The 70,828-nt window shown below is 34.1% G+C and overlaps 6 protein-coding genes and 4 long non-coding RNA genes across 19 annotated transcripts; 6 read left to right on the top strand and 4 right to left on the bottom strand.

Annotated features, from left to right (window-relative positions):
* Nucleotides 1-17,724: 17,724 nt before the first annotated feature.
* Nucleotides 17,725-22,233, top strand: LOC112714863 (uncharacterized). 2 transcript variants are annotated; one of them, XM_025766546.2, is made up of 10 exons: nt 17,725-18,008; nt 18,164-18,386; nt 19,255-19,380; nt 19,465-19,617; nt 20,119-20,245; nt 20,446-20,487; nt 20,856-21,155; nt 21,307-21,349; nt 21,550-21,627; nt 21,855-22,233. In XM_025766546.2, the coding sequence occupies exons 1-10, from the start codon at nt 17,932-17,934 to the stop codon at nt 21,919-21,921; spliced, it is 1,236 nt and encodes a 411-aa protein (XP_025622331.1). In that variant the 5' UTR covers nt 17,725-17,931; the 3' UTR covers nt 21,922-22,233. The 2 variants fall into 2 exon arrangements, with proteins under 2 accessions (XP_025622331.1, XP_025622332.1); XM_025766547.2 differs by lacking the exon at nt 20,446-20,487.
* An 810-nt stretch (nt 22,234-23,043) lies between these two features.
* Nucleotides 23,044-25,944, bottom strand: LOC112714865 (serine/arginine-rich SC35-like splicing factor SCL30A). 8 transcript variants are annotated; one of them, XM_072205690.1, is made up of 6 exons: nt 25,393-25,944; nt 25,029-25,277; nt 24,650-24,839; nt 24,332-24,536; nt 23,952-24,141; nt 23,044-23,561 (listed from the first exon to the last, which is right to left on the bottom strand). In XM_072205690.1, exons 1-4 carry the CDS (start codon nt 25,755-25,757, stop codon nt 24,531-24,533), a joined length of 810 nt encoding a protein of 269 aa, XP_072061791.1. In that variant the 5' UTR covers nt 25,758-25,944; the 3' UTR covers nt 23,044-23,561; nt 23,952-24,141; nt 24,332-24,530. The 8 variants fall into 8 exon arrangements, with proteins under 8 accessions (XP_072061791.1, XP_072061793.1, XP_072061792.1 ...); XM_072205692.1 differs by having other exon boundaries at nt 23,044-23,557; XM_072205691.1 differs by having other exon boundaries at nt 24,379-24,536.
* Nucleotides 25,945-28,638: 2,694 nt separating this feature from the next.
* Nucleotides 28,639-34,770, top strand: LOC112714859 (potassium transporter 7). Its single transcript, XM_025766540.3, has 10 exons — nt 28,639-29,236; nt 29,976-30,204; nt 30,305-30,553; nt 30,748-30,798; nt 31,260-31,520; nt 31,884-31,936; nt 32,044-32,158; nt 32,245-32,499; nt 33,068-33,590; nt 33,841-34,770. The coding sequence occupies exons 1-10, from the start codon at nt 28,946-28,948 to the stop codon at nt 34,355-34,357; spliced, it is 2,544 nt and encodes an 847-aa protein (XP_025622325.1). The 5' UTR covers nt 28,639-28,945; the 3' UTR covers nt 34,358-34,770.
* A 207-nt stretch (nt 34,771-34,977) lies between these two features.
* Nucleotides 34,978-36,024, bottom strand: LOC112714862 (copper-transporting ATPase PAA1, chloroplastic). The gene is made up of 3 exons (XM_025766545.3): nt 35,595-36,024; nt 35,365-35,518; nt 34,978-35,132 (listed from the first exon to the last, which is right to left on the bottom strand). The coding sequence occupies exons 1-3, from the start codon at nt 35,880-35,882 to the stop codon at nt 35,125-35,127; spliced, it is 450 nt and encodes a 149-aa protein (XP_025622330.1). The 5' UTR covers nt 35,883-36,024; the 3' UTR covers nt 34,978-35,124.
* Nucleotides 36,025-38,018: 1,994 nt separating this feature from the next.
* LOC112714860 (uncharacterized) lies at nt 38,019-41,795 on the top strand. Its single transcript, XM_072205689.1, has 5 exons — nt 38,019-38,155; nt 38,310-39,402; nt 39,546-40,488; nt 41,155-41,200; nt 41,363-41,795. Exon 2 carries the CDS (start codon nt 38,338-38,340, stop codon nt 39,094-39,096), a length of 759 nt encoding a protein of 252 aa, XP_072061790.1. The 5' UTR covers nt 38,019-38,155; nt 38,310-38,337; the 3' UTR covers nt 39,097-39,402; nt 39,546-40,488; nt 41,155-41,200; nt 41,363-41,795.
* Nucleotides 41,796-43,173: 1,378 nt separating this feature from the next.
* Nucleotides 43,174-51,339, bottom strand: LOC112714856 (uncharacterized). Its single transcript, XR_011867050.1, has 3 exons — nt 50,892-51,339; nt 50,231-50,296; nt 43,174-43,815 (listed from the first exon to the last, which is right to left on the bottom strand). It is a non-coding gene; the product is annotated as an uncharacterized lncRNA (long non-coding RNA).
* LOC140175929 (uncharacterized) lies at nt 43,593-49,878 on the top strand. Of its 2 annotated transcripts, none has more exons than XR_011867052.1 (4): nt 43,593-43,734; nt 44,532-44,626; nt 44,706-44,816; nt 49,161-49,878. It is a non-coding gene; the product is annotated as an uncharacterized lncRNA (long non-coding RNA). The 2 variants fall into 2 exon arrangements; XR_011867051.1 differs by lacking the exon at nt 49,161-49,878 and adding an exon at nt 45,060-45,191.
* On the top strand, nt 45,632-48,488 carry LOC140175930 (uncharacterized). Its single transcript, XR_011867053.1, has 3 exons — nt 45,632-45,770; nt 47,974-48,060; nt 48,278-48,488. It is a non-coding gene; the product is annotated as an uncharacterized lncRNA (long non-coding RNA).
* A 3,946-nt stretch (nt 51,340-55,285) lies between the features above and the next one.
* On the top strand, nt 55,286-57,128 carry LOC112718143 (uncharacterized). Its single transcript, XR_003160651.3, has 3 exons — nt 55,286-55,747; nt 56,244-56,345; nt 56,451-57,128. It is a non-coding gene; the product is annotated as an uncharacterized lncRNA (long non-coding RNA).
* Nucleotides 57,129-69,085: 11,957 nt separating this feature from the next.
* LOC112717223 (uncharacterized) lies at nt 69,086-70,483 on the bottom strand. The gene is made up of 2 exons (XM_025769317.1): nt 69,576-70,483; nt 69,086-69,212 (listed from the first exon to the last, which is right to left on the bottom strand). The coding sequence occupies exons 1-2, from the start codon at nt 70,481-70,483 to the stop codon at nt 69,086-69,088; spliced, it is 1,035 nt and encodes a 344-aa protein (XP_025625102.1).
* Between the last annotated feature and the right edge of the window lie 345 nt (nt 70,484-70,828).

The raw sequence follows: 70,828 nt of genomic DNA, 5'->3' as shown, positions 1-70,828 counted from the left end.
TTGAAAAATTTTGAATAGATTAACATTTTAGAAATTAATATATTTTTAATATTTGTTTATATAAGATTTGTTTTCTATGTAATAGGACATATTAATTACAAGAGAAATGTTAGTGCGTAAGCAAAATTTATTATACTTTTTCATTAGTTAGTCATTAATATTTAAAATATAAATTAAAAATATGTTATTGAATTTTTAAATTTAAGAAATTAAATTGATATCATTAATATTTAAAATATAAATTTAAAATATATTGTTGAATTTTTAAACTTCAGAAATTAAATTGATAACTAAAAATAATAATAAAAAATAATATATTCCGATGGTGATTGAGAATTTCTTCCAATTCCAATAGAACAGTAACAATATGAAAAAAATAACAGTACAGTGATAAGTCCTAGCATAACAAAGGTCTTACAAAAAAAAAAAAAATAGATATTAGAACATCTAATTCACTCGAAATATTTTAACCTAAAAACATGCTAATAAAAATTATTTAATAATATGATATTTATTTTAATTTCCACAATCATATATAATTCAATACTTTCTTTTTACGTCTAAGTAATATTTTACAGGTTTAATTTTAATATATTTATAATATAAATAATTTAAACAGTTATCTAATTAGATGTATACGTTTAGATATTTTTAAATGGTGAATTTAGAAACTAGATGATTGTGTGAAAAAAATTTATATTATCAATAAATAAAAATTAAATTTTATAAATATATACAATACAGAATTATTAATTGTTAGTATGTATTATTAAACATTTTTCTTCTCGAATTCGTATATATAAAGCACTAAGAACAACTCTATCCGGTAAATCTTTAACTCACTTTTTTTGACATAATGGACCTCTATTCGTTGGAGAAGAGAGAAGTTGAGTCCTCCGCATAATTTAAGGAGAAGGAGTTTCTCTTTAAAAAAAATTGTGATGTCCAATGATAATTTGTTTTGTGGTAAATTACCTTTAAAATAAATAATTATATTAAATTATAATTAATTGAATAATTAAATTAAATTATTATTAAATATTATATATATTGTTATATTAAATTATAATTAAATTTGTTTTAAAAAATATATTTAATTTTTACATAATTTAAAATAATTTTTAGTTGAATTGTTTATTTTTATTTATAAAATTTAAAAATGCTAATTAATTACATTATAAAATTATCCATTGCAAAATTAGTCGTTGAAAACTAACCATTATTATGTTACCGTTATTATTGATAAATTAATATTTTATTCTTCTATATATACTACTTACATACACTTCTATTATCACACTTTTTTCTACTCTTTTTCGTCTTCTTTCAAGTTTACAAAATCAAAGTTCTACTAATATTATTTTTTGTTTGAGAAAATGAATTCAAATCAACTCAACTCTTTTTTCAATTACTTACAAAATTTGTCTTGAACTCCAAATATTCAATAATCTCAAACTTCAAACTCTCAAAATAAAAACTTCACACTACCAAATATATTTTAAAATCCAAATCCGTAAAATGTTCCTAATTTCAATTTTCAAACTCCTTATAATAATTTTCGTATATTCCAACTATATAATCAAAATTCTCAAGCACCACATTTCTGTTTTCATCCATATTTAACTCCTTTATCGAAAATATTACTCCAACATTCTTGGCGTTTTTAACTCAATTCAGTGCATATCGAGACCTGACTCATCTGGTATTGATAGCTCTTCTAACCCATTCCTTCAAACTTCGATACAATCTAGTCCAAATTCGCAACATTTAGATTTTGCCAACTCTCATGGATTAGATGCTATCGACCTTAATGATGATGACATTAAAAATCGTAGGCAAGATAGTATTTAACACTGGCATTGGGAAGAGAATGAGATGTTAACCAGTACATGATTGAATGTTTCAACTGATCCTATAGTTGGTACCGACTAAAACAACGAAATATTTTGGAGTCGAATTCATAGCTATTGTATGCAATTCAACGCCGACATGAAAAGGGGGCAGTTACATGTAAGAAACGATAATATAAGATTAATAAGGTAGTTGCACAATTTGCTGGTTGTTACGATCAAACTAGTCGAAACATAAGGAGTGGTTTGAACACTGATGATATAAAGGAGTTCGCCTATAAACTTTATTCCACAAATTATGGTCAAATTAAAATTCACTTTTGAAAGGCATTGGAATATGCTTCGTTTGGAGAAAAATGGAGAAACCAACTACCTACACAGAGTGGAGGCTCAAAAAGAACTAAGATTAGTGCAATTGGAGCATACTCATCATCATTAAATTCAGAAATACAGTCGGCTGACGAAACCGGTGTGGACTCTCCCATTCGCCCACAAGGATCAAAGAAGAGCAAGAGAAAAAGTAAGGAAAAAGCATAAATGTCTGAAGATCTTAACGAAAAGAAATTATCGGTTGTTAAGAAACTATCTCTCACGGAAGATATTAAGAATATTAGAGAAAAGAAACTAATGGACAGGGAAAAAGAAAGAGAAAAAGAGAGAGAACATAAAGCAAAGATGATGACAATCAAAGAAAAGGAGTTACAAATTTAAGCGGCAATGAAAGAACAAGAATTACAAAATGTCTATTTGTATTTCTAACAGAGGGTCGATGCAACTGAAAGAAGAGGCTTGTCACCACTTCAAAAATGCATTTTTGCAATATAGATGTTAGCATATGGCGTAGCAGCTGATGCTATTGATGATTATATGCGCATAGGCGATAGCACTACAATTAAATGCTTAAAAAAAATTTATTAAAGGTGTCATTTCAGTATTTGAGGATGAATACTTGCGAAAAATAAATTTAAATTATGTACGACACCTGCCACAAATGGCGGAGGGTCGTTGCTTTCGTGGCATGTTGGATAGTATTGACTGCATGCATTAACAATGGAAAAATTGTTCAAAGGCGTGGAAAGATATGTACATGAGTGGTTATTATGGGGTTGCAATCATAGTACTTAAGGTTGTAGCATCTTCAGACCTTTGGATATGGCATGCATTCTTTGGAATTTCTAATTCAAATAACGATATCAATGTGTTAGATCGTTCACCAGTGTTCAATGATATTCTAAATGACTATGCTCTGGAGGTAAATTATACTATTAATGATAATAATTATATTATGGGATACTATTTAGTAGATGATATTTATCTTAAATAGGCTATATTTGTCAAATCAATTTCAAAGTTACAAGGAGAGAAACGTAAGTTATTTGCACAATATCAAGAATGGCAAAGTAAAAATATGAAACGAGCATTCAGAGTGTTGCAAGCACCCTTTGCAATTATATGTGGTCTAACGCGCTTTTGAGAAAAGAAGAAGCTTGCAAACATAATGAGAACTTGTATCATAATAGGATTGTTGAGGATGAAAGAGACACTTATGTAAGAAACTTTGCTCAAGGCTTAGAGTATGACGGTGTTGAAAATGGCTTATCACAACCTCAGCTGGGAGAGGAAGATTTTACACCATATCATCAATTTCTCCAAAGAAATACTCAACTTTGAAATAGGTAGCAGCATAAACAGTTGAAAGAGGACTTGATTGAATACATATGGCAATTTCACAATGCTTGTCGTCAACTATAGAGCTTAGCTATATTTTTCTTTATATTAAATAATTTTACAAATTAGTGTAATATTGAATTATATATTGTGTATTATTGTTATATTTTTTTTAATATTAATATTTTTAATAGTGAATTATTTTTTAATTTATAAATTTAAATAATATTATTACACAAATAGTAACTACATTAACTTTAATTACTTTGATTAATTAATTAAGTGAGACCACAATAAGGATTAAAGTTATTTTCTTCTAATAGTAGAGAAGAGAGAGATGTTTTGAGTTCTTATTTACTGTTTATAATACAAAAATTGATGTGGAGTTATTTTTGATGTCAAGTAGACCATAAATAAAAATTAGGATAAATTCTTTACTAAAGATGGTATAAGTCAACAAAAAAAAATTAACCGAAATCTAACATCAAATCATATACAGTAGTATCCCATTCCTTTCTCACAATTAAATAAGAGAGAAAAGATAAACGTCAACCTATTATTTAAAACTAATGAAACCCTAAATGTTATGTTTGGAAGGACAAATTAAAAGACAAAAACAAAAAGATATTATATTTAGCGTAAAATATATGCATTGTGTCTTAATATTATTTTTTGTTTAAGATAAATATGAATATTAAAGAATAAATTTAAAAGTTAAAAAATTAAATAAAAGTATTTTTAAAAAATATGTTATAAAAATTTTAGTATTTATCTCTAAAAATTTTAGTCTCTTATATCTCCACTTTTTAAAAATATTGAAGGAATTGAAATTTTAGTTCTAGTTCCAAACAAATGCAGCCACTGTGCCAATAAGAATTATATCGAAAACTATTAAATATGGAGTTCAGTTTTATTTAAGAATTTATCGTTAGTCAATGTGTTGTTGTATATGCAAGGCAGAATTTAAACTTTCATCACTTATTTGAACGATCAATTGAGCTAACCACTTTATCAATTTAAATTAGTTTATATTTATATTGGTTTTTAATGATAAAAGTTTTATAAAAAAGATCATGTGATTGTACAAAAATTAACCACCATATATTGATCTATATACATGTATTATTTTATATTTTTTCGGTACATTTTTAAAGTTGGTCAATTGTATTAATAATTAATTAGTTAAATTGATCAAAATTTTGTAAATATAATTTGCTAAACATAAAAAATTATTTTTGTATATAAAAAAGTAATCATTTAGATAAAATATACACTAAAATATAAAATATACATAAAAAATACAACACATACATATATATACACATAAATATATGATCAATGATTTTGAGTGTTCGTATAATATTTTTATAAAAGTTTTACCAACTAATATAAATACAATACAATGTAAAAAAAAACATAAATTTAATGCATTCACAATATAAAAAGTATCACACATTATTATCCAATCATATTTTATGGATTTTATATTACTTTTTTTAAGTAGGTATTTAAAAAATGATTATTTTGAGTTAGGTGATATAATAGAATGAAGTTCACCGGAATTATCCCTAGAAAAAGTTGATTTTGATATTTAATGATTTTTAATTTATTTTTAAAAATAATAATTTTTATTTTATTTAAAAAAATCGAATATTATCCCATTAATTATTAGAGTAATGTATGTATGTTAGTCGAATCTATTATAAAGAAAGAGATGAGTACAACATAAAAAAGATCACATATATATATATAACTACTTAGCTTGGGAATTGATGATTAATTAGTTTATATATAGTGAGAGATGATGCATATAGATTGATGGCATGCACTAGTAGTACTAGTCTACTACTCTGTCCAGCAAACAAGCATGGTGACGCAGCGGCGGAGGATATAGAACCGTGTCCTATGCTCCTTCACCATCTTTCTGCATCTCCTTCTGAACGATCTAAAAGGTTCACACATGTGTTCATCCAACTTCCCTTCTTGCTTCTTCATCTCTCTTTTCTTGCTCCTTCTGAACTTCATTATATTCTTTGAAACACAACACAGAGACATAGCAATTTAATGGAGTAGTGAAATTAAATGTAATTCAATCTGTGAAGTGTGAAGGGTTTAATTTCCTTTACTATATATAGGAATTTGTAATCGTTGCTTTTATGGGACATAACTTTATCTGAACATGCTGGTCCACTTTTATTTTGGACACTATGCCAAGTCCATAGTAGCTATACAACTACAAGCCATGCCTATGGTGTTGACTACCCACTTTGAAGGTGACACTTTTCCCGTAGATCAATGTCATTTATTTATATTGACACATCGATAATGTTAATGGCTAATCTAATCGACTAATTAAACTTCAAATTGGAAATGCCTAAAATGTCACCCAACATGTTGAAAACATCCCAGTAGGACAACTGAATGTTACTTCTTCAAATAACTTAATAAACATAGATGGTTATTCTCGTAAAGATACTAAAAATATTTTTTAAGTTAAGTTGCCATAGAGAATTTTTTACTACGTACAAAAATTAAGTAAAATAATATAAGATGATAAAATATTATATTCAATTTAAAATTTTACGAGTTAACAAACTCTTATTTTATAAATTCATCTTTTTTTTATTTTCTTGGATTTAATCCACTATACTCTTCACACTTACAACGTTAACAACGTATCTTTAAATACCCAAAGTTTTATATCCAAAGAATTTTCAAAAAACTATTAGAGTTTTAGCAAAAGCTGCTCTTCGAAGTCGTATCAATTGGTTGAAAGGTCTAAAAAAAAGTTTTTGCGAGAGAATAGGAAAATAATATCCGTTGGTACTGAATTCAAAATGGTAACACAGCTTTCAAAACAAAGACAACTTATTAAGATTGCTCCGAAAAAAAAAAAGAATTTACTCGAGAAAAAAATAAAAGATATTTTATTCCACCATAAATTTTTTGTTTATGTTACAGGCAGTAGCAATCATTTTTGAAGATTTAGTAATTGCTAAAAGTCTAATTTTTTAAATTTATAATTCTTAAATCTAAATAAAGGCGTATGATTATATTTTTGAAAGAGAATAAAGATAAAAAATAAAAAAAATTGAATGGCCTAACTATGTATCAAGAGCCAATCTTTAATAAAAGAAAAGGCTCCGTCGGAACAAAATTTTTCTTATTTCAACATACTCTATTTCTTTTTTTATGGAGATCAATGACAAAAAGATACTTAAACATAACGTTGAAAAATATCATAGAAACGGAGTTTATTTTGGCCATGGTATTAAAAAATAGAATCCCAGATGGCACTTTATATATCCACAAAACGTAAAGGTATTTATATTCTAAATCTCACAAAAACTGTTCGCTTTGAGCCAATAATCATAGACATAAATTGGTTATTTGTTTATTTCTCTATATTTTCATGATCTCCTAATCTAGTAAGTTAATGATTAATTTGTTACAAATATGAGTTTTATTTATGTGTTTTTTTATTAATAGATTATTGCACGTACAAAATAAAATTTAGACTATTAATTAAATGAACGAGTGAACTGATCACTTGATTAACTTAAATTGATTTTATTTCTCTATTTAATTATATATAGAAAATGTTAAAATTAAGTTTATTTTCATTAAGAGAAAGGTTAAATCTTTAAATTAAATCTAAAAATGAGTAAAATTACACATTTAAAAAAGTCTTTTAATAGATTATAGACCAATTAGAAATCCCTACATGTCATCACCTTCGAATAGATGCTTAATACATAATTATTATAGTCATTATTTTTGTATTTTCTTTATCAAAATATTTTTAAATGATGAAATTAGTAAAAAAATAATAAAAATATTTTATAATAAAAGAAATTTAACCAAAATTAACTAGAATTTATCTTATTTAGTATTCATTAATTACTGTAATAATTAATAATTATTAAATAAGAAAAATTTTAATTATTTTTTTATTTTTCTAGCATTACCTAAAAATAAAGTAATACTTTAATTATTCAAAAATTTTAATTATTCTTAGATTTAAATGATAAATTTAAATATTAAATTAAAAAATAATTAAAATATTATTTTATTATTTTATCACGAAGGTTTTTCATATAAATATATATTCATAAGAAGTTTAGAACATATAATTAAATACTAAAGAGTTATTAGAATTTATTAATTTTTGTTATTAATATTTAATTAAAAATATAAAATAATGTATATTATTATATTATTAAACTAAAAAATTAAATTAATAATTAAAAATAATTATAAAAATAATAAACTATGATAATTTTTTAATATTTTTTATAATTAAAAATATTGTTAGAAGATGAATAGTTTTTGTGTCAACATTTAGTCAACATTTAAACATATGATAAAAACAGAGAAAAGTATATATTTGTGTCTAAACAAGGAAAGAAACAAAGCAAATACTATCCTATATCCGAGCGGATGATTTGCTGGAGATCAACATAAGGCTTAGACCAAATAAAATTATTAGAGTTACTCTTGGCACCATATTTAGCCATCTAATTCGCAACTCTATTTGTTTCTCAGGACACCCATTCAACGTGAACAAGCCAAGGACGAGATAAAAGCTCATGAATCTTGTGAACCAAATCAGTTACTTCAGATGAATACCCACTTGTAAGCTCATGCATGATGGGAAGAATGTCAAGGCAATTCGTTTCACATATAATATCCCTCAAACCGCAATTCCAAGCTAAAACCAACCCCTTCCAAACAGCAAATAATTCACATCTGATGATAGATCAAGGGGAATGCTTCCAGAGCAGCTCGAGATCCAATCCCCCTTAGAATCTCTAATAATACACCCAAATCCTGCTAAATTTGAATCGATATACAAGCTTGCATCACAATTAACTTTAAAATTATTGCCACCGGTGGTTCCCAACACAGGCAATTTCAGAGAGACCTAAAGGCATTGTTTCGATTCCTGTAAACCTGTAAGTCCTTGGAGGTAGATCTGACCAAGGCAACAACCTTGTGGTTTGTCCAAGGATTGTCAGTATTGAATATGTCATTGCACCTATGTCTCCATACCCACCAAAGGCCTGCACCAAAGGACGCCTCATTGTTAGCCAAGGCCTTTCGAAACCACTCTTCAAGAGCAGTACCAGCCATTGAGTCTAGGATACTATGATCCAACATATGCCAAATTGCCTTTGATCATTCACAGTATCTAAGGTAATGCTCCATAGTCTCCTGCGCCTTGTTACATCTCTTACACATATCTGAAGAAGCTAAATGCCGCTTGAATCGAAAGGTCTCAGTTGGTAGAGTATCATGTAAGCCAAGCCACATAGTAAATTTGAATTTCTCCGAAATGTTTGTATTCCACAACCAGTTCCAATTACTATTGACATTCCAATTTAATGTTTTCTTTAATAACCATCTGTAACCCTCCATTGCACTATACTTTTTTGTTACTGTAGGCCACCACTCCCACCGTGGCTCCAACTCAGTCGAACTAGGATATCTCAGACCACAAATAAACTGCTTAATCTCATATGGAATAGGCGTGGTAAGACTATCAACCTCCCAAGACATCCCTTTCCACAAGTCAACCACCATGAAATCTGATTCAGAAATATGTACATAAGGAACAAGGTTGCAAAGCTTACCAAAAGGAATCCACTCATCATGCCAAACTAATTTGTGGACATCTCCAATATTCCAATGAAGCCCTTCCTTGAGATGCTCATAGACATTAACAATGTTCTTCCAGGTAGCCGATGAAGAATTTCTACTGTTTTCGTTCATACCAGATTGATTCCTTAGATATTTATGCTTCAGAACCTAGACTCACAACTTCTCACTATTATTTAGACAATCCCATACCAACTTTTCCAGAAGCGCTATGTTAGCATAGGAAGTATCCCTAATACCCAATCCTCCTGCCCTTTTAAGAGTTATGGCGACCTCCCACCTGACCAGAGGTAGCCCTTTGCCAGTCGCTTGGCCTTTCCACAATAACTGTCTCATTAAGGAATCAATTTTATTACATGCATACTTCGGGAGAAGAGAAATTTACATTTCATAAACTGAGATAGAGGCCATAACCAATTTAACAAAACAAAGCATCCCTGCCTTATTCAGCAGGCATCCTTTTCAACTGGAGAGATTCCTCGAAATTTTTTCAATAACCTCCCGAGCTGTCTTCCTGGAAGCTCTGGCATGACCAATGTTAATTCCCATGTATTTACCCAAATCATTGCAGAACCGGATGTTAGAGACCCCTGAAAGAACCTTTTTTCTCCTCTTCGACACCCTCTTAGAACACTGGGCCTTTAACTTATGAAGATTTACCTTCAAATCTGACACTCTAGAAAACAAGTCCAGGCAATGCATGACCTCTATTACTTGAGCTTTCGATGCCTTACAGAAAAGCAAAAGATCATCTGCAAACATCAAATGAGAGAGTCGTGGTCCGTTCCTAGAAACCGCTACTGGGTTCCACAAACCTTGGAAAACTCTATGAGAGATAAAGCAGGCAAGCATTTTCATACAGAGTACAAATAGATAAGGAGACATAGGATCTCCTTGCCTCAACCCTCTCTTTGGATTGAAATTTTGGAGCCTGTTCCCATTCCACAAAACTGCCAATGAAGAGGAAGGCACACAATTCAATATAAGATTAATGGTAGCCTTTGAAAATCCAAACCAGACCAAAGTAGCTTCCAAAAAACGCCAGTCTACCCTGTCATAAGCTTTTTCCAAATCAATCTTGAACGCCATGGTCCCTTTTCGAGACTTGGTGTTCCTCATGAAGTGCATAATCTCTTGAGCAATGATAATATTCTTTGTGGTTCCTCTTCCTGGAATGAACCCTCTTTGCAAAGGACCAATGATCTCTGACAGGAAAGGTCTGAACCTATTAACTAGAACATTTGTGACAATTTTATAAATTACATTACATAAGCTAATAGGCCGAAACTCCTGTAAGAAAGAAGGAACTTCCACTTTAGGAATTAGAACAATGAGAGTATCGAAAATAGCCGCATTCATTGGGTCACCCTCAAAGGCTCGCTTGACCAGTCCACACACATCGTTGCTAAGAGAGTCCCAGAACTCTTTGTAGAAAATTGCTTGAAATCCATTTGGCCCTGGGGCTTTAAACGAACTCATGGTCATCACAGCTCTTTTAACCTTTTCAGACGTTATCGGTTCCACTAACTTTTGACAAGTCTCAGTACTAAGAGACGGGCAAGGAAAAAGGTCCCATAGCATCCAGGTCAATATCCTTCCTTGTAGAAAAGAGTTTTTGAAAGAAAGAATTTGCCGCCATTTCTAGAGTCATAGTCTCCGTGGCCCAAGACCCATCATCCAAAAATAACACATAAATTTTGTTCCTCTTTCTCCTGATAACTGTCTGCAGATGAAAAAAGTTTGTATTTCTGTCTCCACATCTCACCCATTGTTCTCTAGATTTTTGATACCACAACAGCTCTTATTGAAGAAGGACAGCATTTAGTTCCTGATGCAAAACTTGCTCTTTGATCCTAAGCTGTTGATCCTCCCGACTCTCCAAAGTAATCTGAACGTCATTTAAAAGCCTATCCAACTCCCATTTCTTAACAAAAATATTGCCAAAAACCTTTTTATTGAAGCTAGTTGCATCTTTTTAAACCTCCAACAAACATTTGACTACATCCGGAGCTCTTTTATTCCAAGCTATATCAACAACATTCCTAAAAAGAGGATGAGTCATCCATGCAGCCTGGAATCTGAACAGACGATGGCCCTTGGTAGCCCTCTCTACCATCTTGCACCTAGTGAACAACGGGCAATGATCAGAGTGAAGGCACACCAGCACCTCAGTATAAGCCTCTAGAAACATTAATCGCCAGTCCTGGTTGATGACTGCTCTATCAAGCTTCTTAGCCACCTGCACCCACCTTTCACCTTCCTGTACCAAGTGAATCTTCTCCTAATAGCTTCCATATCAAACAGCCCACAATCCTCAAATGTTTTCGCAAATTGTTCTGCTCTGGCAAGTCTAAACTGCCCCTTCTAACTTCATTCTACAACAGAACATCATTAAAGTCCCCTAACACAATCCAAGGTTCGTGAATCATATTAGCAATCCTTGTCAAGTCACCCCAGAGTTCTTTACGCCGATGTATATGCAGATTAGCATACACGGCACTGCAGTAACTAGATGTATTGCCCATAGTGATTTCAAAACTGATACATTGATCAACTACATCCAATACTCTCACAAAAATATTTGAATTAGATAGAACCCAAATACCCCACTATGACCATTAGTCTCAACAATACCAACACCCTGGTAACCTAGATGATTCCAAAAAGATTTTATCCTCTCGAAAGCAATATGGGTTTCAAACAGAATGAAAAAAGTAGGGTGAAATTTATTCGCTAACTCCTTACTATGAACCCGAGCCAATTTATTAGAGACCCCTCTAATATTCTAAAATAGAAAGTTTAAATCTAAATAATCCATAAAAAATTTGTACTGTAAAAAGGACCAACCTCAGCTGAAGTCCCTAACGAGATGATGAAGATCCACCATTATATCCCCCTGAGACTTGCTTGTCTTTATCCAGTTATTGCCCGATTTGTCTGTGTCCCTCCACTGACAACCCTTCCAATTCGCCGATTTGCTGCTTGCTGGTGTCGCCAAGGCAGTCCGGAGTCGTCGGCGAATTCTGCAAAGAAGAAGGGTGCAACCTCTTGTGTCCGTTTTTTATAATGGCAGTGAAAGCCGGCATCGCAACGGAGACAGCTTTGTCCTTCACCCCTTGCTGTTTGGAAGACGCCATGCGTGCTTTAGATCTGCTAACCGACCTGATCTTCACCCCTGATTTGGCTCCTCTCATACGTAGCCCAAAGTCATGATTCTGGTCCAATTTCTGATTTGAGCGCACCAACACTTTTTCTTTAGAGGTTTGTTGGGCTTTGTTTGATTGGCTCAATTTTCCTCTCCTTTTACCGCTGACTTTGGTCTAGCCAGCCTCATTTTTCAAATGCTGGGACCCCACTTCCTTCCCATGCAACGTATCACCTAATTCCTCCCCAATTTTTGCAACTATCACTGAATCTTTGGGATTGCATCCAAATTCAAAAATTTTTTTCTTTTAGGATTCCTGTGGCTGCACCACCCATACCGTCGTCTCGGTCACTGATGTTTCCTTTCCGACTCTATCGGGGTCATTCTGCAGTTGCTGGATGCCCGAAACAATTGCACTTGTCACAAATAAGGTGTAAGGATTCATACTCCACCTTATATTCAAACTCATTGATAATCACACTCCGGACCACCGGCAAACTAAGATTAATTTGCACACAAGTCTGAGCAAATTTTTTCCGCTCCGCCAATTTAGTAGCCAGATCCACTTTGACTGGTCTCCCCACAACAGAAGCAATTCTCATCATGGCTTTATCCTGATAGTACCTTATGCTCAAACCAGATATTTGGATTCCATAATCTCCCCGAAAGTGTCTTCACAAGGTTTAAAATCCGGTGTCCATGACTTGACCGCAATATAGTGACCGGAGATCATCCATGGCCTCCTAGTAAAATCTTCTCTCGATCGTTTATGCGATCAAATTTAACGAGGAAGTACTCAAAATCCACATCCAAGATTTCATATCCACCGTGATCCTCCATACCCCTTTGTGAAACATGACCGTGTAACTAAGATTTTTTCCAAGAACCTTAATCACAATTGCTTCCTTGTATGGTTCAGAAATGAAGTTTCTAGCCTCTTCGGAAAAACAAACTCTTGGAGGCATATGATTTCCTTGTTTTCCAGTGACCACTGACATGAAATCCTCATCTAGAGCTTCATTCTGGTTTATCCCTGTGGCTACCGTAGAACCAATAACCTTGTCACGGAAAGAAATCTTGGAAGTCACCCTAAAACTAAGATCGTCCTTACTTGGTCCCTCATTTACACTTGATGCAAACCCTCCCACGCTCTCTCTCTTATCTCTTTTGATGGCATGACCATCTTCTTTACCGTGTTTCACCCTCAAATACTCTCTCCCGCCACATTTACAACATACATATGAAAAAGTTTATTCATTTCTATAACTAAGGACTTAAGGTTTAGTAAAAAAAATTAATTATAATATATTTTTATATAAATATTAAATAATTTAATATTTTAATATATTTTTTTATTTTAATATATAATTTATATTAATAATTAATTTTAATATATACTTAATATAATTATTTTTTAAATTAAACATTTAACAAGTTCTCATTTTTCACCATTTTTTTTGTCTCCTATTACTTTTTTTTCTTTCTCTTTCTTTTTTATTTTATTCCTCATTTTCCTCTTCTTCTTTTATTGGTGCAACTCTTTCTTTTTCCTACATTTTTCTTGTTTGCCCCCCTCTTTCTCTTGATCTTTTTGTCTTTTTCCCCCCTCCGTTCGTTTCTTTCTTCTCTGTCCTCTCTCCTTCATATATATATTAGGCGCTATTTATATAGAATTTCTCTTTTGTTTCGTCATGATACATGTGTCTTTAAAAAAATTGTACATTAATTTTAAGAAATTTTTGTATTGGGTGAAAAAATTAGAGGACTTAAAAGTCATATATATTTCAATAATAATTATGTGTGAGAGTTTAGGACTAATATCTTCTTTTAAAAAAATACCATATAATTATAGTTCAACCCAAACTTAGCATTTTGATTACAACCTTACAAGAGAAATAATATTCTATTATTATTATTATTATTCACAATCTCTCTTTTCACTTTTTCTTCTTTTGTTTTTTTCAACACTATCACAATTTCAGTTTTTGTCGATACTAACCACCCTAAATTAAACTATATATAAATACTAAAATGCAAAATTGTACACTCTACATTTTAAACCATAAATCGTATAAAGAACTAAACAAATAATCTTAACACTAAAAACTTTATCTAATATTAATTATTAGAGAAATTAATTCCTATAGGAATTAATTCCTATACAATATAATATACATTTTCTTTCTCTTTTTGTAAGGAAAACAGTGACATTAACTTATGAAAAATATCTGCCACACTAGATATATATGCTCCATTGTATTGGTATATGGACAAAATCCCTTTTTGATTGAATTGACATGCGACTCGGATATATATTCAGTAGCTGTCTCGATTCATTCGATATTGATATTATCGTTAGACAAAAATTATTGTTACGTTACTTGGGTCGAACTATATTCTCCTTTTGTTCTCGTATTACTCTTTATTATTTTAATTATATAAAATATAATTCTTACAAATTATAATTAATAGAATAATTGTCATAATAATAAATATTGATGACACTATATCATAACAAAATATATATATATATATATATTTCATGTTATTAAACACCTTACCAATTAATACTTAGGATTACGTTTGTTTGTTTCTGAGAGCAGGATATGATAAGACATTAGACAGGATAAAATATTTATAGACAGACACAAAATTTTGTGTTTTTGTATTCTATTTGGTGATAAACTAGAATAAATTATAAAAATTTAATTTATTTTTATTTTTTTCATTCAAAAAATTTGAGATGAAAAATATAATAATAAAAAATATAATTATAAAAATTAACAAAAATAATAAAAAAATAAAAACTAAATTGTATCCCTTGTTAGAGTCTATGTGTCCTTCCTGTCAAGATAAACATAAAATACACTAATATATACTATCTATGTCTCTTCTGCTAAATATAAAATCTCTGTGTCCATATCTCTATAAATAAACGCAACCTAGATAATTTTCCTGCTTGTACGACACTTAGATATATATAAATAAGTTGCTATTTTGGAATGTACATGGAAAAGTGTCGATCACTTTCAACTGAACTAGTCCGCCACATTGGCAACGTAACCAAATGAAATGATGCAAAATTGAAAAGGAAATGGAGTTTGCATGCATTCGCTTTCGTTTAGTTTGCACTTTGCACACTTGGTGATTCATGTGGAGCCACTACTGCATATATATGTCCATTATTTCCTTCTTAAAAAAGTTACACAAGCAAAGCCATTACATATATATAATAGAAAAATATTTCAACTGTTTCAGTAATTTTGCCTTTTAATTTCTCTTAACAAATTATTTTTTTTCAAAATTTTAAATTTAAAATGAATTTTTTATATAATTTTTTTATTTTTTATTTTCTTTATACTAGATTTTTTGTAGATTTTTTATTTAACAAAAATCAAATTATAAACTTTTTAATTCTACAAATTTAAATAACGTGTAAAAAGAAAAACATAAATTATAATATATTTAACAAGTATATATATAATTGAAATAAATAGCTAAAATCATTGTTTTTTTTATAGACATTATTGGGATATAAAGTCCAAAAAAAAAAGAAAATTAGACAAAAATGATCTTAGAGAAAGCAATTCCAATAAAATTTGTATGAAAATTTTAAAATAATATACGAGAATAATAAAAAAAAACATTTCAATTAAAGCTCATGTCCTTATTATGTCAATTTATTTGCACAAGCATTTGTTTTTCGAAATTCATAAATTATGTATGGCTTAAATATGACATAAATTAAAAAAAAATAGTATTATTTATGACAGATGAGTGATAGTAATAGCACTCGATTTTAAAAAGATCATTGAATCCATACGTGAATATTAATCACTGTAACTTTAAACACTTGAAATATTTTCATATAACAGTGGTACAAATCAATGAAATCATGGAACTCATTTCTCTATGATAAAAAGCTGAACAATAAACCAATAAGAATACTCGCTGGTGTTGCCGACGTTATGTTTTTTTCCAAAAAGACTTGCATATGCTTATCATTTTTTCCTTTTTTTTTTCATTTCCTGCCATGATGTATGACTGTATGTTCGGCTTAACTGGCCATGGAACTTTTCTTTATAGAACATTACACGTTACTATTCTCTATGTTTTTCCTTTCCTTTTTTCCTTGTTCTGTTAAGTGTGTTTCATCGGTGACGCTAAATGATTTGAATCACAAGCTAATTAACAGTATCTTTATAGTAGATTGTATATATTCATAGTATATGCAGTACTAATGTATCCATTAATTTACTTTTTTGTTCACTAAATATGTAAAATTATTACAATAAATATAAAATTAGTTTAGATAATTATTAACTAGTAAGAATGAAATATATTTTTAAAACGAAAACATAGGTATTAAATCTTTGATTGCTATATATTCTTTTTTATGTATCTTTTTTTTTTACATTTTTTATAATTAAAAATATATCTTTTAAAAAATATGAGTCTTGTGTATATTATCCGACAAGACAACTGATGATCTAACGCACGTGTAATTTCCTTTTGCAATAATAGAGAACTCTGCAGCCAAATTTTGAAGCCTCACTTTTGCAATCTTTTACAAACTTCAATTCTTTACTCAGTTAATTGCTGCTTGGTCTGTTCAAGACACTTTTTTTATTTAACGATATCATTGTCATGCACATGAACAGTGCTGAAAACAAAAACTAGATTTCTCCTTAATCATACCCCTAATTTGAGAATGTTGCTTTAGAGCCACGTAATATGTAGCAGTAACCCCCTTTTTTTTTTGTTGGTCGTGGAGCACAAACACTTTGTATTTCTTTCTTTTTTTTGGTCGTTTAACACTTTGTATTTCAAGCTTTCTTTTTTTTTTGGCCATGCATGCTTTCTAGATATTAAAACGGGCCAAGTCAATTTTTATTCTAAGAAAGCAAATCCAAATCCAATATTGGGCTTTGGTTCCTCGCCCCCTTGGGTCCAATGGTACCAGACTACCACCCGATTGTAAATTAAAAATGAACAATGGCGCGGGCATCAAGCAACAAGGGTGATGCAGGCTACGACGGCGCTGCGGACGGAAACAGAGGCGCAGGCGACGGCGGCATAGAAGGCAAGTACCACGACACTGGCGCGGGCGAGGTTGCGGCCGACGATAGTGACGCAGGCGACGTCGACGTGGTTTGGCGGTTTGGGTCTTGACAAAAAAAAAAAAAAAAAAAACAAAATTACAATAACTCTTACCCATAACCCAATAAACAAAAAAATATTTTCGAAATAATAAGAATTTAATTTTTATACATAAATTATATAATAATTTTTTACACAAACATTTAATTATATATTATCATATTAATAAATAATAATTAATTTTTAAAGTCACTATTAATTTAATTGAATATCTATATAACCTTTTTTGAAAATTAAATCCTACTAATATATATTTAATTAATCAATTTTTTTTTTGGAAAAAAAAAAGGGGAGAGTAGTGACTAGTGAGAGAACGTTCGGGCGAGTGCACCCTGCAAAAAATCCAACGAGGACGAGTCGGCGACTCCGCGCGAGTTATAACTCTCTCTCTTTCTCTCTGAGCAGCTCAAAATCTGTTGAATTTGTCATTGTTGTCGTTGGGCAGCATCAATGGCGGGTGAATCATCTCGCAGTAGCGGTAAACGTCCCTTCGTGGAAGATGCTGACGATCTCGACAAAAAGCCACCGTAATCTCTCTTCATCACACCCTTAAACCCTAATCTCATTTAATAACAATTTTTCCGGAATATTGCGAATTGAGCTCCCTCGAAGTTGCATGATGTTCATGCGTGCTATGACTTTTCGTTATGCTTGCATTGAATTTCTGAATGTATGTATGCAGAGCAAAAAGGGTTAGGTTTCCAAAGGGAAAGAAAGTGAAGCCAGGAGAGGAAGTAGTGGTGGAGAAAGCAAAGGCTGAGGAGGAGGAACCAACTGACTTGTTGAATCCCCAAGTTGCTGCCAAAGAGCGCGCCAAACGCAGGACCCAGATCACTTCTGAACTCTTTACTGATGACACTGGAGGCGCCTCAAATGATGTAACTGCTGCTGAAGTCACATATGAGGTTTGTTCTTGAGAAAGTTTTCCTTCACTTGTTTTGTTGATAGTATACCTTTGAATGCAACACTGAACAAAACACAAAGGATAGAGACATACAAATTACTGTTATTGAATATTGTTTCGTAATCAACTAGAACAAATTATGAAAGTTTAATTTATTTTTATTTTTTTTTCATTAAAAAAATTTGAGAAGAAAAATATAATAATAAAAAATATAATTATGAAAAATTAACAAGAATAATGAAAGAAAAAATAAAATAGAAGCGGTGTCTCTTGTTAGTGTCTTTGTTTCATTCCTATAAGGATGGACATAAAATACACTAATTCAGTGGTGTCTCTGGTCAGAATATCTTTGTCCATGTCTCATCTGCCAAACACGATTTTGTGTCCCGTGCCTATAAACAAACGCAGCCTAAAGGAGTTGAGATTACCTTGAGTGATTTGTAGATTTATCCAAATGAAAACTAGGGTGACTATACATTACTTCGTGGCCGATTTTTGTCTGTGGAATGGAATTGATAATAATCTAGAGTGATAGAATTTTGTTAGCAGGTTACATTTTATATGATTGATGGATGGTGTTGACAGTTTCATTTTGCATTTATGCACCCTGCTATTAGTTGGAGTTTAACCTAAACTTGCTGTATCCAGTCTTTTGATATATTCCAATTAACATTAGAACTTGGAAGATTTATTAACGTAAATTATATTGTTTTGAAGTTTGTTGCGTGTAGGATGTTGTTTTGATGTACTTTTAGTATCGGACTATCCGAACTCTGCAGTTATTGCTATATTCAAGGTGTTCCAATGTTCGCCTTTTATTTGATTCATCTAAGTGATAGGCAGGTCATGATAGTTGATTACTTCAACAGGATAATGAGAATTTTGTTGATGATGGAATCCAAATTGAACCCTTCAACCTAGATAAAGAAAGGGAAGAAGGCTATTTCGATGCAGCTGGAAATTTTGTTGAATATGTTAGAGAGAAAGAAATCAAGGTATGGCATTTATACTGTTTTTCACTTTTGCTTTATTTCTATTTCCTTTTGATCCCGTCGATAAATTATTGTGGACTATTGTAGGATGCATGGCTTGATAATGTTGAAGTTGATCCAAAGTATGCTGCATTAAGCTATGAAGCAACTAATGAGGAAGAGGAGGTGGAAGACCTTTCTTCTAAAGATATTGGAACCATGAAGAGGCGGATTGCAAATGCTCTTGAACCTGGGGAAACGGTCAGCCTATGTTCCCCCACTCTTAATTTTCTGGTCTTTGATTTTGAAGTCTTTCCTCTACTGAGGCATGATTGTAGAGTACAACATATTTATTCAACAACTCATTCTTGTGTTATTTATTTAGGTGGAAATTGGTTTAGTTATGACCATGAGTTGTAAAAATTGATTTATACTTTAACCTGTCCAGAATATGCAGATCTGACAGGTAAGTTTAAACAATGAACAATGAAATACAGAAAATTTGAAATATTGCAATTGTATTTTCCCATCTCATTCATTGTTGGCAGATTCCTTTTTACCCAGAGAAAAGGGTTATGATAAATTTATATGCAATGGATAACTTACTTTCATTACTAATTTTATATCATGATCAGTTGCTCTCTCTCTGTTGCTAATTGTAGATCATTGTGCTTAAGCAGGATTGAATTTATACTTATGTTTATTTTTATTAAGTGGCTTGGTGGTCTTCTGCGTTGTATTAACTCAAACTTCTTCCAATAGGTTTTACAAGCCTTGAGAAGGTTAAAAGGTAACAGTGACAGAAAGGCAAAAATGTCTGCCGAGACTAAGATTGTGTTTGACCAACTAACCGAGGATGCCATGAAGCTGATGGAGAATGGTGAATACAGTTAAGTTATTCTGACCAACTAGATTAGGCATAATTGAAAAATGTACTTGTTATAATAGCCTATTGAGATCCTCGGTGTTGTGAAAATTGCCTTTTTTCATTTATTTATTTTTCGATTTCTAAATTCTAATAGTTGTGTATTTCTACATGATGCTTAATTTCAATTCCTATCCCCCCCCCCCCTCTCTTACCTTTTGCAGATGTTTATCATGAAAAGAAAGAGGTTTTTGAGCGCGAGGCAGGTAAGCATAGTCTATAATGGCATTATACTCTATATTATTTACTTTATGTTGCAGGGATTAAATTTTTCATGTTGGTTATAATGTGAGATAGAACTTGCTTTTATATGATCTCTTTCTTTTCTTTTCTTTTTTTAATTCTTTTTGTAATGTGGTACTGTGGTAGTGAAAATCATATTTGGACATCCACATAATAGCTTTAGCTTTCTCCTTTTCAGAGTGGTCCTTGACAGTTTTTATTCAACATTCTCTTTGACCTATCACCCTTAATTGATGATATCTATTGTTTTATGAGGAGCAAGCAAGCGAACCTTTGCACTGTAGAAATAAAATGCTTGGTGCTTACATATTCCATAATCTCCCTTTTCCAGAAGGATATGAAAAACTGGCTCGGGCAAAAGGAGTAGGCACATCTATGCCTTCCACTGAAGCGAATACTTCTCTAAATGGGGAGAAAAGCTTGCTTTCTGATGACATGGATTCTGGTTTGCCCTCTGCAACATTCTCCACTGCGGCCATGGGCACATCAAATCCAAATTTAGCTTCTGCCGAAGTCTCTGGCAGTGGTGCAGATGATTATGATATGTTTGCTGATGATGAGAATACTACCACTAAGCATAGCGATGAAAATAATTTAGTTAGTCAACCATCTACGGATGCCATAAATTCAGGTAAAGTGTGTGTAAGATATTTACGTTTCAGAAACAGATTTTGCATTTGCAGTAGAAATTATTGCTGCTGATTATTAAATTGGTTTTCAACAATTCTATCAAAAAAATGAAACTAGTTTTTAACTTGATATGGCTGTACTTTTCTTACCAGGTGGAGCATTACAAAATGATTATGTGTATGACGAATCTTCTGGGTATGACTCTTTCTCTTGTGTTTTACTTTTTAGTAGATAGTTTCAAAAGTGTGACGTTAGTCACAAGAGAATAATGATACATATCTACATTTCTTCTTTCCATGAATGAATTCTTTTATTAAAATGACGTTCTTTTTAATTTTTTGGACTTGAAATGTTGTTCAAATCTTGATCTGATATCAATTTCTTTTTTGGTCCAGGTACTACTACAGCAGTAGTTTGGGCTATTATTACGACCCAAACACAGGACTATATTGTTCTGCGGTGTCGGGCCAATGGTACTGCACATTTATCTCAGCTTGTGTTGTACGCCTGCATTCATCTTGATGTTTGACGTCTTTATTTAATGACTTTGCTAAATCATGCATTGATTAAAACTTTACCCCCTTTATTTATTTTTTTGTTTATTTGATAGATAGATATATGGTAATAGAAGATAATATCAAGCAGTATGAGAGTTATATGCTTATAATTGTGACTAGCTTACTTGGAATGTTAAACGCAGGTATTCATTTAATGAGGAGACTAACACATATGACGAAGTTCAGGAGGTTGCATCCAATACCAGTTGATGGCCTGTTTCTGCCCAAGTATTGACTATTGGAAATTCGGAAGAATATATCCACCTTCGTATCCCTGGCCATATGTACAGACAGAAGCTTTCTTGAGTTTTTCTTTACCCTTGCACATACTTTAGCGTGGGACTTTCTTCTTACTTGGTACTATGCTTCCCAACAGTGTTTCTCTATTTAAAGTTGCTTTTGTGCAGAAAAGTCGCGTAGAATTACGACATAGCTGTTAGACTTGTAGGAGCAATTACGATTGCGAGACTTATGTAGTTTTGCCGTTTCATAATGAAAAGCACAATCATTCATTATTCATAATGTATTGGAACAATATTTAGCTCATGCCGTTAATCGCAACTTGTAAGTACGCAGAATGGCATTCAAGTGACATTAAATTTACTGGAGCTTCTGATATGTGGTAGTGATTAACCTGTAAGGTATAACTGCCGACGGTCTGTTGATCTCGTCCATCCCTGGTCTGTTGATCTCGTCCATCCCTAGTTCTCTGCAAACACACTCGTGCTTATTCGTTTCATTGACACGGGCCGTTGTTTGCATGCAAGTTAAAGATGTCAAATTTTAAAGTAATTTTTCTTTACAAAATGTTGTAACAGCACATGGAATATTGTATAATATATTACAATAATATATAAAAACTAGCCATCAACATATACATATACACATACATAGAAAACAATCATCTTTTATGACATAAATAGTTAGATAAACCGTTAAATGATCAAATATCTTAAATGATCAAATATCTATGAGGATTTTTTAAAAAAGTTACGGACTCCAAATCCCTAATAAAGCAAAGAAATTCAAATATTTACAACCCGACAGATTCATGTATTTCAATATCCGAACACACCAGCCAAAATTATTCAACAAAATCCATACTTAATATTCCGACCTTTTTAACTGCTAACTTAGTTTTCAATCTTTCGTATTTTTACAGCCTTTGAAACACTATGCTTGTACTTCATGAAGAAACAGATTCTTTCAACGCGGAGAGAAAGAGAGATACAGGCATTAAAAATGGGTGAGACTTTAGATTGTTACAAAATGAGTCCAAAATATCAACGCATTAAACCACTTAACTCCAATATCAAAGTCTAAGAATGAATATGTTATAGAACCCATTCACTGCCATCTATTTTATTCATACCAATAAAATCTTTAGGCTTACGTCAATGCCAGCATAAGTTTTACTAAATTAGTTACTAAAATATCATAAGGATTTCAAACAAGGGGGATGGACGGTTCATGCACTATCCTATGACACATTAATCAGTAAAGAACAGTAATTGTGATCACATATGGCGCCACGATTTCCTAATTGACAAATTTATGTATCTTCAGATGACATAAGAGAATAGATGAGAATGCTGCTTCATAAACTATTAACAGTAAAAACATTTGTGTTAAGTATCTTTGAAGTAGCAAAGCTAGATAGCCATGTTCAGTGCCAAGTGATAATACCCCTGCCAAACCGACCAACCCCAAAAAGGCAGCAACAGCCAGCCACAAGCAGCAGCTATTGGTTAATTCTTCATATTATTCACGAACAAAAGCATATCATACATAAGATGTATCAGCTACCACGTCACTTCGGCCACGTGCGTGCTTATATATAACATACCTAACTACATTAAATAGGAAAATGTTATAACCAATGACAAGTGCAAAATATCCCCCCAAAATACCATACTGATGTCCCGTTTGTTTTCTGCCATTACACTTTCCAAGCAGTTCTTGCCAAAAGGAAGTATGTCATTGCTTTTGGCATGGAAAACAAACAGGCCATAAAGTGTCACCATAATGTTCCCAACTCCCTCTGACTGGAAATGCTACACTAAATTAGGACTCACTACGATAGACTAGGATTCCTACTTCATACAAAAATATGTTCAACTTGTGTACATCAAGTTGCAGAAATATTTGCAGGACAATGTGGTTACCAAATAAATATATAAAAAATCTAAATGTTTATGAGCGTGTTTTGAAGAAATAAGGAACCAAACCAAATATCTTACCAATAATCATATTATTCAGGAGTAAACCAAATCAGCTAAATCTCTCAAACCAACAATCATAGTTCTAAAACCAGCATTTTCTTGCAACCAGCACCAACTTCACGGTCAATCATCAACAACACAGAATTAGCATCAACGGCAGCAATCTCAACATGACACTATCAGTCCATTTCACTTTTCCCGATCATAGCTATATAACCAAAAGATTTGTTCAGCATAAATTGCGACTTCTATTAACTGAGCTTAAATTAAGTCATAATCACAGCTTCCTATAAAGTGACATGCAACCCCAATAAAAAAAATGCAAACAGGATGAAACAAAAGAAACAATTGTCATGGAATGAAAGATCAATCTACCAACTACAAGGTGCAATAATTACCAAATACCCAAGTATAAGAAACATCAAAATATGAATAGCATTCAAACATTGAGGAAGTATGATGCTACCAAACCAGCACATAGTTCTTAAAATTCTTGACTCCAACAAGACCGTTCACAATGATCAAAACATCCAACATAAGCAAAATAGCCATATCTGCATTACTCAAGGCGTCTCCCGAATTTTCAAGAAACATAGCTCATGCCTGAAAAAAGAATAGTAGAACCTAACAGTCAGAACAGGCCAAAAGGAAGCACTTGATAAAAACAAGTATGACATTCTCTGGAAACTTTTAAGGTGAATATTAGTGTTACTCACATCACCATCAGAATTTCTAGGTGATGGACTACGGGAAGCATCAGGACGACCACGTGGCGAGACAGGTGTAGGGGAGTGTCCATTGCGAGTCCTAGGGCTTTCACCCCTAGGGCTCTTCTTCCTTGGGGAAGCACTTGTCCTAGGGGATGGACTCCTTTGAGGACTTGGGCTGCGCCTAGCAGGAGAGCGGCTACAGGGAAGTAAACAACAGCAGCAACAATGGAAAAGTCAATGTACATTACACGAGCTTATTTGGAGTCAAAAACAGCCTATGATAAAAGCTTCCTAAAAACTAATCAAACCCAAGCATGCTCCTATAACAATCTATAACACCATCACAACAAAAAGTTGAATAAGTTAATTATGAGCATGAGAAGACCTATCTACGCTCCGGCTCCGGCTCCGGCTCCGGCTCCGACTCCGGCTACGGCTTATACTACGGATAGGGCGGTCATCATCATCATAGCGTCCCCTTCCACGACCCTTGTCCGGACTGGCACTCCGACTCCGGCTCCGGCGACGATAATCCCTGTCCCTGCCACGGTGCCTGTCACGCTCATACCTATCGTAACTCCTGCTGCGACTCCTCCTCCTATAATCCTTCTCTCTGTAATCATCATCACGATACCTGCATCCGATTCAAGCATCAAAGCGAACCGTGAATGCAAAACCATAGCAAAACATATCACTCGAAAACAAACTACGGGAACTAGTGAAAAGAAATACAGAATTCGAAACGCTACCTTCTCCTGGGACTGCGGCTGCGCTTAGATCTGGGAGCAGATTCGACAATCCTACCTTTGTGGATGCGCTCGGCGTTGGGACCGTACTTGGCGAACTGGACGGTGATTTCGCGGCCGTCGACGACCCTGCCGTCGAGGCGCTCGACAGCCTTTTGAGCCTCGTCGGCATACTTGTAGCGAACAAATGCGAAGCCCCTGGAGTCGCCGGTGCGGCGGTCCTTGGGAATGAAAATGTCGACGACGTCGCCGTACTTGTGGAAGAGAGGGAAGAGGTCGTCGGCGGTTGTACGGAAGGTGATGTTGAGAACGAGAAGGGAGTATGTGTCGCTAATGTCTGGTGGACCTGACCTTCCAAAGTGAGACATGGTTGGTGCCTTTGCAGATTGCAGCAACAGCAATAGCCACACCCAATGCTATTGGTTTTGGGGATTAGGGATTTGAATTAGGGTTTGTGAGCCGCACGAGCTTCTTCAACACTTCGCACTTCAGAGACTGAGCTCAATGACGAAGATAATACGTTGCCGCATATCTTAAAAAATTTATTATTCGAATTTGACTTATTAATTATTATCGGTTATTTATTTCTAATTACTTTTAGTAAATTGAACCTAAAAAAAAGTTGGCAAAGACATTATTTCTCGTAAATTATTAACCATAACTTATTATATTTAAATAAAAATATTTTAAAACATAAAAATGTAATTAAATAAAATAAGTATTACTTTTATGAGAATTGATTTTTATTTTTGAGGTGATTTTAGAAAAATCGATATTCCCATTTCCCAAACTCTTAGGTAAGTAGTATTTTTATTTTTTTGGTCTTTTGATCCCATTGTTCATAAAATAAATATTATATTTTTTATAATTTCATATCAGTTAATGACAAATAAAGAGAGTTTAATTTTAGAGAAAAAATTATCATAAAATGATACATAATAACAAGAGTTTTTTTTTTTAAGGATTATTAAGAGTTAAAGTAATTATTTAACTAAATTTTCTTTAAAAGGAATTAAGTGTATTTGTTTAGTAGGAAAATATTTTGTCATTTTAATGTTTAAAATTTACTAGAAATTTGATATAATAAATTATAGATCTAACTCTTCTAAAGTTATATTATCACTTTAGAAAAAAATACATTATTAATTATTCTTGAATTAAGATAGTGGAGCTCATAGGTAATAAATGTTGATTAAAGTATTATTTTACTATTTTACTAGTATTATCATTTTAGATGATTTTTTTCATAAACTAAACTCAATTGTAGGAATCAAAATACAACTTTTACTTAACGGATATAAATATAAATTGAAATATGTTTCCTTAAATTAAATGCTTTAAAACTTTAATAAAAGATTTGTTTCAAAGTGGAATATCTTGGTATACTATTTTTTATTTCTTAATTTAAATCTTAAAATAGTTTTTGAAACATTCAAAATTTAAAATAGTCATTAAAATTAGCAATTATTAATTTTATCTTTAAGATTGCATTCTAAATTTTATAGCAATTTTTCATATGGTGAAAATTTAGGTGAAGTCGACTTTACGTGAAATTGAAAAATTTAGTCAAATCAATCAAATCATCTAACGGCTCTTAAGTATCAACTTCACGTGAAGTCGATTGTACCTTAGTTTTCACCTTCTCATATTCATTACTGATCATCGAAAAGTTGAAGTAGACTGAAGTCCTGCCATGATAGCAATATAACAACTGGCTAATGTAGTGAAAGAAACTCTTTTTTTTCTAGCTAATGTAGTGAAAGAAACTCTTTTTTTCCCTTCCAATCTGGTCCCTTTTTTCTTTTTAAAACTCCAAACTCCAAGATCTCTACCAAGTTGTTTTCGAAAGATGACAAGTACGTGAAGGTGATTGTTCAAGTTAGTAATATTGTTCATGTTCTTGTTGATTTTTGTGGGGTCTTTTGAGTTGGAGATTCAACAAAAATTTGCAAAAGTAATTTCTTTGATTGTGAGATATAATTCTCATAAAGGAGTTCTTGTTAGTGCTGGTGTTGTTGTGTCTTTAGTTAAAATTTTAGAGTGTTCAAGTGAGACTGAAAAAATTATTGCTGTCTTCTGTCTGTAGTGTTTGATTGAGAATTTCAATAATATTTGATCAAATTTATGGCAGAACTTATTAAATTTTTAAATGCAAAATCATTCGAAGTTCAAAAAATGGTGATAAAGACACTCTCCAAGATGGTTATAGTTGTAAAATATAAAAAGAAATTTGTGCAAGATAATGAAAATATTACTCTTCTGCAATTGTTGAATCTAGAGCAGGATAATTTAAGTAATAAGTTCTTAATATTTGTATTGATGTTATTGATTGGATATACAAAAAATATAGAAAAACTTGCAATTGAATCTCAAGTTTCTTCTGCTCATGTAAAGAGACTTATCAAAAAGTTTATAGATTTCGCATCTATTTAATTTTAACTAAATTAAGAGTAGTACATACTCTTTATTGAGACTATAACAAGAATTAGCGAAAAAAAATATGTTTATGTGTGTAGGAATGTCTTGTGAAAATATGAATGGTTGTTAAAAAAAAATATGATTTTTTGTAGAGAATGAACAAAAGTTGGGAGTTAGGATTTTAAGAGAGAGAAAAAAATCGGATCATAGAAAAAGAGTTTTTTTTGTCATATCAGTTAGCCGTTACAATGCCAATATGGCCACTTCAATTTTTCAGTGATGAATAATAATGATCTTAAAATTTTTAAGAGATTACTATGAGTTTTAGAGTACAACTTTAAAGATAAAAATAAAAAATTATTAATTATAGGAGCCACTTTAAATATTAAATATAATTTTAGAGACTACTTTAAAATTTAATTCGAATATTCTATAAATAATTTATTAATTTAGTATATTTATGTGATGTTCAACGTATATTTGTTTTAAATATATTTAAATACACCTAGATATATGTAAGTCATTTATGTTTAAATGTCTAATTTTAATCTTGATCTTGATCAGTATTTTTAAATAAATTTACAATCAATATGTAAAATTATTAATATAAAAATGAACTCAAATAGACAAATACTTTATATAATAACAAAATAATAAAATAGTAACAAAATTATATTTTAAGATGAATAAGAAAATAATATATAAAGAATGTGTCACTTTTCATACATTAATATAAAACCACATTGTTCGGATTCTGTCCTAAAACAATACAAACAACCCATCATCCGAAAACAATGAAAGGTGATCAATTGTTGAAAGGCACCTCACATAATATACATGGGCACACCATAGGCCCATAAGATATTGATAATGGATAAGAATAATTATTAATTATTTTAGTAACCCAAAGTAAAATATAAAAAATATAAAATCACAGTTAATTATTTATTGAACTTCTCTAGACACGAAGACACAGTGATCCACAGTTCCCCACTAGAAAAATTCCATTTTTGTCCCTTAAGCCGTGATGCGCGCAATTTCGCACTTCACCACCTTCTTCACTTGCAGAAAACAGAGCTCAAAATTCACAGAAATTTTGTCCTCATTTTCATAGCTTCTGAAGAAAGCACTATATTCAATGGCCATGGCGACGGAGGAAGGGGATCCGGAGAGAGGTGATATCAATGGCGGACACTCCATGGAATCAACCGAATCCAGGTGGGTTTTTCAGGGGGACGAGGAGGATAACTCCGACATAGAAGAATTCAACGCCGATTTGAGACACCATCACACCCGTCGCTACGCTTCCGTGCTTGATTCTGACGATGAGGACATTGGTGAGCAGAGACTCATTCGAACTGGACCTCGAATTGATTCCTTCGACGTCGAGGCTCTTGATGTCCCCGGTGCTCACAGAACTGACTATGAGGTGCTGCTTCTCAAATTTTGGTTTGCTTTTCTTTTATGGAATTATTGTGTCGTAGCTGATTCAATTTTCTATCTATGTGCAAGTTCCTTTACTCGGTTAAGAATTAGCATGTACGCAGTAATTATTAGAATGAAAAGGAAGTTAAGATTTGAATGGTGTGATATCCTTCTTATGAAGGCATGGAATACTTGAATAGTGTGCTCATAGAAACTAAGAAGAGAGTACAAGTTGTTGAAGTGGGTGGATGAGTTGAGAAATGAGAAAGCTGTGAGCTTCAATGTTATGATGGGAGGTCGAATTTACACGAGGAAAAGAAAAATTGAATACAACCTGAGAGCTTTCTTGCTTATATTCTGTGTGTCAGTGTGTGCGTCTGTCTTTTATTTATTTTTTTTTTTTTTTGGGTGCACAAACAAAAATTACCATGGTGATCTACAGCATATATACATTCATGAGCGAGATAGAGAGAAATTTCACTATGTTCAATCAAGATCATAAAGAGTAGCTACACGAGTAACGTAGAAAAAAGAAAGATACTTGGTGTTGATCCTCTTGTTGAGTTTCTGAAATACATGAATTTTAGTTTGTAATTACCTTGAGTACTTGAAATTCTATGTGGCCAACAGTCACTGTTCTTCTCTAAAAAATCTATTATGGCTCATGATAAGATTATATAGCTCTACTGGAACAATCTATGTCAATGTTTTTTGCTTGTTTTCTTCTTTATATTCCTTTGCAGGATATCAGTATGGGAAAGAAAATCGTGCTGGCTTTTCAGACTCTTGGCGTTGTCTTTGGTGATGTGGGAACAAGTCCATTATATACCTTTAGTGTCATGTTTAGAAAGGCACCCATCAATGGAGATGAGGACATTCTTGGAGCATTATCACTTGTGTTGTACACTTTAATCCTGATTCCCTTATTGAAGTATGTGCTGGTCGTTCTGTGGGCCAATGATGATGGTGAAGGTATATTAAGTTACATATTCTAAATAAGCCTCCAATGTTCTTTGTCTTTCTCTGTCTTCTGAACTTAGTTTGCTTACACTTACGTTGTCAAACACTACAGGTGGTACTTTTGCCTTGTACTCATTGATATGTCGTCATGCTAAAGTGAGCCTTCTCCCCAATCAATTACCATCAGATGCCCGTATATCAAGCTTTAGACTAAAGGTCCCATCTGCTGAGCTTGAAAGGTCCCTAAAAATCAAGGAAAGACTTGAGAGTTCTTTGACTCTGAAGAAGATTCTACTAATATTAGTGCTTGCTGGTACTTCTATGGTGATTGCTAATGGGGTTGTTACACCAGCAATGTCAGGTTAGTTGCTGCTGCTACTTTATTCATTTTTGCAATTTTTCCAGGCTATTTGGTGCTAGTGTTTGGGATGATTCCCATGTTACTTGTAATATTAAATTTTTTCTTGTTTTCTTGGCCAGATGTTGTTTCATTAACAAGCTCTAATCTTCTGTTCTTTATAGTTAGTCTCACTTTATATCTATGTCTTCCTGCAGTACTTTCCTCTGTTGGTGGTTTAAAAGTTGGGGTAGATGCAATCGAGCAAGGTATTGCCTTAAGCTACTAATGAAATCTACTATCTGTATTTTCTATTGTTTGTTTTTGGGGGGAGAATTGAGTGCTTGTAAGGAGTGAACAGATATTTGATCTAAGGTTGATTCTGGTGCTGTGATTAGTGGGAAAGAGAGAAGGGTGTATTGGGTACTTGTAAAATGCATTCGATATTATGCCAGTTATCATTTGATCTACAAAGTATATGTTCGTGGTTAGGTTAGATGCACCCTTGAGTGGCTTGCCCATGCATTATTTGTTGAGGGTGATAATTACCTAGCTGTGATTTGGCTATAGTAATTTAACTCTCTCTGTATGGAGATGACATACTTAGTTGCAATAGTCTTATTTTCTCGTTCATTAGGGAGGTTGGCATATTCATGAGTTTATTCATATCCTTATTTGGCAGGCATTTTTTATAGTTGCATTAATCTTGTGTTCATTTTCAACCATGCAGATGAAGTGGTGATGATTTCAGTTGCATCCCTTATAATTTTGTTCAGTGTACAGAAGTATGGAACAAGTAAAGTGGGACTTTTAGTAGGACCTGCTTTGTTCATATGGTTTTGTTCTCTTGCTGGAATTGGGATCTACAATCTTCTCAAATATGATACTGGTGTCTTGAAGGCATTTAATCCTATTCACATCTACTATTTTTTCAAGAGGAACTCAACTAAAGCATGGTATTCTCTTGGGGGTTGTCTCCTTTGTGCTACTGGTAAATACATATATCCTGGATCTTGGTACAGGGATGCAATAATACTAAATACATTGCCTTGTCATGTAGATTTGTAGATTTGGTTCTCCTAGTGAGTCTTTTATATTTGTTCCGAAGGCAATACATTGGTAGCAAGTATGATGGTCAGTGTCAAAGTTTTCATTTAGTCTTTGTCACTATTTGAGTGGAACAGTCCAAATTTCAAGGTTCATCGATAATAATAATTCAACCAGAGCTTGATCTATTGCTGTAAACATCCACTATAATATGTAGTATGATGAATATACAGTATAATGTCGCTGTGGTTGCATATGCAAAACTCTTCATCCATTGATTAACATCACTTATTGGGCCATTTTGCAGGTTCAGAGGCCATGTTTGCAGATCTTTGCTACTTTTCTGTACAATCAGTTCAGGTAACAAACTATGTTAGACCATTAGGCTTCTTTCATTGAATCATTTCTTTTATTTCATTTGTCATGTCAACTATGTGCTGATAAAAATTAATTGTGGTAATTGGCAGCTTTCTTTTGTCTTTCTTGTTTTGCCGTGCCTAGTATTGGGTTATTTGGGTCAAGCTGCATACCTTATGGAAAACCATGCTGATGCTGGTCGAGCCTTTTTCTCTTCTGTTCCAAGTGAGTGTTTTTATCATTTCATTCTCTACATAGGCCTGTCTTTGCAATTTACAGGATCTATAAGCAATCGCATTCCATGTGTGCAGGTGGTGCATTCTGGCCAACCTTCCTCATTGCAAACGTTGCTGCACTAATTGCAAGTCGGACTATGACAACAGCAACATTTTCATGCATAAAACAATCAACAGCACTTGGTTGTTTCCCTCGTCTTAAGATCGTTCATACCTCCCGGAAATTTATGGGCCAGATCTATATTCCTGTCCTAAACTGGTTTCTCTTGGCTGTTTCTCTGGTTTTGGTCTGCACTATATCCAGCATTGATGAGATTGGCAATGCTTATGGTAATGTGTTTCTGTTTATTTTTATAATCACCACATTTATTCATTAGATTTATCAAGCACATTGATTTACCCTTAGTGGAATAAAGCATCGTAATATAATAGTCTGCATAAGAAACTTAGTTTACTCGGACTATTAAAAATTATCGAACTCTTCTACCAATATTTCATTTTTCATGTTCTCAACTACATCGGAGAGATAATAATACAACTTAAGTCTTCTATAAGAAGACCCATTTGCTTCAAGAAACCCTAAACCCCATTATTACCGTGCTTGCTTTGCACTGGTCATAAGGTCGGAACACAATTTCTGCGCACACACACGCACGCAGGTCAATCAGCTAGTTGTTATTATAATTTTATTTTAAACGGATGTCTGTCGCATACCTCTGAATTCACATAATGAATACATCAATAACAGTTTGACTGGGTAAACAGAGTACAAGGATATGGAGACTGCATAGTTTAGCTTTCCATAGTATTTTACACACTGCACTTCCTTTGCTGCTACTAAATTATATGTAATATTATAATGAATTTGTATTCAGGTTGATCCTTGGTCCTCTTTCAGGTATTGCGGAGCTTGGAGTGATGATGATGACCACTATTTTAGTAACCCTTGTTATGCTTCTTATATGGCAAATACACATCATCATAGTGCTGACATTTGTGGTATTCTTCTTGGGATTGGAGTTGATTTTCTTCTCATCTGTTTTGGGGAGTGTGGCAGATGGAAGTTGGATTATATTGGTCCTTGCTGTGATAATGTTTTTTATCATGTATGTTTGGAATTATGGAAGCAAGCTCAAGTATGAAACTGAAGTCAAACAAAAGCTGTCAATGGATTTGATGCGAGAATTAGGTAGCAATCTAGGCACAATACGGGCTCCTGGAATTGGTCTTCTCTATAATGAGTTAGTCAAAGGAATCCCAGGAGTTTTTGGCCATTTTTTGACTACGCTTCCAGCAATACACTCCATGATCATTTTTGTGAGTATTAAGTATGTTCCTGTTTCTGTGGTGCCTCAAAGTGAAAGGTTCCTTTTCCGGAGAGTCTGCCCAAAAAGCTATCATATATTCCGTTGTATTGCCAGGTAACTAGATCTGTCTAATTGAATTCTTTTGGCATGAGATCAGTTTAGATATGAATCTCAAAATCCAAGCTAATTGACTTTTACCTTGGGAAAGTTGTTTGAATGATGAAAATGTGACCTTAAAAGTTACTTTTACAAACAAAACATACAGTAGCTTCAGTGAACATCAATAACTTCGTTAAATTATGTCTATCCACATAATGAAGATGTCTTTTTATCTTACAAATGCAGACTTCTGTAATTTCTACAGGTATGGTTATAAGGATGTCCGTAAAGAAAATCACCAGACTTTTGAGCAGCTGCTGATTGAAAGCCTAGAAAAATTTATACGACGTGAGGCTCAAGAGAGGTCACTGGAGAGTGATGGGGATGAAGATTCTGACTCAGAGGAAGGGCACTATGATTCCAGGGTTCTTGTAGCTCCCAATGGGAGTGTTTACTCACTTGGGGTTCCTCTTCTGGCTGGTCATAAGGACACAAAAAAGCTCACTTTAGAAGCAAGCACTTCAGAGGAGGTAACCCCGGCACTTGATGCTGAGCAGAGCCTTGAGTGGGAGTTATCTTTTATTCACAAGGCTAAAGAATCTGGAGTTGTTTATCTTCTTGGTCATGGGGATATAAGGGCAAGGAAGGACTCATGGTTTATCAAGAAGCTTGTAATAAACTACTTCTATGCATTTTTGAGAAGGAACAGCAGGAGGGGTATCACGACTTTAACTGTACCTCACTCAAATCTGATGCAAGTTGGCATGACTTACATGGTTTGAAAGAAAACAGATGACAATTTTCTTAGAAACTAGACTTCGATAGCAGAGAGCGAGGATCAGAAAGATCATACTTCGAATGCAATCTTAAGTGTTTCCTTGATCTGATCATTTCTAGTTTGGATCTCCAAATTGTTTAAATATCTTTCCGGTTCCCATCTCTCGTATAGAGGAAGTTTTGTGGTTGCGAGCTTTGCCATCTGCATATTTATGTATGTAGTTGGAATAGGCTGATAACATAAAGAAACAGAAATGAGAAAAACTGTACTTGGTTAATTATATAGGCACTTCGTGAATGGGTCAAATTTCACGCCAATGTAAGCATGGACACCGTGTACTGTACAGTGGCATTTTGCCCATTTTATTCTTCTGTCAACTTTGCGGTAAATAATGCCATATCTCATGACATTACTGCATCTCAAATAGCTATATTTCAATTTGACTTGCTCAATTCAGTAGATGGGATTTAAACCTTTATTTTCCTGTGAAAGAATTAAGATTGATAAGCTTTATTTGTTTCACTTGCTTTTGTTCCTAAACGTGTATTGATATTCGGTGTGTCCAATTCCTACCTTGTTGTACTGTCATGAAAATATATTTTGCTTGATCATTGAACATATGGATAAAAGAAATTAACACATCACAATTTTTTAATTTTCCACGTCCACAAAAACAATAGCCATCCCAATTCAGGTTGCTCTGTTAAAGAAGACTAATACATGAACACAGCTAACTTCACATGAATCGAGTCCATACAATTCTTGATAGCATCACTCGCCTGCCAATTAATCCACCAAGGTTCATGAAAAATTGCAAACCAAACCAAACCAAATCAACGCTACGAAATTCATGTGCGTGCTGTAACTAACATGTAACTAGCGTTCATTATCTAAAAGAGTACGGTATTGGCAAAAAGTAAAGCAATTGATTGGTAACTTCTAAACGGTAATCCAAAGCTTAGTTTTATTCAGACAAAAACTAGAAGAGAACGATAATTAGCAAAGTCATACCTTGAAAGGTAGAATTGAAACCGCAGTTAGTTAAATGCTGAGCAAGTGCTTCTCCTAATTGCTTCTGCCAGTTGGGGGAACCTTTTTCTTCGGATACGGCAGACACTACTGCTTTAGCGGCGGTTAGATTCACAGTAGCAGATGACACTTGTGGCTGCCCGTTCATCATTTCATTTCATTATTAATATATAAAAGATAAAAAAAATGGAATAGAAAAAGGAAGAGCATACTCGGCTTTCTAGAAGCTTCCTGACGTTATTGGCGCAGCCGTCGCACATCATACCCTCAACGTTGAGAACAATAGCATCGGAGGGAATGTCACCACCACCAGCTGAGCTGGAAACGCAGCGTAGAGGAGGCAGCTGAGACGAGTGGTTGAAGCGGAAGACGAGTGATGGCTTCTGTTTCGCTGCTGATTGAATCGTCCACGTGGCGAATTGACGGTTGAGAGGTTTGAAGAGTGGCTTTAAACTCATCTGTATCTGCATCGGCATGTTGAGGCACAAAGCAGATTCCATAATTGCGATTACAGCACTTCTCACCAAAGTCACAGGTTAGAACTCTCAATAGATCCTCTAAAGAAAGGTGTTTACTTATTAGTGTACCCAATTCGGGTCGAACCACAATAATAGAAACATGTTGAACATTAATACAGTTGATTAATTAATTAAACATGTAGAACATTAATAAACTATGAACTTATTATTATTTTTTGCTTTTAAAAAATTTGAAGTAAAAAATATTAAAAATAATAATTTTTTTTATGAAATTTTAAAAAACATTAATTAAAAATAAAAATTAAATAATAAAGTTAAAAATGCGTTGAAAATATATACAAAAAATTCATTTATACTTATTACCAAGAATTCCAAAAATAATTGTGAGCTTAAACAGGGTTGGAATCATTGTGAGCTTACCCTAACACCCTCGGAACCTCTGTGGCTCTGTCTCCCTTAGTTCTCAGACTCAAAATTCTCTCCTCTCTCACTGCCTAGCCCACTAGAGTCTCTCTCAATCTCACTCGAGTCTCGTCTCAGTCACACTCGCCGGCGTCTCGTTGTTCATCTTGTCGACGTCTCGCGGCCTTCCTCGTCGTCTCACTCGAGTCTCGTCCCTGGGCTCATCGTCGCCGGCGGCAGAGGCAACTCGTGGGGTCGTGGCTTGCTTCATCGTGTCCCGTGAGGTCGTCGTCTTCTGGTTTCTGTTCGTCGTCATCGCCGTGGACCGTTGGTGAGTCCCCGTTCTCTCTCTTCCAGATTTTCCTTCTCCCTGTATTTTGAGCTGTTGCTGAATTGCTAAAATCAATCAATTCGCCTTGTTGATCTAAATGTTGCTGTAAATCATGACTGAATTAGGAATTGTTGAATTTGTTGTTGTAAGTTGAATTTGTTACTGAATTTGTTATTGTAGGTTGAATTTGTTGCTGAAAATATCACTGGACTAATTTTTTGGTTGCTGAAAATCATCTCTAAGTTGAATTTGTTGCTGATTATCACTGAACCTTGAATTTGTTGCCGTCTTGCTGAAATAATCACTTAGCTAAATTTTTTGCTACTGTAAATAATCTTTGGAGCTAAACTTTTTGTTGCTGAAAATTATCATAATTGAATTTGTTGCCGAAAATTATCAATGAGCTGAATTTGTAGCTGTAAGAATAGATTTGATTTTTAGTATTGATTGAGTTGATTCTTATACAGGCAGTATTGATTTGGTATAATTAGTTGAATTTAGTTTTTAATTAGTTGGTAAGAATGCTATGGAAGATATAGATGCAAATCAAAATGAAGGCAATGTTGGTCAAGCTCCAAATTTGTCCGATAAAGATATAGATGCCGATTTTGAGATCACTCCTTGGACTTGATTTAGTTATTGTGTTATGTTTTGCTCTCTTCATTTAAATTGAGAAAGTATTTTGTACTAGTAACTAGTTTATTTTCTATTTTTACATCATTAGTTATGTTTAAGAATTAATACTTAGTTTGTTATTAATGTGTTTGTGAAGACATGCTTTTTTAATTTTAAGCTTATTTTTTGTAATTTTATATTTATATTTAATTGTGACCGGATCAACCAGATTGATTACCGGTTTGGTTTTGATAACTATGAGTTGGAATATATTCATGTATCAATTATATTATTATATTATATGAACACGTATTCTTCTTCCCACCTTTTGGATGCAGCTTTCAGGCTCAGGGAAGAACCAGAGGAAGTAGTATGCACAGTTGAGGAATGGGGTTGAAGAAAATGCTCAGACCAATAGCAACATCACTACACCTACCGTCGCCGCACCCACTCTCTCCTCTTCCAAACCCTCCTCTCCCATCTCCGCCGCCAGATCCCTCCCTCCCCCCGCCACCACCAACACTCACAGTGACCCCAATCCCCAACTCCCAATACCACCGCCTCCTCAACTTTCTCAAGACCCATCTTTCCCCACCTTTCACCCCAGAATCCCTCCTCCATTTCCTCAAATCCAAGCTCCACCACCACCCTTCCTTTTCCCACTACGATTTCCACGTCTTCACCTGGGCCTCCTTCATCGACTCTTTCCGCCACACTCACTCCACTTTCCATTGGATGGCCCAAACCCTAGCTCTCTCCCACCGCTTCCACCACCTCCGCATCCTCCTTGATTTCATTGCCTCCAACCCTTGTCCCTGCTCCGACTCCATCTTCTCCTGCCCCCACACCGAATCCATCTTCCGCTTCGCCATCCATGCTTACTGCAAAGCCGGCAAATTGGACGAAGCTGTCTCCTCGTTCCGTTCCATGTGCAGGTTGATCGACGGTAGGCCTAATGTTGCAGTTTGTAATATCATAATTCATGGATTTGTGAAATGGGGAATGCTTGATAGGGCTCTGGAGTTTTATGATGAGATTGTTAGGGTTAGGATTAGGCCTGATTTGTTCACTTTTAACATCTTGATCAGTGGTTATTGTAGGAATTTGAAGTTTGGGTTGGCATTGGAGATGTTCAAGGAGATGAGAAAGATGGGGTGTGAGCCAAATGTGGTTACTTTCAACACTTTGATTAAGGGGATGTTTAGGGAGGGGAAGGTTGAGGAAGGGATTGGGATGGCTCATGAGATGATTTATTTGGGGTGCGAGTTCTCCAATGTCACTTGTGAGATTCTGGTTCGAGGACTTTGCGAGAAAGGAAAGGTTTTGCAGGCTTGTGAGATGTTAGTTGATTTCTCCAGAAAGGGCGTTTTACCTAAAGGGTATGATTATTTTGATTTGGTGGATGCTCTGTGTGGGAATGGAGATGTTGATAGAGCATTGAGGCTAATTTATGAGTTGTGGGAGAAAGGATGTGTGCCTAGCTTGATTGCTTGCATTGTGATGATTGATGGGTTGAGAAGATCGAGGAAGACTAAAGAAGCTTGGAGATTAGTGGAAAAGATGCTTAAAGAGGGTATGATACTGGATGTTATTACTTTTAATTTTGTGCTTCAGGATATTTGCAAAGTGGGAAGAACAGAGGAAGCAAATAAATTAAGATTGCTTGCTTCGAGCAAGGGTTTGGAACCAGACGACATGACATATAAAATTTTGGTTAATGGATACACAGGAGAAGGCCGGAAAATGGAGGGAGAGTCAGTGGTGAATGAGATGTTGGATAGGGGATTCATACCTGATCTTGCTTCATATAATGAATTGATGAATGCACTATCCACATGTCAACGACACTCCACCCCCGGTCAGCCTAACAAACTTGACCACACATAATACAAGTGTTCAAGGTTTAACTTGGTGTTCAATTATAATTGAAGCCTAGGATAAATGATATATGAATGATTGAGATCTTAATATGAAGAAAAAAACTTAAGGTGATTAATGAGAGTTGTCATCCATCATGTGAAGTCAGCTGGAGCACGAATTAAGTTAATCCGCAAAGTCTTCTCTGAAGATGGTCCGTACTCAACTTGCATCCTCTTAGCCTATTTGATTATATTACAAGATTATAGATTCAAATGGAATTGTCCCTGTTACACAAGACCTAAATCCTTTGAATTACAAGACATTATTTTAACTGTAGGTATTTACTACTAATTTGAATTTGCTGTTGTGTATTTACGATACCTTGAATAGTGGTATTTTCAGATACGTTTTAGTTGTTGGCTTCTTTCCTTGAGCCTTTGTAATTTTTGTTTTACACATTATATTGATTCTTTCAGGAGGATGTCCTATTGGATCTAATAGCAAAATAGAAGTGGTGATGTGGGTGCCAATGTGCCATCACATAACCCCGGCTAAGGACCTGGGGAGATATTTTTGGAGGTATGCGCTGTGATTCTCATATTTGAAAGGGAATGCTGAAGTTGAAAAGACAATCCAAGCTAGGCAGCAGACACTAGTGGTTGCTGAGTACTTTGGATAATTGCAATACCATTACTTAAGTATTGCCGTGTTTCTCTATCTTTCCCAAATTGTGTAAATTAACATTGCTACAGATAGGATTAGGAGGAGTAAAAAACACAGGACAATACCAACACCTTGAGAGGAAACAAAAATACCAGATCAATAGCATCTTCATCATCATGCTACAAGTTGAAAGTGTAGCAAGACGACATACAGTATGTGTTTCTAATAAGATCATGGTTCTGAAAACCGAATCGGATCGGCCGGTTCAACCGGAAAAACCGGGAACCGGTCACCTAACCGGTCCGGGTAAGGTCAGAAACCGTTTGGCAAAAAACCGGTGAGAAACCGGTCGAACCGGCGGTTAACCGGTGAACCGGGAGAACCGTCCGGTTTTTTAGCAGTTTTTGGTTTGGATATTAAACTGCGTTGTTTTGAAGGTTAAAAAAAAAAAAAAAAGCTAAACGCAACGAAGTGCGAACCCTAATCCTAATCTCAGTCTCACACTTTCACAAGACTCCAAGAGAAAGCACAGCAATCAGCATAGCCACCACGGGCAGAAGAGAAAGCACCCACGGGCCACGATCGAGCAGCCCCTCTTCGCCGTCGCATAGCCACCACCATCGCCACCGCATCCCACATCCCACAGCCCCTCTTCGTCATCGCCTAGCTCCCCTCGTCGTTGGTGGTCGCCAAGCTCGCCTCCTCCATCGTCGTCGCCAAGCTTGCCTCCTCCTTCATTGCCGTTACTCGCCGCCGGTAATCCTCTGTTCTTATTCGTTTTCATGATTTGTGAACCAAGTATACAACTCTCGATGCATGGCACTTGTTTTAGATTTCTGGGTTCTCAAACTTGCTTTACCTTCATTTGGTATTTGGCCTTGTTGCCCAGCTTGCCTCTTAAAAGCTACAAGAGATAAGTAGGGGCTTTCCTTACAGTCCTCTATTCACATCACATTGCTTTTGTCATTGCAATTTGCAAAGGATGCTATAGTATGTCATATCACTTCCCTGTAATCGAAGGGATTCATTCTCTCTAGATTTTTTTTGGTGGGTGGGGGAAGGGAGGGAGGGGGGGGTGGGATTTAAGTTTGATCAAATTCGATATGATTGTTGCAGAACATTTTGCCAGTGATTTTCATTGTACAACTTCTATTGGTCTTTATCCATAGCACTGTCTCAATTTATTGACTTCCCAATTTATCGTGCATAAACTGAGCTTTGAAAAACATGTGTTGGATTTTGCCTTTTGACCCACTTTTGTGTTTACTTATTCCACTCACTATATGAAATGTGTGATTTTTTTTTTTTTTGTGGCTATTCCTGATGAATGAAGAAATCCACCATTAATGAGCTGCCGATTACTTCCATCATTTTCCCTGTCTATTGTTTTTGAAATATATTGCAATTTGTTTAATTTTGCAGATCTATTATATGCTTCTGAATGGCGTGGCTGGAGCTTGGAAAGAAGGTAAGTTATCTTTTAATTTTATAGTATATTATTTTCATTAAAAAAAGAAAAGGTTACACAGCTTGCAGGAGATCAGGCTGTTCCCATAAATAATGCTATGCCATATAATTTAAAGACATAATTTTATTTACTGACAATGTACTGTTTAATACCTGAGTGCAGAGAATTTATATGAATATTTCTAGAGCTTTGAATACATCTTCATTTAGGCGTGTGGCAGGGTCAAGCAGTGGACCTATTTAACTTTTATGTGCATAACATCCTTGACCAGCAGCCATTCATAGCCCCGAAAGCAATGACATTGTTTTGGAAATTTTTTTCGTTTAGGTTGGTTTATGTTTCTAACACTCTTTGGTACGTTTCCACATGTAATTCATGGTTAAACCTAATGCTTAGTTGCAAAACCTCATTATTTGTGCTAAATTGTGGTATGAGGGACGAGGTGGAATGTTGAATGCGTTCCATGATTAACAATCTATTATAACGAGTCACCTTCATTGTACTTCTGATTTGGATAATATAATCAAATCTCAGTTGAACAACAACGTGAGTGTTCTTAGTTGGAACACTTAATGATAATTATGATTTTTGATGAGTTGCACCTTTGATTAGTTGAAAACATGCTAGTAATTGTTTCTTTTGAATGTAGAAAATTATGGGTTTGTCATTATGTGCGTTTTTTTTTGTTTAGTTATAAACTGATGTTTGAAATTGTTTGTGAACTTCTAATATTAAGTAATGAATAATTTATTATGTGAAATTTTAAATTTTATTAAGTTAGAAATTATTGAATTTATATATTTAAAATTATTTTTAGGTTTTTTAATAATTTTATTTAATATTTAATTAAACCGGTTAAATTCCGGTTAAATTTTAGTCGAACCAGTAAATCATTGAACCAGTGACTTCACCGGTTTTTTGACTGGTCCGGTTCTCGCAACCTTGAATAAGATTGAAGTGCAGTGGGCAATTAAGTACCTTCAAATTATACAAAATCTGAAGAAATCATTAAGCAAAAGAGGAGTGCTATACATACAAGTCATTTTTGTTTACAAGTCTTACAAGTTGGGCCTGAAATGCACGTTATTGAACCATCTTCGCGTAAAAAGAAGAAGAGACATAGAGAAAGAAGAAGAAGAAGAAGAGGAAGAAGAAGCACGAAGAAAGAAGAAGAAAAAAAAAAGGCAAAAAAAAAACGTGAAAACAACGTGAATATAAATGAATTGTATTTGTATAGAAAAGCGTTCTCTCTTTGCCTTCGATCTCCTTCTGTTTTTTTCGATTTTCATGGTTTCTGAAATCAAGCTTTGAAATTGTTTTGAAGATGATGGAATTTCAGAAATACACCCGAACGATTATAAAAATATACCCAAACGATTACAGAAATACATCCAAAGGATTACAGAAATACACCCAAACAGTTACAGAAATAAACTAAAGGATTTAAGAAATACACCCAACATAGGGGGAGACAGTATATTTTTTCTTGAAATCTTTTAATGTTTTGCTAGTTAAGGATGAGGCACATGACAATGACAATCTAGAAAAAAATCTAGAAAAACAGTAAAATAGTATCTTGAATCATGTTTCTTTGTTTTTTCTGGTGATTTTGATGAAGAAGAAAGATAAAACGAAATGAGGAGAAGAAATTTCAATAAAAAAAGAGAGGGGAAGAGATGGTGTTGATGACGATGATAACGAGAGAGAAAAATTACGAAAAAGAAGAAAAAGAGACACGGAGGAAGAAGAAGAGACAAAAAAACGTAAAACGACGTGAATATAAATAACTTGTATGACTTGTATTGAAAATCACTTATACGTGAAAAATTACTCTTAAGCAAAAAGAGGAAGTTGGGCTCCAATTATTATTTTATAAAATCCCAGAGAAACTTGCTAACGTTTTACAGTGTATAAACTACTGTAAAGGTAGCTTTAACTATAAGTAGTTTATATATTAGCAGTACCAAATATAATTAATAAAATAAGATTTTGTGAATATGATTTGACAACTTATGATTTTTTGAGAATATAGTGTTTCCAAAAGACAAGGGAAGCACGATGGAGAACAAATAAGTCCAAAAATAGCTCTTAAAGCTATACAATAACACCTGACCTATCTCAAAACTTAGACCATCAAATAGAGACCTCTTAATCTTGGTCAATTGGACCGATGACCACACTAATATGGTGACTCAAAAATCTCAAAAGGAAAATAGAGACCTCGTAAACGAATCGAAACTAATCTCTTAGTCAATTGGACCGATGGCCACACTAATAAGTAATAACCAGTGAGGTTCTAATTAGTAATAACCAGTGAGGTTCGTGAAAACCGCAAACAATTACAATCTGTAGACTTTGACTCCATTGTTCACCCTTCAACCTCCTGTTTAGACTGGGGTTTGTCAAACTAGAGTTTAAATGAAAGTATAAAGTGAAATTCATTAACATCATTAGTGAGGAAAGAGGCGAAGGCGAGTTCTCCAGGAGCATCATCCAGAAAGTGGAATCCGAGGTTACTCCAAGCTTCGTTCCCTGTAAGTATATGTCCGAACTTGATCTCCCATGATCTCTTTTGCATTTGATTTATCCCTATGAGAATAGGAATTTTATTCAATCTGCACCCCAAGTGGGAGTTCAACAAAACCATACAATCATTACATAAGCACTTTTAATGAGATTCTTATGTTGTGTTTAGTTTCAATGATCAAGCCACGAGTCAAAATCCTGTTTTAAATTAATTAGTATTTTATGCGTGTGAAGAAGCCCTTGATCTCACTCATGGAAGGTAATCATTCAATAAATGATCACAAAATCAGAAATCACTCACAATTAGTCAGAACGACCTCAAGGTTGTAAAAATATAATTATGAAGCCATCGGCATCTCCCAGCAGTATCAATAGAATTTTTTTTCATTTAAATTAAGACAAGAAGTTAAAGTAACTATATTTTAGCATAGAATAACTAATGAAACATTTTAAGGTGTACATATTTCATATGTTTCCGAGGTCAGGAAGCTTAACCATCTGTGGTGGAAAACTGCCAAGAAGATTTTACCATTTGAAATCACTAAAAAGATTTAATAGAAAATCTAATCGATCAATAGTTATGTAGAGAATATGTAATCAATAATTCTGTTGAAAAGAGGTAGAATATATTTGTTTAGTTAATTTGTTTGTTTGTATTTTTTAACATTAGCTATAAAAAGTATTAATTATATATGCGGCACACTGCCATGAAGCCTAGGCTCAATAGAGCAGGATGCATAGTTGCATACTATATCTATTATCTTCATATTGCATTACATTAACATTTTCCTCATTACAAAAACAGATGGGCTCTCACCCACCCGACTATCTGTTAAAGAATATGGGAAGATGAAGAAGAAGCAGATGAAACCCATTAACATTTTTGGACATGGTTCCTTGGTACACTGAGCATGAATTTAAAAAGCATTATATCACATTAACTTTTCTTTCCTTTCAATTTGTATATTTGATGTTTCAGGAAAAAAGTTTGGCAGGACAAAGGAACTTACAAAACCAGAAGAGGTAACTGAGAAACAACCCTTTCAGCTTCCTGACTTCATTGCTGGCACTTGAATTGAGAAAATCACAGGTTGTATGATCTTCTGCCTTCATATGTTAATATGTTATGACTTCGTTCAAGTGAATTTTCTGGAGGAAAAATTCTTCCTATTGATTTTTAATATTGCTATGATGGAATAGCCTTGCATCCTACCTTTTCACCGAACACTTATCTTTTGATTTTTCTATTTCTTTGAACTCAAGATTACGCAAACATGAAACTATCTTCTATGAATGGACCTAAGTGTTTTTAATTAATTTCTATATTTTGTAGTTGCAGTTTGTATCAAGCTGTCTAAATATTGTTTCACAAAGGCTTATATTGAGAAAGGCCTTCGGCAAAAAGTTGAAACGAATGAAACAAAAGCAAAGGGAGCGCATGCAACCGAAAATGGACATAGACCACTATCAGGTTCCATCTGAATACGGGGCACTCAGTTCTCTAAAAGTTATTTTTCTATAAAATAAATAGAAAACTAAGCTATGAAAATTTAGTACTAATATGCTGTGTTAGCAAAGACACCTTTATGAGAGGTGTTTTCAGTATTGGAGAGTTAATTCGCCTATCCAGTGCCTTCTACATGGAAAATACGATCTCGTCCAGCGTCTTTAGCGATAAAGGCGTCACCCGATTCAGTGCATCCTAGTCAACAATGCCAAAAAAATGATACAGTTGCTACCAGGATAAAAAGATAACAGCTGAGCAGTATATTTCAAAAGGGTGACAATTTGATAAATAATTTATAAAACTTAAAAATATTATAGTTGATGACAGACATGAAAAATGTTTTGATTGACAAATTTTTATTTAGTTTTCATAAAAGGGCCTAACTCAAGGAAAGGAAACAAAAACAATCACCAAGTTCAGCTACTAACTAGTTCATTGTCACCATAGGAGGAAGTGAAATGTAAAACTCATTAACATCATCAGTCAAGAAAGGGGCGAGCTCTACAGAAGCAGCATCCAGAAAGTGGAATCCCCGAGGTAACTCCACGCTTCGTTTCCCTCTAACTATGTACAAACTTGATCTCTCATGGTCTCTTTCGCATTTGATCGAGAATAGGGTTTTAATTCAATTTGCACCCCAAATGGAAGTTCAACAAAACCATACTCTAAATACATGCATTCACAATACTTCATTTGGCGATGCTGACCATCAGTATCAATAGAAAAAGAAACAACATTTGGATTGAAACTTAGGCTTGAAAAATAACATACAAAGTTAGTTCTATGATACACATAAGCACTTTTAATGAGATTCTTATGCAGTGTTTAGTTCCAATATGATCAAGCCATGAGTCAATATCTTGTTTTGAAATAATTAGTATTTTATGCGTGTGAAGAAGTCCTTGATCTCACTCATCAAAGGTAAAAAAAAGTGAGTAAAAGCACCACCAAAAAATAACTCTTATGTTGTAATTTTCATCCAATAAATGATCACAAAATCAGAAAGAATTCACAATTACTTAGAAATAATTCAATAAATTACCAAACAATCATATTCAGGTTTCTGTCCCACACCACCACATAGGGAGTCATAACCTTGGAATCCTAAACAAGAACGAGAACAAAAAAGTTTTGGTACAATGTAATCTTTTCAATTAACTTTAAAACAAATAATCTCACCTTATTGCTAAGAAGACTTTCATGCTTTTTCATTCATATGTCTATGAAAAGAGACAATTATTGGATTATAACGGTCAAAATTTGGAAGGCAACCATTGCCTTTCCATCTTAGAAATTAATGTCATTGCTTCATCAATAAACCCCTCATTGGTAAGCCCACATATCATAATATTATAGATATCAATATTACAACAATTTTTGGTCAAACGACCCTCCAAAAGCTCTCTTGCATCCATTCCCCTTCTACGCAAAGCATCTATTAATATACTTAATGTATATTCATTTGGCTTGATGTTGCATTTCATTCTCAACAATTTAACGGCTGCTTCTAATTGATTAACAGTATCAGTAAATCAAGGAGGAACAAATGAATACATTGGGAGAAAGTTATTCTTGAAATCAAATCTTCGGCATTCTACGAGTCCAATTTTGCATAATTCATCAACAACGGTGTTGTAGATTATTAAGTTGGGCTTAGTTAGTTTCTGCTCTAGTATTTGCAGCATTTCAATGACTTCTTCTATCGGATCTTCTTCACAAATCCCCTTGATTAACACCCCATAAGTGACTTCGTTAAGCTGAAATCTCATGGCATCTACCTTAACATGAAGGTCCAATGAATATACATTAACGGGATTTCAGCTTATGGAAGCATTGGACCTTCATGTTAAGGTAGATGCAATGGGATTTCAGCTTAATCAAGGGGATTTGTGAGGAAGATCGGATATAAGAAGCCAACTACTACTAAATAGAAGAAGCCATTGAGGTGCTGCAAATACTAGAGCAGAAACCAACTAAGCCCAACTTAATAATCTACAACAATGCATTATGCAAAATTGGACTTGTAGAGAAGGCCGAAGATTTTATTTCAAGAATGAAAATTTCTCCCAATTTGTTTATTTATTCCTCCTTCATTTACGGATACTGTGGTGTTAATCAATTAAAAGCAGCTGTTAAATTGTCGAGAAAAATGATAAAAAACAGCATCAAGCCAAATGAATATACATTAAGTATATTAATCATGCTTTTAGAGAAAGAGTTGAAAAAGCTCAAAAAGTACTTAATATGATGTTGAAACAAGACTATATACCTAATGTTGTGATTTATAGTGTATTAATTGAAGGCTACTTTTTAATTAAGAAAGTGACTGAATGGTGTGTAAAAGAGATTACTCCATATCCGCCCATGTGCAGTACTCTTTTGAATGGTGTGTAGAAGAGGAAGGGATGCAAGAGAGTTTTTTGTAGGGTCTTTTGGCTAAAAATTGCTGTAATATTGATATCTATAATATTAAGATATGTGAACTTACCAAAGAGGGGTTTATTGATCAAGTAATGGCCTTAGTTTCTAAGATAAAAGACAATACTTCTAAATTTTGACAATTATAATCCAATAATTATGGCTCGTTTTCATAGAAATATGAATGAAGAAGCATTAAAGCGTCTCCGTGAAATTCAGGGTGAAGGTCTTCTTAGTAACAAGGTACGATGATTTGTTTCAAAGTTAATTGAAAAGAATACATTATATATCCACCCGACCAAGACTTCTTTTTCGTTCTTAGGTGGATTTCCAAGATTATGACTCCCCATGGGGTGGAAGTGGACCGTGGGACAGATTCTTGGATGGGAAACATGAATATGATCGTTGGGTAATTTATTGAATTCATTATGAGTAATTGTGAATTCTTTCTGATTTTGTGATCTGCATGAAAATTACAAAATACAGTTATTTTTTGCATAAAATACTAATTATTTTAAAACAAGATATTGACTCATGGCTTGATCATTGGAACTTAGCATAAGAATCTCATTAAAAGTGCTTATGTGTATTATAGAGCTAACTTTGTATGTTGTTTTTTAAACCAGAGATTCAATCCAAATGTTAGTTCTTTTTCTATTGATACGGATGGGCAGCATTGCCAAAGGAAGTATTGTGAATGCTATGTATTGATTGTATGGTTTTGTTGAACTCCCATCTGGGGTGCAAATTGAATCAAAACCCTATTCTCAGAGGGATAGATCAAGGGATTAGATCAAATACGAGAGATAAGTTTGTACATACTTGGAGGGAATCGAAGCTTGGAGTTACCTAGGGAGTTTTATATTTCACTTCCTCCTACAGTGACAATGAACTAGTTTGTGATTGTTTTCGTTTCCTTTTCTTGGGTTAAGCCCCTTTATGATACCTAAACAAAAATTTGTCAATTAAAACATTTTTCATATTTGTCATCAACTATAATATTTTTAAGTTTTGCAAATTATTTATCAAATTGTCATCCTTTTGAAATACACTGCTCAGCTGCTATTGCCATGGTGGCAATCGTATCCCTTTTTTTGGCATTGTTGACTAGGATGCACTGAATCGGGTGGCGCCTTTACTGCTAAAGACGCTAAATGAGATCGTACTTTCCATGTAGAAGGCACTATCCGGATATGCTAATTAACTCTCTAATACTGAAAACGCCTCTCATAAAGGTGTCTTTGCTAATGTAGCATATTAGTACTAAATTTTCATAGCTTAATTTTCTATTTATTTTATACAAAAGTAACTTTCAGAGAAAAAAAACGAGTGTAGTATTCAGATGGAACCTGATAGTCTATGTCCATTTTCGGTTGCATGCGCTCCTCTTGGTTTTGTTTCAACTTTTTGCCGAAGACCTTTCTCGATATAAGCCTTTGTGAAACAAATATTTAGACAGCTTAATACAAACTGCAACTACAAAATGTAAAAATTAATTAAAAAACTTAGGTCCATAGAAGGTAGTTCCATGTTACATAATCTTGAGTTCAAAGAAATAGAAAAAATCAAAAGATAAGTGTTCGGTGAAAAGGTAGGATGCAAGGCTATTCCATCGTAGCAATATTAAAAATCAATAGGGAGAATTATTCCTCTAAAAAATTCATCTGAACGAAATCATAACATACTAACATATGAAGGCAGAAGATCATACAACTTGTGATTTTCTCAATTCTGGTGCCAGCAATTAAGTAGGAAGACTGACGGGAAGCAGAGAAGAGGTGACAGCCAGAAATGATGAGGAGCAGAGCGAGGAGAGGAGAAGCACCGACGACCCACGGTGAGGAGTGGATAGCGGTGATGGTGGCTGGCTGGGTGGCGGCTGCTCTTGGTTGGAGTTGGAGGAAGATTGGAAGAGGAAATTAGGATTGAGGTGTGGTGAGGTGACGGACTGAACAAAAGGGGCTGGGGCTATGTGGGTTCAGACCAAGGTTGCGAGAACCGGACCGGTTAATGAACCAATAAGACTACTGGTTCACTGGTTCAATGATTCAACCGGAGTTCAACTGAAATTCAACCGATTTAATTAAATATTAAATAAAATTATTAAAAATTCTATATATAATTTCAAATATTTAAATTTAATAATTTTTATCCTATTAAAATTTAAAATTTTATAATTTCACATAATAACTATTATTGAATGAAACAAATTTTGTTATTTCACGCACTATTAACTATTAAGATATGAAAGCCCAAGTGCAGTTGCTTTTCACAAATGAGACAGTCCTATTTGAATATATTGTAAATTTGTTTTACAGAAATAAGATTCAGAATCTAAGGGTTTCAATCAAATAGGATTAACGCAAAGTGATACATTTCCAACAAGTAGTGAAAGAATTTGAGGAAACAAAAAGATACTGCTATTAATTCTAAACTCTGAGGTAAGAGATAAAACCATTTTTCCATTCTCAAGTGCATCTTTCACCAAAGGGTCTTCATTTGAAGTCACACGCAACACACATCAAAAAGTAAATACTCCTCGTAATACAAAAAACCAGAAAGGCAGGCATAATGCTTACATGAAAGTGAGATTGGAGTTTCCTCCTCAATAATTGCTGAGAAGCCATCTTAGTCGTCTATCCTCACTGAAAATTATTGGTAACCATGTTAAGATATTAAGCAAATTAATAAATCCGAAACATATAAGAGATCAATTTTATTAGTAAGCATATGGAAGAAAAAACACACACAGAGGAAACATCACTAAATACCTGAAAATGCAGTGAAGAAAGATGAAAACCATGAGTCAAAGTAATTTTCACATTTATCTAGATTCTCATGAGCTACCAAATCTCATGTAAATTTTAAAAGAATACACACTTTATTGTTTGCTCCAAATTTTGAACAACATTTCCTTCCCAACAAAAAAAATAAGTAAAAAAGAACAACGGATTATATGAACAATGTCCACTTCTAAACAACAATGTGCACATATGAAATAGCTTGAAAACAATGAGAGTAAAAGCAGCATAGAGAATCATGAACAAAATTAACTCAAGCAAACAAAATACAGCTAACAAAAATCATGAACAAAATCAACTCACCAAACAAAATCCTGCTAATCAGCTAACAAAATTAACTCGCTAATCAAAATCCAGCTACTCAGCAACTCAGTTTCAAACAACAGCAAAACACTAAAACCAGCAAAAATGATTCCAAGTCCCTGTGCTTACTGCTTACCGGCAGCAAGGATGAAGGGGAGTGACGGCGACGACAGAGGAGACGGCGGCACCGGCGAACACAGAGAGAGCCTCGAACAGAGGAGATGGCGATGGCCACAGCTTCCGCACGACGGCGAGGGAGCTTCCTACAACGACGACACAGCTTCCTAGGACGGCGACGGAGCTTCCAACAACAGCGATACAGCTCCTGCGACCGCGACGGAGCTTCCACACGCGATGCCTATACACGCAACGGGGGTGCGGGGGTGTGGGGGGTGCGGTGGCTGAGGTGGCTACGGGGCTGCGGTGGCTGCGGGCGGTGGGACTGGGTGGCTAGGATTCTTTATTTTTGCGTATGTGTGGGTTTTGTTGATAGTTGCGTCCACTTGTGTGCCTAACAGAGTAGTTTTAAGTTTGTTCTTTCAATTTCAAAATTTCAGAGAGATGGTTGGGAGTGTGACCGGGCTGCGTTGGGGACTGGGGTCATGGGTAGATTTAGGGTTTTTTTTTTGTAATAAAATATAGGGTAAAGTATACTTTTTATCCTTAAAGTTTGACAAAAGTTTTAAAAATACCCTTAAGTTTTATTTTGTTTCAATTTTGTCCCAAAAGTTTTCGATTTGCATCAAATATACTCCTGACGGCTGATTTTTTCAAAAAAATTAAGACCAATTCAACAACAATTTCATAAGAATAACCCTCAACACAAGCAAATCAAGCATAATTTTCATGCATTATTGTTAGATTGGTCTTAAATCTTTTGAAAATTTAGCCGTCCAGGGTATATTTGATGCAAATCGATAACTTTTGAGACAAAATTGAAACAAAATAAAACTTAGGATTATTTTTGAAACTTTTGCCAAACTTTAGGGACAAAAAATATACTTTACCCTAAAATGTAAAACGGCGCCGTTTTAAAGAGAAATACCGAACCAAAAACCTTCTAAAAAAACCAGTCGGTTTTAATGATTTATCGGTTCGTCCAGTTTTTTTATTATTTTTTGTCAAGCAATTTAGAAGATCAATTGGACTAGTTTGGTGACCGGTTTTCGATTAACTCGGTTGAACTGGCCGATCTAATTCGATTTTCAGAACTATGGTTCAGACATTCATTTATGAGTTTTCATTTTTCTTTTTTTTCTGCGCGTCAAAACGACGCCGTTTCAGACCAACAATAAAAAATCGGTGCCATTAAAAATCCGGTCGGTTTGTCCGATTCACCGGTTAACCACCAATTCAACCGATTTTTTAGGACGGTTCTAAGGGTTAATTGGACCGACCACGTGATCGGTTCTCGATTAATCCGGTTGAATTAGTCGATTCGGTCCAATTTTCATAATCTTAGATTTTATAGAATTGATTTTGGGTAGAAGTAAGTTTGTATCAACATAATTTATTGGTAATTCTATACTAAAATTGATTTTGATAAAATAAATATTATTTGAATAATATTATTTGAAATCACTTTTAGATACATAATTATTAAAAAGAACATATTACTTTTTGACCATATTCTTTTTAATATGTTTTTATATAATACTTTTTTCTAATACTTTTGGTACTTTTTTTAGTACACTATAATTTTTCAAACTAAACAAAAATTAACAAAAATAATAAATAATAAAAAAAAGAACTCATATAAAGATAAATAATAAATATTTCATAAATAAAATAATAACATGTATAAAAAGTAATATTGGTAAAAAAAAAGAATTAAAAATTTAAAGTTAATGGTTTAATGTTTAGTGAAAGCAAAAACTATAATCTTTGTTTTCTAATAAAAAATTAAAACGTTCAAACAACTTATAACGTCTTTTTCACCTCTTCAACCATAGTTGTTAGAATCAAACCGGTGATCGAACCGGTTAAATTATTGAATCACTAAATTATTAGTTTAATCGGTAGATCATTGGTTGAACCGGTTGATCCGGTCTTATATAAATAAAAAAATAATAAAAAATTTAAAATTAAAAGTTAATATATATATTTTCACTAACATTTTAAAAATATTCAGTTATTCTAAAACAATATGAAAACATAAATAATAAGTATTTTATTAATTTTATTCTATCATAAATATTTTTATATTAAAATAATTATTTTTTAAAATTTTAATAATTTATTAATTAATTTATATCTATTATAATATTATATACTATAAATATTTATTAAAATATAATATTAATAGATATTATATAATTATAAAAAAATAAATGAGTTTATATTATTATTAAATAAAAATATAATTAATTTAAAAATAAATAAATTTATAACTAAAATTAAAATCTATTAAATAAAAATAAATTATTTGATAAAATATATATATATATATATTATAAGGGTAAAAAACGTTATTAAGCCATGGGAAGAAACAATTTACGCAATTCAGCCAAAATGAATTCTGATACACCATTCCACCAAATATGACTTTTATATAATTCGAATCAATAAAATTCGAATTATATTTACACGTAATTCGAATTGAATCACATCGAATTACTTTCAAGCAATATTCGAACGTAGTTCGAATCAAATTGTATCGAATTATGCATGCATAGTTCGAGTTATATTAACTCGAATTACTTGGAGCACGTGGCCTAGAGTAGTTCGAATCAAATTGATTCGAATTACTCACATTTCGAATCAAATGGCTAATTACACATTGTACAATAAGATATTAGAAAAAATACTATATAATATAAAAAATATATACTAAAAGAAGTATAAAATAAGATTATAGTAAATTAATTTTAGTATAAAATTATTAAATATAAATTAATTTTAACTCCTATTAGTACATTGAATTAAAAATAACACATAAAAATGTACTTGTATTTATTAAATTTTAATAACATATAAAAATTAATGACTTTTTAAATATTTTTTTATAATAAGAATACATTTTTATATACTTTAAATACTTTGTATAAAAATGTACTTATATTTATCATACAAAAATAAAGTGGTGTGCCAATATAATAATATTATAACATTTTAAATCATTTTTTTTCTAGGATTTTAGATTAAAAGCAGCACATGAAAAAACATTATTGGTATTTTAAAGCTAACTTAATTAAAAAAGATAGAACTGTATTTTTTAGAATTTTATGTACATAATTAGACTAATTTTTTTTAATATTGATCAAAGATGTGTGTTACACTATGTTATTTGGTTTCAGGTAAGTTTTACTCTACTATATTTTTTTTTTATTTTTCGAAAGACACAAATCTAAAAAATTTTATAAATTAATTTAAAAGAAAATATCATTGACGTTTTATAAAATTTTATAATTCAAAAGACACAAATCTACAAAATTTTATAAAACGTCAATGATATTTTTTTTAAATTAATTTATAAAATTTTTTAGATTTGTGTCTTTCAAAAAGTAAAAAAAAAATATAGTAAAGTAAAACTTACCTGAAACCAAATAACATAGTGTAACATACATCTTTGATCAATATTAAAAAAAATTAGCCTAATTATGTACATAAAATCCTAAAAAATACAGTTCTATCTTTTTTAATTAAGTTAGCTTTAAAATACCAATAATACTTTTTCATGTGCTGCTTTTAATCTAAAATCTTAGAAAAAAATTGATTTAAAATGTTATAATGTTATTATATTGGCACAACACTTTATTTTTGTATGATAAATATAAGTACATTTTTATACAAAGTATTTAAAATATATAAGAATGTACTCTTATTATAAAAAAAAATATTTAAAAAGTCATTAATTTTTATATATTATTAAAATTTAATAAATACAAGTACATTTTTATATGTTATTTTTAATTCAATGTACTAATAGGAGTTAAAATTAATTTATATTTAATAATTTTATACTAAAATTAATTTACTATAATCTTATTTTATACTTCTTTTAGTATATATTTTTTATATTATATAGTATTTTTTCTAGTATCTTATTGTACAATATGTAATTAGCCATTTGATTCGAAATGTAAGTAATTCGAATCAATTTGATTCGAACTACCCTAGGCCTCCAAGTAATTCGAGTTAATATAACTCGAACTATGCATGCAGAATTCGATACAATTTGATTCGAACTACGTTCGAATATTGCTTGGGAGTAATTCGATGTGATTCAATTCGAATTACGTGTAAATATAATTCGAATTTTATTGATTCGAATTATATAAAAGTCATATTTGGTGGAATGGTGTATCAGAATTCATTTTGGCTGAATTGCGTAAATTGTTTCCTTCCATGGCTTAATAACGTTTTTTACCCATATTATAATTTACATGTATATTAACAAAAAAAAAACATGACAACCTTATAACTGTGAAGGATATTCCTCTTGTTGAGGACAGGACCGGTCAAACCGGCCGATCCAGTTTGGTCCGATTTCAATAACTATGTCTCCAACGCCTAAACAAACACACCCTTAGCATGAGATTGAGTATATTCAGCCGCTGAGATGATTAACAGCCTTTTCTCACCGCCAGTTCAATCTATGGAATTTTCATCATCGAACACGGATAACATTGATAACCCTCTCTCATAGCCATTATAACCTACCGAATCGAACACCATCCGTGTGATTTTTAGAGACTCTGCATTTATGAGAGGTGAAATGCATCTAGTGATTTAGTCAGTAACATTGATAAGTTCATTTTAATTGTTAGCTCACGTCCTCGTTTATTTGAAGCTGCCCCAAAAGGGGATTTGTTGGTTTCAGCGCCCGGTAAATTATCTGAGTTTTACTGGGACCCAGCGATGAGGTTCCGCTACTTTGTTGATGATGGGACGAACTTCTAATTGAGCTGTACAATAGAGAAACAGAGAAAATTTTGTATAAATGTATGGTTGATTGAACTTCATCTCTATTCTCGATAATATTAATTAGAGGTTAGTTACTTTCTTTTTTTTTCCCTCAAAGACAAAGAAAATATTTTATCTCATTAGAAACAACGGAGAAAATTTTTGTATAAATGTACAGTTGATTGAACTTCATCTCTATTCTTGATGATATTAGTTAGAGGTTAGTTACTTTTTCTTTTTCAAAGACAGAGAATATTTTATTTCATTAGAAAGAAAATATAAAATTCGAAATTCAGGACATAAGAAAAGAAAAGTGGAGGACTTTCAAACTTCACAACACATGAGTATGAGTAATATAAAGAGTATGAGGAGTATGTACTCTTTTAATTACTTGTATATATTGAAAACAGAATTAATGAAAAAACTAAAAAAAATTATGTAGTATGCATTGAACCATCGTGTATTAACTAACTATCTAACTAACTAACACGGACTCAATGATATCTGAAATAGCTTTTTTAGTTATGAAAGTTTAAGCTATTGATTGTGTTTTGAGAACTTGAGTTTGGATTTGTTTGAGCAGCACTGTTGCACTTGGATCCTAAGTCAGCTGAAGCTCAATCTTCTAATAAACTTGATCCGAACTCCAATGGCGGCTCTAAAACTCCCTTTCCTAGTCCTTCTGGTAATTATAACGTCAAAGTACATATTCTTTTTTTGGTTTTGCACTTGTTTAGGCTTACCTGGAAGCAAAAATGATAATTACAATGTGTATCCTCTTTGTATTCAGCTAAGGAAGTTCCCAAAATGGGAAAAACAAGGATACAACTTGTTCGGTTGTCGTGTACCGGACGATTCGGAAGGATCTTCGGGTCGGTTGGTAGGGTGTGGCCTGAATTCGAGTCATGAGTTGAGACGGGGTAACTGATGTCCCGAGCTCTTCGTGCGGAGGGAGTGTCACCTGCAAAGACACTCCGACGCTCTAGTCAGTCAGGTGTGCAGACGAAAGTGAAAGAATGGTATGTGAGAAGTGGGTCCTACAAGGGCCGAACTCACCTTCCTCGAAACTTCCTTATATAGCTGTAGCGGCGAGCTGTCTTGACACGTGTCCGGGTCAGCAAATAAACTTCTCACACCCGACTGTTAGGGTCGGGTCGGCCCATGTTTCCTTTGGGCCAGGCCGTAACACAACTGAAACATAAACTGCAAAGAATTGTGCATCTAATAAGGGACAGAGACGGTTGCAAAGTTTGCTTGCAGGGTTTCTACTTTGATTTTCTATGTAGCCTAGCTCAAATGGTACCAAAAATGTCAATTATGTTATCCTTTTCATATCATGTGAAAAATGTATAATGTAAAAGATTGTTGACACCAGATTACAAGACACTAAGGGTGTGTGTGGTTGGAGGAATTATAAATAATTCTTAGGAATTTTAATATGGAAATATCATATTCCCATGTTTGCTTCAAAGTTTGAAAAGCTATTCTTAAGTAAATTTGATTCTAGAGAATCAAAATACTATCATTTCAATTCCCACCTTCTCCTTGGGTATCTTTGATTCCAATGGGATAAAATGTTTGTAATAAAGTAATACTTGAACCACACACACCCTAAAAAAATTTTCAGTAATCCTGTGGTTATTATTGGTTCTTGTTTTTGTTCTGAGATTTTTGCCTACCTGATGTCCAAATAAAAGGTGTGTATTTATATAACTATATCATTTTATTGATATGGATAATATAGAACATAAAGATTGAATAATAAATAATTTATTTATAAGTCTGACCGAGCAAAAAATCAAGTACACACAAACCAGAAACAAAACAATACTAGTCATAAAAGGAAAAACTAATCACACTAACAATCTCATTAAACATTAGGTGAACTATGGATGAGGACGGTGAAAACTAATCTTCAAACTTTTAAGTTTTACTGGTTGGTTTCTCTGCACCATTTCCTCTAGTTTGGCTACTTTCAAGACACCTGCAACATATATATTATCTGCTACATTGTCCACGTATTCAAAGCAAACATACCTCCAATTCTTTTTGAAATACAAAACCCCAAGAATTCCCCAAAAACCGGGGACAAAGCCAAGGGTTATGACTTATGACTGAGTAAAAGAACACTTTGTCTAGCTTGTCATTTTTCCTATCTTTATCTTCATAGCCTTCATTGTTAGGATATAAGTAGCTCCAAGGTAACAAGGCTGTTGGTGGAACACAATTCCAGTTGATCTTAGGGATTTTCTTTTATTTTATTTTTGTATCTTTCAGCAATGCAATAGGTGTGGCTGCTGAGAGCTGGATGGCACTCATGGATCGACTTTTGACCATAAGAAATGAAGAGGAGAAGGAGGTAAAATTCATATTTTTCTAGTTATATTATTTGTATATACCCTCATTCTATATGTAAGCAGATTTTTGTATTTACTCCGGGGATGTTACCATAAACAGTGTGTGCTGATGGGAATTTTCCTTTTTGCGTAGAAACTGTATGGTGGTGCTGACAATATGGAAGATAGTGCAAGAGACATAAATGATATTTATAATGATGCTTTGGCTGTGTATAATGTTACTTATGACCATGCCATGGCAGTGAAGCAAGTTGGTAAATGCAGATTTGCATGGATGGTTGCAGGTTCACCTCTATGCAGTCTTTATAACCTTAAACAAGATGAAAATGCTTTTGTGGTTTCCCTCTCTGTATTGCACTCTACACAGTCATACTAGCTAGTTAATTGTACCATAGCCTATGCCAATACTTCGGTTGCTGAACTGTTACCAAGCTGCACCTTAGCTGTGCCTAATTCGCGTGCCTGTAATATAATATAGGATTTTCATGTTATCAAGTATCAACCTGAGGGATTGGTCATTGGCAAGTAATGAAACTTTGTGCACTATATTCATTGTAGATCTTTATGTTGCTGCTTTAAGTTAAATATGTGATATGTGACCAACTGACCATGTTTGTTTTGGGGATTTATGATGTTAATGTCTAATAATCCGGAGTGGCAGTAGTGGAGACAATGATGATGGTGATAGAGATGGAGCGATGGAGGAAGTCAGTTATGTTGCGGAAAATGAAGCAAACTTTGTGCATTATTTTGGTTTATTGCAGTTATTTTTGTGGCTGCTTGAAAGTGGGAATGTGATATCTGTTAATATTGATGATAGGGATTTTTCATGTCTAATATATGTAGTTGACCCTACTAAATTTACCTGTCATTATTTTTGTAGCTCAAGAAATTAACTGGAAATTTAGAAACTTGGTTGTAGTTAGTCGCCGTTGATTCTTTTTTGAGTTAGAACTTTAAACAATTTAGCAGTTGTTACTTGTGTTTACAAGAATTGTTAATTTATTATCTTACTGGTTTTGAGATATTGAGATTCAATTATAAATTTATAATTGTCTTATCTTGAATAAAAGCATGATTGTGTAGAAAAAGTCTTGCAATCAATTTAAATTTTCTTTTAATCCTTAATTAAAAGTACAAATAATGTACAATTCTGACTAATATTTATACTTTTGGTTTTCTATCAATTATTTCCTCCGTTTTGCTTTGAGATGTGTTTTTCCTTTTATCTCATGTATCCATATAATATACTAAATAATGTAGACTATATTTATAAAAAAATGTGACTGTATGTTGAACAATGTTTTACATCTTATGCTAACTTAACAAAATATTTGATGGTAATTCATTCTATCATTGTTTTTATTTGAATATATTTTTTCACATATTAATTATCAAATATATATATATTGAGATTAGACCAAAAAAAATGTTGAGATATGTCTATTTTTTTACATACAATTCCACTCCCCAATTTAAATTGAGGTGTAGAGATGAGTCAATGGTGTATGAAAATTACATGATACTCATACAATCAACTTCTTTAATTATCTTGTACACACTGTTATCCTTACTTTTTTTTTTTTTATTTCACTACTTACTACATATACATGGCATAATTATATTTGTGTATTCAACTTATAATTACTTTTCGAGCCAGGGTTAGTTTAAAGGTTTGGATGTCAGTAAGAAAAGGTTTTTCAATTAAAAAAATCAAAAGAAGAAAACAACTAAATACACAAGCAGAGTCAACTAAATAATTCACATGAATAAAACAGGAGAAAGAACACAGTAATTTTTCTTAACATCGTATTCATGACATTTACTAATACTCGACATTACAATGAAAATCAACAATGCTGCAAAGTAACAATTTCAGCAAAATTAAAAGAGTTCCCTGACTAAATATAATGGAAGGATTCTGTATTAACGGTGACATGACGTTATCCTAACTTTAAAATATAAATTTAAATTTCATGCGAGATTTATATTACCAATAACTATTGTAAATCTCATATGAAATGCAAAGATATCTTTAAAGACGAGATAAACTCATGTCAACCGTTATACAGAATCCTTCTATTGTATCTAATCAAAGGAATCACAGTGTTCGGAGCCACAAGCTTCGTCCACGAAGCAAAGCACAGCTCCGACGAGGAACGAACGCGACACATCACGAGCATTGAATAACTGATCAAGAACTCACAAGCATTTAAACTAATTAACAAGTAGATCCGAAACAAGATCGAAGAGTTGTGAAATAGATCTGAGATCTGAACTTGATTGCGATATAGAGAGAGAAAGAGAGAGGTGAAACGGTTGAGAATGGATAAAAGGGGTGAGAGACGTGCTTAGCGAAGGAATCTGAAAGCATGTGAAGCGAAAGTTGGTGAAAGTTTTGCTGCAAAGAGAAGGTGACGGCGGAAAGGAAGAGGGTTGAAGTTACTACTTATAGTAGAACCCTACTGACTACTGCTGAGTAAGAAGTTGCACGTGATTTTGTGGGGGTCTCTCAGTTATAGGCCGTTCCATTTTTGCGGTTGTGATATATAGGGAGTGATGGGCCATTGGGCCTGGATTGTTGATCCAATATGGCAATATCTGTCCTATAAATTATAAAAAAGTTTTTAAATGTATTTATAATATGGATGTTTCAATAATTTTAATTATTGATTTTAATTAATATATATGTTATATTTTTATAATTGAGATTAACATTTAAAATTATTAGAATATTGTTACATTTGATATAGTTAAAATTCTTTTTAAATTATAATCTATACAGTTTTTATTGAATTAACCGGTCAAATATTTAATTTATTCATTTGTCTTACCCATATAACAATTTATTAGTTAGTCAAACCTATTTAATCTAACGGGCTAAAAAATAGGGTGGTCAACCCAAAAATAATAAGTTCTTAACTACTTCCGTAAGGTAGTTGATTTCTTCCTCTAATAATAATTTCTCTTAAATCTTATTATTAGGAGAAACTGTTGAAGCACTATATGTATTGCATGGGAAATAATAGGAATAGTCTCTGTATAAATTTATTGTCTTTAATCACAAGATAAAGCTAGCAGGGTGTAAAATTAAGGATTCCTATATATTAATTATTATCATATTTAATCAAATAAATAAGAGTAACCTGAAAATTCATGACATCCATATATCACATTTAATTATGAAGCAAAGCACGTCACAAATGATAATCAAATGAAGCCATCATCAAAGACCCCAACAACAAAGACAAGCCCAGCCCTTAAACAATTGCATTATTGTCAGCCTTAAAATGTTACCCTTCTTTGTCAATGAGCCTTCGCTCTAGTGGCATTTCTCCCTGCTCCCCACCTCAAGGTCTAGGGTTCAAACCCTAGAGGATGCAATTGAGGAAAAATGTGATAACTATGTGAGGAGTGTGTGGGTGTGTTGTGTATCTAGGATTGGAGGTTGTCCAATCTATTGGGGTACCTAGGATTGGGGGTTGTCCAATCCACCGACAAAAAAAAAAAATGTTACCCTCATTCATCGGTATAGATACGTAGGAAAACTGGAAAACAATATATCGGGTAATTAGAAGAAGTGATTAAAAAAGATAAATAGTTTTATGGAAAAATATATAATATACCAAATAAGTCAAATAAAACAAGTAGGAGTAGAAAGATGTTCAAAAAGTCTAATGAGAAGACTTTTAGCAGATAGAATCTTTTTTATTGGCACAATTGAACCTGCTATGCAAGCAATATAGAGACATCCAAAGGAATTTAAAGCTGTAGACAAAGGACGAATCTTTTCTATTTTTTTTTTGAAGAAGAAGAAAAAGATGTCGTCAGAATTGAAAGAGGAGCACCATGGCTATTTAAAAATTACATATTAAATCTGAAATGGTGGAGGGATGATGAAGTTATAAAAGATGCAGAATTTTCAAAAGTCCCAATTTAAATTTAAATATGGGGATTACCGGAGCACTACAAAACAAAAGAACTGGGGCGAAAATTGGGAAGTTCTTTTGGGGAGGTCTTGGACGTTAACCTCTTCTATGTGAAAGGCATGGAGAATTGTATCGTAAAAGTCCACGCTAGTCTTAACATTACAAAACCACTTAAGAGAACACTCAGGATTGCTGGTCCCAACAAAAAAGTGCTGGAGGTCTCACTTAAATACGAAAGAATCGGCAATTTTTGCAACTATTGTGGATACATAGGTCACGAAACACGAGGATGTACGACCCAGATTGAAGATTCAATTAGAGGAGAAATTAAAGAAGAAAAATGGGGTGATTGGCTAAAATCTGACCAAGGAGAAAAAAGAGGAACAATGGTGAGAGACAACAGGGATCAAAACACAGGTACAGGAGAAGAAAGTGGACACTCTAGACCACAACAACCGATTCCAGGGAATCTCATAAACAAGCTTTCTACTCTCTCAATGAAGTCTGCAGGAAGAAGAATATGCGAAGGCGAGAATGAGGAGGTAGAGAGTAGCACTAATTCACAATCCCTTATTCCTGTTAAAGAATTTGCATGCTACAGACGAACTTCTGAGATGATGCAAGAGATGTCCAATAACCAAATACAGGGAGAAAAAGGAAGTATAGAAGACCTACCAACAAACTTTGTTTTTGGGGCGACATAATTAGGACAGCAGCAGAATAAAAGGCCTACAATAAAACAATTGGCTAGAAGAAGCTTCATAAAGGTGACAGGTGCTAAAAGAAGATCACAAGAACTCAAAATCCCAAGTAATCACAAGAGACAATGCCTAGAAAAAGAGAAAAATCTAATAGAAGGAGAAGGTGCCACCCCACAATTGGCACCCGCGTGCCCATGAAGATGATGATGTGGAACTATCGGGGTTTGGAGAATTCCCTGACAGTTCACAGCATGAAAGGGATTTGTAAATCCGATTCTCCCAAGGTAATATTTTTATGTGAGACAAAAAATATTACGTCGGTAGTTAAAGAGCATTGTGACAAGGCTGGTTTTAAGCGAATTTATTGTGTAGAGCCGAGGGGCACATTAGGAGGCCTTGCTCTTGCTTGGAAGGATAATGTAGAGGTAACTATTTTGCACACAGAAGACTACTTAATCCTTTTCACTTGAGCAAATCCAATTTTACATAAAAGATGGAAAGTTACAACATTTGAACCCCGAAAAAAACACAAGAGCTGAACAATTCAAGAAAATAATAGAATTAAAGGGAAAAACAGATGAACTTTTCCTGGCAATTGATGACTTCAATGCAATCTCATATTTTCATGAGAAAGAATGGGAAAGAATGAAATCGACTTCCTCCATGAACTCCTTCAATAGTTTCATTAATGAAGGTGAGATGGTTGACTTGGGATATGTAGGGAGGAAATTCACATGGAGCAATAGGCAATTCGGGGATCATCTTATTCGTGAAAGACTAGACAGAGGCTTGGGGTCACTTTCCCTAAGAAACAGCTACCCGAGAGCTTCCATTCACCACTTGGAGGATACAGGCTCATATCACAGTCCAATATTGCTAGTTTCTGATAGTGAGGTGAGAAAAGCAAAAAGAAGGTTCCGATTCCAAGAACGATGGTGTGAGAGCGAGGAAGTAGCAAATATTGTAAAAGAGGCATGGCGAACTAGAATAGAAGGGTCCCCAATCTTTAAATTACACTGCAAGCTAAAAAAATGTAGACATATGTTGGTAGAGTGGCAAAAATCCAGCATAAACAACTCCCAAAAACTCATAGTAGAACTAAAGGAGAAATTGACAGCAAAAGGAGATGGAAGAGAGACGGATAGACAGAAAATTCTGGAGCTAGAAGAAGAATTGACTGAGGCCTATACGATGGAAGAAAGATATTGGAAGGAGAAATCAAGAGTCCAATGACTAAGATGGGATGACCAGAATACGAAATTCTTCCATACAAAATTTCAGGACAGAATAAGAAAAAACCGAATTAACATACTGCAAGATAGTCAAGGACAGTACAAATCACAGCCAAAGGAAATAGCTCAGATAGCCCAGGAGTACTTTGAGAATCTCTTCACAACCTCAAATCCTAGAGATGCTAATATTGAACTTCGATCTATGAGAAAAAAGGTGGATGAGGGTACAAATAAAAAACTTACAAGAAGAGTAACGGAGAAAGAGATCAAGACAGCTACTTTTTCCATCAATCCCTTCTCGGCGCCAGGAGAAGATGGCTTCACAGCCAAATTCTTCCAACACTTTTGGGAGATAATCAAGAAGTATGTAATTGATGCAGCCACAAGTTTCTTTGCTGGAGAAAAATGCTGTGAGCCATGAACCATACCCAGATATGCCTGATCCCCAAGACACAGAACGCAGAAAACATGACACAAGTAAGACCAATTAGCCTGAGCTGTGTGTTCTACAAACTTATCTCCAAAATCTTAATTCACTGGATGGAAGGGGTCCTCAATGGAATCATCAGTGTCTCAGTGACAATTAGAGTGCATTTATTAAAGGCATATTGATCGGCGATAATGTGCTCATAGCTCATGAGTTTATGCACTATTTAAAGAACAAGCGTCATGGTGACTACGAAATTGCAGTTAAACTGGATATGAGCAAGGCATATGATAGAGTCGAATGGTGTTTTGTCTGGGACCTTATGGAAAGACTTGGGTTCTGTGATAAATGAATCGGTTGGATAAAGAAATATGTCACTACGGTATACTACTCTGTTATTGTGGAAGGTCAACCATATGGTTTGTTTAAACCATCCCGGAAATTGCGTCAAGGCAACCCACTCTCCCCCTATCTTTTCCTAGTTTGTGCAGAAGGGTTATTCCATCTACTCCACAGAGGAGAACAGAAACAAGAAATATCTGGTGTAAGACTTAATCCGAGATGTCCTAAAATCAACCACCTATTCTTCGCAGATGATTCGATTCTTTTTTGTAAGGCGACACAACAGGAAAGCCAGAGATTACTTGAGGTTTTGGAAGTCTATGGAGACATTAGTGGGCAACTAGTGAATTTAAATAAATCCTCTGCGTTCTTTAGCTCAAACACCCCAGCTCAAACCCGAGATTCATTAGCACATACTCTACAAATTCCTCACGTGGGCAATCAAAACAAGTATCTAGGACTGCCAGCAGTGGTACATAGGTCCAAAAAATAGACGTTTGCATACATTAAGGACAAAGTACAGAAGAGACTGCAATCCTGAAAAATATCTTTATTGTCAGTGAGCGGAAGGGAGGTGTTAATAAAGGCAGTGGCCACAACTATCCCAATCTACACATTGAGCTGTTTCAAACTCCCTGACACCATGGTTGAAGAGCTGCAGGGGAAAATCATGAATTTTTTGTGGGGGCAGCGTGGTGAGAAAAGAAAACAGAGGTGGATAAAATGGGACATAGTTTGCCGGGACAAGAAGATAGGAGGAATAGGCTTTAAAGATTTAAAAGCCTTTAACCTATCTATGCTGGCTAAGCAAGGTTGGAGATTATTAACAAAGCCTAATTCTCTAGTGAGCAAGATATACAAAAATAAGTACTACAGATTTTCATCTTTTCTAAAAGCAGAACCGGGACAGAACCCATCATGGGCCTGGAGAAGCCTATTGGAAGGTAGAAAAGTACTTGATAAAGGCGTAAGGTGGAAAGTGGGCAGAGGGATATCAATCAACATTTATGAGGACTCATGGCTCGAACTATTCAACCCAATCTCAATCCATCAACAAATCAACTCTCAATCAGATTTAAGATGGGTAAATTAATTACTCAACAACAACAGGCAATGGAATGAAAAACTCATCAGAGACAATTTCAAAGCAGACATAGCCTTAGCAATCATGCAAACACAAATAGAAGAATCTGAGAAAGACTACGTTACTTGGAGCCGCGACTCAAAAGGACAATATACGGTGGCCTCCGGCTACCAGGTGGCTTTCCATTTCTACCATCCACCAGCAGAACAACTTCCCAAAATCTGCAAACAAAAGAGCCTTTGGACAAACTTGTGGAAGCTTCAATGCCCAGCAAAAGTGCGAGTATTCTTGTGGAAGGCCCTTCATGGTGGCCTCCCTGTGCGACAAAAGCTCCACTGTAGGTTTTTGGTCATAGATGGAAGCTGCCCCAGATGCCCAGACTTGGAAGAAACAATTACCCATTGCTTAATTGAATGTCCGCAGGTAATGCACACATGGAAGAAAGCTTGATTCGGAGATTGGTGGAGGCAAGGAACAAATGGGGGAAATGAGCTCTCGAGGTGGTGGTTAAAATTAGTGGAAGAATTGCGTCGGGGACGAGAATGGAGAAACGTATGGCACTGACAGCAACAATTATGTGGATATTATGGCTAGATAGGAACCTCAAAATTTTTGAAAATAAGGAAAGCACCCTTGACCTTATTAGCACATTAGCCAGGGAACTGGTAGAAGAATTCCAAAGGAGTCGAAGACGCTGAAACCTTTTCATCTCTCTTTTAAGTTGTTAACTTTATTAATCATTTCAATTGAGTATCCCACTTAGTCTATGCTAGATGTCCTAATGTAGGACCCTCCCAACTTTTTGTATTGATTTTACTAATAAATGAATACATTACTATCTTGGAAAAAAAAAGTCAAATAAAACAAGTGAAAAAATATCACACACACGCACACATGTACGCGCGCATATATACACACATTTTAAAGTTATTACATTTATTATAACTTTAATTTTTGGGATATATATGTGAAGATGAACCCATTGACAGTAAATTATATACACTTCAATTTATGATTTACGAGATACGACACGATACGAAATACGTTGATACACGAATTTTAAAATTTTGTACGACACATAGACACGCATATATATAAAATATAAAATATTTTTTAATAAATTGTAATAATATTTTGATATTTTATTGATATTAAAATATAAATTAGTTTTTAATTATTTTTAAAATTTTACTTTAATTATATAAAATATTTAAAATATTTTTTGTTTTAATAAATAATAATATATAATTATATATTATTTATAAATTTATTTCAAAAATATATGTTAAGAATATAATACTGAATACTCTAACACGTAATAGTATTTAGGTGTATTTAAGTGTATTTGGAGTAAATTTTTTTACTTTTTATTAAGATACAGTTAGACACAACAGACACGTGTATCAGACGAGTGTAATAAGTGTCATATCTAAAATGTGTCAAACACATACATACAGTAACTCAGCAAAATATTCATACTTTGTAGACTACAATTATTTAGTCAAATTCTTTCTTTTTTTTTTGTAAGAGAAGCTCAACACAACAAGTGGAGCAAAAAGGACAACACCATAGGAAACAACTAACTAAAGAAGAACAAGCAAACAAAAAGCAAGAATAGATCTCCCTTTGTCATCTTCGGCATTGCCATCAACAATAGAAGGGATCTGCACCTAGCCACTCCTTGTAGTTCAGAAAGGACATGTTGATAATCTCCGCAACCCATTTTCATTTGTTCTGAAAAATCCTCCGGTTTTGTTCCAACCATACGTTCCAAATTATCGCACAAAAGCACACTATCCGTCTCTTATTCTCTTACCCTCCTCCTTTCTATTTGAGATCTCAGTCCAACATTGGAAGTGCTCTTTTATCGTACCTTAATGAACCCACTGCATACCAACATATGATAGTCAAGCACACCATACCTGCCAAGAAAAACTATAGCCTAGAAACAAGTTGTGGCCGTATTCAACAACATTTACACATAAAGTATCTTCTTGGTGAATAACTCCAAACTAACTCAGTCTCTCCTTTGTATTTACCCTGCCAGTCAGGGCAAACCAAACAAACAGTTCCACTCTAGGTCGAACAAGACCTTTCCAAATACTCTTAGTAAAGCTGTAACTTGATATATCCTCCGGGACCAGTTCCACCTGCAACACCTGCACAAATTAGTTAGTAGAAAAAATTCCTTATTTATCATATTTCCACACCACTCTATCTTCTCTTCCATGTGCAAGTTTGACTAGTCTCAAAGTGTGGTGGAGCTGGTTCACTAGATCCAACTCCCATTGGAACGTTCTCTCCTCCACTGAAAATTCCATATCCAAGCTAACCTATCCCAAAACCCACAATCCCCTATCACTGATCCTCTTTGGTTTGAAACCGAAAAGAGCATTGGAAACCAATCTTTCAAATGACCTCTATGAATCCAGACATCCTCCCAAAATCGAGTTCGTCTCTCGTCACCCACTTCCATGGATAACCCAGTAATCATCTTCTGCCTGACTTCTTGATTCTTGAACTGTAGCTGACACACATCCTTCTACGGAGCCCCCGAGCAAGTAATTCCTGTGAGGATAGAAGCTCATTTGGATTCAATTTGTTAAGGAACAGACTACCTTCTTCCACAACGGGCACTCCTCCTTAGAGAATTGCCACCACTATTTAAACAGAAGAGCTGTATTTCGTATCATAGCATTCCCAACTCCCAACCCACCTAACTTTTTAGGAGCCTGCACCACTTCCCACTTAAGCAGAGTCATACCATTCTTCCCATCCTCTTTACTCCATAGAAACCTTTTCTACAAAGAAATCAGTTTCTCTGCGACTGCCTTTGGCATCTTATACAAGCTCAAATAATAAACTGGAAGACTATTCAACACAGATTTGATGAGTACCAACTTACCAGCCATATTGAGTACCTTGGCCTTCCAAAGACTAAGCTTTTCCTCCACTTTATTTATTATTGGCTTCCACGTCTTAACCAACCTTGGGTTTGCTCCTAACAAGATGCCCAGATATTTAACTGGAAGAGTGGCTTGCTTACAACCCAACACACTGCACATACGTTGTATCCACTGCTCACCACAGTTAATAGGAATCAAGCTTGATTTATCAAAGTTAATACTTAAACCTGACATCAGCTCAAAGCAACGAAGCAGCCTCCTGTAATTCTTGATGGTCTCTTCCTCAGGGGGACAGAATAAAACAACATCATCTGCAAATTGGAGATGCGACAACTCAATATAATCTCGCCCAACCAGTAGTGGTGATATGCAACCGTTTCTCACCACCTCTTCAATCATCATATGAAGGACATCAACAACAAGTACGAACAAAAATGGGACACGGAATCACCTTGTCGCAGGCCCCTTTCCATCTTGAACGGCTTGGATGGCGAACCATTTATCAATATTGACATAGAGCACGTACTGATACACTCCATAACCCACCCCTCCATCTTCGTCTAGATCCCATCTTCTGCAATACAAGGTCCACAAAACTCCACTTGACTCTATCATATGCTTTCTGGAAGTCTAGCTTTTATTATTGCTGCACCCTTCTTCTTCTGTTTGATCCACTGAACCGTTTCACATGCGATGAGGGCCCCATCATGAATCTTCCGACCCTTGACAAACGCACTATACGTCTCGCCTACTAACCCTGGCATAACATCTCTCATTCTCCTAACCAGCAACTTCGAGATTATGTTAGACACACACCCCACTATACTTATTGGACGCAGATCTTTGATTTTCTTAGCACCAGTAAACTTGGGAGCCGCACCACCCAAGTGACATTGGCATCTGGTGGCAACCTGGAAGATTGGAAAAAGCCCAGTACCGCTGTTGTGAACTCCGAGCCGATTTCATCCCAACACTCCAACACTTCTTAATGAAATTCATGTTGTAGCCATCACTTCCTGAAGCCTTGGAAGATTCGCAATCCCACACCGTCTCTCTAACCTCCTGAGGTGTCGGTAACATCTCTAGAGCCAGAGCATCCTCCTCGCTAATCCTTTCCACTAGACTATCTCTGAAACCCACCATAGGCGACTTCTCTTGATGATATAAGTCCTTATAAAATTTCGTGATAGTAATCTTAATCCTAGCTTGATTCCTTGTCAATCTTCCATTAATAACCAGAGCATCAATCTTATTATTCCTCTTTCTTGCAGAAGCTAAGTTGTGGAAATATCTCGTGTTTTTATCCATGTCCCTCGCATGCCTCGACCTCAACATCTGCTTCCAATGTAGTTCTTTCCTCACACACCATTTCTTGCAACAAGTAACTAGTGCCCTCCTTCTTGCTTCCATTGTCCCATCATACGGCCCATTACCGACCATGTCTTCAATCTTCTTAATCTCTTCCTCAAACTTCATAATTTTCTTGTCCATATCCCCAAAGTTGTCTCTATGCCATCTTCCCAATGGACTCATCAACGCCTTGAGTTTATCGGTGAATTGTACCTCTCCTAACCCTCGCCATTCCTCCTTCACCATTCTTAGAAATTCTTCATGAGTAAACCACGAATGTAGACTTCGGAACGGTCTCGATCCATTCCTTAGCCTCTTATCTTCCATTATAATAGGGCAGTGATTAGACGATCCCCATGGACCACCTCTCAAGTGAGTCTCTGGAAATGCCTCAAGCCATTCCAAACTAACTAAAGCTCTATCAATAAGGCTACAGGATTGTCCTCTGAACCATGTAAACTTACGGTCAGTAATTGGCAAGTCCACCAAACCCATGTCATTTATCCAATTCTTAAAATCTTGTACTGACAAAGGTAAGCTATCTGTGCCTCGCCTTTCTTCCACCTGTACAATCTCATTGAAGTCCCCCGGATAACAACACGCGGCCGGACACAATCCAGCCACGTAACTCAACTTCCCTCACACAACAAGTTTTCCATCTCTAGCATGAGCACCATAAACCAAGAAGAAAGCACAGTCAATAGAATTCTCCAAAAGAACCCCTTCCACACATAGCCATCTTTCACCTTTATAGAAATTTCTTATATTAAAGAGACCATGATCCCATATTAACAACAACCCGCCAGATGCACCATCAGACCCCACATATTCCCACCCTGC

This window comes from Arachis hypogaea, chromosome 10 (genome assembly GCF_003086295.3).
Source record: "Arachis hypogaea cultivar Tifrunner chromosome 10, arahy.Tifrunner.gnm2.J5K5, whole genome shotgun sequence".
Lineage (NCBI taxonomy): Eukaryota > Viridiplantae > Streptophyta > Magnoliopsida > Fabales > Fabaceae > Arachis > Arachis hypogaea.
Note: the sequence above shows the minus strand (reverse complement) of the source record. Positions and strands in the feature narration are given on the sequence as shown.

Bases quoted from the DNA above. Each gene is read 5' to 3' on its own strand.
- LOC112714863 (XM_025766546.2), top strand. From the start codon at position 17,932: ATGGCGGGTGAATCATCTCGCAGTAGCGGTAAACGTCCCTTCGTGGAA. The intron at 19,381-19,464 runs GTATGGCATTTA...GGACTATTGTAG, and splicing joins TTAGAGAGAAAGAAATCAAG to GATGCATGGCTTGATAATGT. The intron at 21,350-21,549 runs GTATGACTCTTT...TTTTTGGTCCAG, and splicing joins GTGTATGACGAATCTTCTGG to GTACTACTACAGCAGTAGTT.
- LOC112714865 (XM_025766548.3), bottom strand. From the start codon at position 25,757: ATGTCTCACTTTGGAAGGTCAGGTCCACCAGACATTAGCGACACATAC. The intron at 25,278-25,392 runs GTAGCGTTTCGA...AATCGGATGCAG, and splicing joins AGCCGCAGTCCCAGGAGAAG to GTATCGTGATGATGATTACA. The intron at 24,840-25,028 runs GTCTTCTCATGC...ACTTCCCTGTAG, and splicing joins CGGAGCCGGAGCGTAGATAG to CCGCTCTCCTGCTAGGCGCA.
- LOC112714859 (XM_025766540.3), top strand. From the start codon at position 28,946: ATGGCCATGGCGACGGAGGAAGGGGATCCGGAGAGAGGTGATATCAAT. The intron at 30,205-30,304 runs GTATATTAAGTT...CAAACACTACAG, and splicing joins GGCCAATGATGATGGTGAAG to GTGGTACTTTTGCCTTGTAC. The intron at 31,937-32,043 runs GTAACAAACTAT...GGTAATTGGCAG, and splicing joins TTTCTGTACAATCAGTTCAG to CTTTCTTTTGTCTTTCTTGT.
- LOC112714862 (XM_025766545.3), bottom strand. From the start codon at position 35,882: ATGGAATCTGCTTTGTGCCTCAACATGCCGATGCAGATACAGATGAGT. The intron at 35,519-35,594 runs GTATGCTCTTCC...ATGAACGGGCAG, and splicing joins GGAAGCTTCTAGAAAGCCGA to CCACAAGTGTCATCTGCTAC.
- LOC112714860 (XM_072205689.1), top strand. From the start codon at position 38,338: ATGTTCAAGGAGATGAGAAAGATGGGGTGTGAGCCAAATGTGGTTACT.
- LOC112717223 (XM_025769317.1), bottom strand. From the start codon at position 70,483: ATGGGTTTGGTGGACTTGCCAATTACTGACCGTAAGTTTACATGGTTC. The intron at 69,213-69,575 runs GTACTGGGCTTT...CTTGTATTGCAG, and splicing joins GCTCGGAGTTCACAACAGCG to AAGATGGGATCTAGACGAAG.